At 43.1% G+C, this 72,089-nt stretch overlaps 3 protein-coding genes across 3 annotated transcripts in view; 2 read left to right on the forward strand and 1 right to left on the reverse strand.

Annotated features, from left to right (window-relative positions):
* Positions 1-12,257: 12,257 nt before the first annotated feature.
* Positions 12,258-26,423, forward strand: ccr7 (chemokine (C-C motif) receptor 7). The gene is made up of 9 exons (XM_063217156.1): positions 12,258-12,496; positions 17,455-17,501; positions 18,650-18,718; positions 19,429-19,476; positions 19,634-19,840; positions 21,849-22,041; positions 22,894-22,994; positions 23,355-23,474; positions 24,266-26,423. Exons 1-9 carry the CDS (start codon positions 12,493-12,495, stop codon positions 24,746-24,748), a joined length of 1,272 nt encoding a protein of 423 aa, XP_063073226.1. The 5' UTR covers positions 12,258-12,492; the 3' UTR covers positions 24,749-26,423.
* A 3,370-nt stretch (positions 26,424-29,793) lies between these two features.
* LOC134450721 (tensin-4-like) lies at positions 29,794-59,730 on the forward strand. Its single transcript, XM_063200671.1, has 13 exons — positions 29,794-29,867; positions 33,427-33,664; positions 40,809-41,313; positions 43,452-43,861; positions 45,967-46,041; positions 47,362-47,496; positions 49,674-49,763; positions 54,603-54,680; positions 55,150-55,212; positions 55,876-56,056; positions 56,529-56,597; positions 57,694-57,720; positions 57,949-59,730. Exons 2-13 carry the CDS (start codon positions 33,454-33,456, stop codon positions 58,094-58,096), a joined length of 1,992 nt encoding a protein of 663 aa, XP_063056741.1. The 5' UTR covers positions 29,794-29,867; positions 33,427-33,453; the 3' UTR covers positions 58,097-59,730.
* A 5,287-nt stretch (positions 59,731-65,017) lies between these two features.
* Positions 65,018-72,089, reverse strand: part of krt222 (keratin 222) — a 28,844-nt gene continuing 21,772 nt past the window's right edge. The window contains exon 6 of the mRNA XM_063208960.1: positions 65,018-65,678. Coding sequence (XP_063065030.1) covers positions 65,465-65,678 — 214 coding nt within the window. The 3' untranslated portion in view covers positions 65,018-65,464. The remainder of the gene's footprint in view (positions 65,679-72,089) is intronic.

Raw genomic sequence — 72,089 nt, forward strand, 5'->3', positions numbered from 1 at the left:
GCTTGACGCCATCTAAAGCAAATTTGTTTATCTTGCTCTCAAGGGATCTCAAGGGATCTCAAGGGCTCCTGGGCTGGGTATACAAGTACTGCACCACAAGAGATGAGCCTAAAGATAAAACAATGCAGTAGAAAGATCTGCAAGCCAGGTTGCTCTTTGACAAACAGTGTGTGTGTGTGTGTGTGTGTGTGTGTGTGTGTGTGTGTGTGTGTGTGTGTGTGTGTGTGTGTGTGTGTGTGTGTGTGTGTGTGTGTGTGTGTGTGTGTGTGTGTGTGTGTGTGTGGTACATGCATGCATCAAGCAGTGTCTTTGCCCTGCTGTCTGTGCACACCTGACGTCCGGTCGCATCGCTCTGCTTGGTTTGGTGTGCGTTTCCTAGCAGAAGTGAAACACAACCAAGCCACAACCACACACCTTTAACAACAGCATGAAAACGATGGGGGTGGGGGGTGGGGGATAGGGGATGCAGCAAGCAAGGTGCCTGTGTGTGTGTGTGTGTGTGTGTGTGTGTGTGTGTGTGTGTGTGTGTGTGTGTGTGTGTGTGTGTGTGTGTGTGTGTGTGTGTGTGTGTATTGCGTGTGTGAGTGTGTGTAGTGAGTGGGCGGGGTTACTGTGGTGATGGTGGTGGAGGTAGAGCACTAGAGTTTTACAACTTTTTTGATCGGGCACTATTCAACTGATTCAAATCTATTTTATTTTATCACAGATTTACTGTATAACCATGAGATCTGTGTGCTTTCACACAGCAGTTCCCCAACATTGTTGTTGGTGTTTTGTAGAACGCTGTGGTGCTGTTGGAGAGACTGTTTCATTCTGATGAACGAAAAGTGATTCTTGCGCCCTGCTGATGGTGAAATGACTCCTGATTTCCTGCACACGTTTTGTAGTTCACAGTGACAGACGCACATGCCCGCACATGCCCTGCAGTAACAGTATTAGAATGCCAAAAAGAAAAATCCCCAGTATTTGCTTGAAAGCCTCTGTCATCTGTATGAAACCTGACTGAATGAGTGACTGGAATGGGTGCATAAAAATACCACCAAAAACACAATCAAGAAATTGTAGTGGTCACATGCATATTTGTACAGGTAGAAGATGCATGGGTAATAATAATAGTAATAACAATACCTTCATTAGGGCCTAGTGCCTTTTAAAACACCCAAGGTCGCTTAACATAACATAATCAGTCTAAGCGTGTTCTTATGTATTGGGGGTGTGGGTATTGTAACACTATAAAACTATCCTTCTGTGCAAGAAATTGTGACTTAGTTGTTCCCTCTGTGCACAAACACAGTCTTTGAAAAGTAATACACTAATATGTGTAATGTAAAAAAAAAGTTTGAAAAGAAAGAATAAAAATAATGAAACCCAATAAATAAAACCTTAAATGATGCGAGCACATGCCTTCTATACACTGTATAAGTGTGGTAAAGTGTATGGAGATGTTTTCACTTTCAAGAAGCATGATTTGGCAATGGCTCTGCACCCTGACACCTTAACCTGGGCAGCTGATGCCATGGTAACAGATGTTCTCTAGCCCAGTGGTTCTCAAAGTGGGGGCTGCGGGCCGTGGGCCGCGAGGGGGTGCTTGGGCAGAAACGTCAAGTTGACAAAAAAAGAATAGCTAATGTACACCAATAAACAAAAATAAGCTAAACAATATTCCCATCAGTTATCTATTGCATGTCTGAACATTACCACTATTATCACTATTTTATATCCCAATGTGGTAATGACACACAGTGACTTCACTATGGTTTTGAAAGGGGATGCACAGAAAAAATAGTGTGGCACGGCCCATGGCTGGAATCTACCAGAATATGAGGGTACTCGTCATGGTTAAGTTGTGTAAGTATCAGAGGCACCTAAAAGAGAGGATAAATAATGAACATGTATGGAAGCACTTTAGTTTACATTACATTACATTACATTACATTGCACTTAGCTGACACTTTCATTTATTCAAAGGGACTTACAGTTATTATTTTTCAGGGTATTGGTTACAGTCCCTGGAGCAATGTGGGGTTAGGTACCTTGCTCAAGGGCACTTCAGCCATGGATGGAGATGTAGGGAGAGGTCAGGGGGGATTCGAACCTGCAACCCCCAGATTGAAAGACCAACTCTCTAACCACTAGGCCACGGCTGCCGCCATTTTAGGGGTCCTTTGTAAATAATATATATGCATAAACCATGGGTGGGAAGCCTACCCAGGGGGAATTTACGGCTCGTGAGGCCGTATATCCCGGCCCGATATAATTTTAATGTTTTGCAGTTTCACATGAAATGTACGTGTTTTGTAAAGCGATTTTTGAAATTACACTTGCAATACAATTACGTTATTATGGGGACCTAGTGAATGTGGGATCTGTTGTAAAGGCTACCTTCAATATAGACCTAAAGTGCAGGGGAAAATTTTGATTTGTGTTTATAGTACGGCCCTTAAAGCGATGGTTCGGAGTAGAATCACCCTAATGCCATTTGAACCGTGACACCCATCCACCTTTACACCCGAAGTGTTTTCTGCCGCAGGCTTACATCAACAGAGTTGCTGCGTTATTCGATGTTTATTCCGGATAGCTTGACTCAACCGCATATGGATCCTGGGCACCGTCTCCAAACTTTCCCCACAAAAATAACATGTCATGACACCAAACTTCTACAGTATAACAAATGTGGTTTGTACTCACAAAAAGATGAATTTGAAACTTTGTACATAGTCCAGGAGTTTATTAGTAACAACACACGAGACGATTAGCTTTTCCGCTGCTAAACATCCGTCGACGTCACTTCCTCCAGCTGGGACTTTGTTGATGGAAACAAATACACGTGAGTCCGGAAGGCGGAAAACTCAAAAAGACAGCTTGCACTACAACTAGAAATTAACCACTTCGGATTTAAATTTTACCACGTTTAATAAATAGAAGACGATGCCACACTCGTCCCAGCTGGAGGAAGTGACGTCGACGGATGTTTAGCAGCAGAAAAGCTAATCGTCTCGTGTGTTGTTACTAATAAACTCCTGGACTATGTACAAAGTTTCAAATTCATCTTTTTGTGAGTACAAACCACATTTGTTATACTGTAGAAGTTTGGTGTCATGACATGTTATTTTTGTGGGGAAAGTTTGGAGACGGTGCCCAGGATCCATATGCGCTTCAGTCAAGCTATCCGGAATAAACATCGAATAACACGGCAACTCTGTTGATGTAAGCCTGCGGCAGAAAACACTTCGGGTGTAAAGGTGGATGGGTGTCACGGTTCAAATGGCATTAGGGTGATTCTACTCCGAACCATCGCTTTAAAGGACTTCATAAAATTCGAAGTGGCCCTTCGAATGAAAAAGGTTCCTCACCCCTGCCCTAAACATTAAGCCACCATGTAACCTACTTTTGGTTCTTGACTCAAATGAAACTGTCAGTGGTGGTGGTTGATTTGTGCTATGATGTTGATTGCATGTGCGCTACAATGAACTTGTGGTGTGTGTAGTGGAAACTTCTCACAATGGGTGAATGTACCCATACATCAGGTGGGCTTCTGAAAGGACACGTGTACACACAGCCATGTAGGTGTTTTTTGTGTGAATAACTCGCTTTGTTGTATTTTGGGTGTCAGAGTTTTTTTTTCTTTTTTTTTTTTCTACAATTTGTTGTTGTTTCTGTTGGTTTCTGTCCGTATACTGCACGGGCCTTCACCATGCCTGTTTTTCCTACGATCAATCAGCACAGTGCAACACAAAGAAAGACAGCAAGTCTTTTCAGTCTTTTTTTTCAATCGCATCTGGTACTATATAAGATGGAAACTGCAAATCAGTAATTTGCACAAGACAAATGTCTTAAAACAAGTCTAAGTTCTAATTCAAAAGTATTACTTACAACGTGATATTTACCTAAATTAAGCTTAATGTTTAGACAGATGTTTTTACTTGAAAAACTTGAACAAGCTTAGAATAAACTTGCCAAGGCTTCGTTTTTTTTTTTTTTTTGCAGTGAAGAAAAAAGAAAAACAATGAGAGGAAACGTCCCCACAATACAATTCTTGTCGTGTTTCATGACTGTAGCCTCAGGCTTTGATCTCTGCACACCTATCAAATTTAGCATGGGTGCGGTGCATCGCATGGCGTACTGTACTGTACTCTGTGTGCAGTGCATACCACTGTTGCCTGCATGTTGGCCTTAAACCCACTGGCATCGCATGTTGCCTATTCAATTCAGGTCAGAGTTATTTGCACTGCAGAGAATACATTTCACCTCCAATAGCTTGTCCTTCAGTCACACAACTCATTTCAGCAAAGCGTTAATATGTACAGATTTATAAAGTGCGGAATCAAGTACTATTCTGGACTCCGTTTCTCGATTCTTGTCGTTGCTAACCGTCTTAAGTCGGTCTTGAGTTGGTCGTAAGTTGCTCTTGAGTTGGTCTTAAGTTGCTCTTGAGTTGATCTTAAGTTGGTCTTCAGTTGGTCTTTAGACGCAAGACTTGCTGGCAGGAAGACGGCATACAGAACCAAATATATTTAAAATTGTCTAATCATTGGACATTTTGTGTGGTAAAAGTTAGACGCTTGTGCACTTGGTGGCAGTAATCAATCACTGTCACTTGAACTCTGCCTGAACCTCCCCCAAGACGCTGAAATGTCAGGAGCAAGACCAACTTAAGAACAACTTAAGAACAACTTAAGACCAACTCAAGACCAAGCCAGAAGACTGTCTTACGAGCGACCTTTTCATTGGCTTGCAGAATGCATCAGCAGACAGTCTGGCAAGTGAAGCCTCTATGTGGAAGTGGGTGCCTCTCGTGACTGTGTCAGCAACCCGGTAGGCTCTCACCTCCTTTTTCTCCTGAAAATTGTGGTCAAATGTTGCAGTCAAGTAATTGTGAATTTTCATTCCTATTAGGGCCCGTGTGACATCCAACTGAAGGAAGTTGCCGTTTTGTCCTCCTCCCTTTTCCTCCTGTCCATGCACAGTGACTGTTGCTCACGTGCTAAAGACTGTTGCGCTACTTGAATGTTGGGGTGCATGCGCTCACTCAGCGCTTGCTGCGCTACCCCACTGAACGTGCTCTGGCTCCTGCGTGGCAACCTGCCCAGCTAATTGGGGCATCCCTTGAAACTCCCCTGTGCTGTAGTCATTTGCCTTTTGTATGTTTTTGGTTTGCTGTGACTTTTCTTTTCTGTTTTCTGTGGTTTTCATTTCTTTGGTTTGCAATGTTTCGTTAATTTCATTATTTTTCTACAGTACAGTTGTGGTTTGTTTTTAAGGATTCTCTACTTGGGCGCACCAACCCCAGGAACCCTGTGTGTGTGTGTGTGTGTGTGTGTGTGTGTGTGTGTGTGTGTGTGTGTGTGTGTGTGTGTGTGTGTGTGTGTGTGTGTGTGTGTGTGTGTGTGTGTGTGTGTGTGTGTGTGTGTGTGTGTGTGTGTGTGTGTCTGTGTCTGTGTGTGTGTGTGTGCATGAGTGTACAGTGTGTGCTCATGGCGAGTATTTTAAGATTATTGTGTATGTGAATGAAAAGGAAAGAAAAGAGAAAATAAAAAGACTTTATACTCGTTTGATACAGACCCCTTGTCTCTCTCGTTCCATACCCTCTGACCTGTGTTTGTCATGAATCAAATTTGGGTTGAACAAATTGCTCAAAATAGTGTGCTTCACCTCTCGGCACTGTTACATTTACGAAGATGATATTCCTTTTCAATTAACCCATTGATGCCTAATGTTGCGTTGAACAACATTGGCGCCTGGAGATGCATTCAGGCTCATGAGATTTGAGAGAACTTTATTAAAAATCTCTGTTTGTTTGAGATGAATGAACACATTCTAATGAAAGATGAGGGTCTTAGCGTTTAAATGTAACTTAGTGCATATTTTTATGTGCTTCAGAAGCTGAGATATTTAAGTTTTTATAGGCTGAGGGCAGCTTTTCTTAAAAAGGGTCAGGCATTCAGTACCCTTTTTTGCAGGTGCCTTTGGCGTCAATGGGTTAATTGCATAAGGAAATTGACAAATTTCGAGCCAGCTCCTTAACTTAGCGTATTTTACAGCAGTGGTCTCCAAATAGCGACCCGGGCTTGGCAAAAATATGGCCCGCCATTAGGTTTGACCAAATGAAACATACCGTATGTAGTATGCCATCTGTGGCCATACGCTTGGCCAGGCCTATTTGTTTGGCCCTCAGCCTCATTTGCGATACATGGGAAAAATAACCGGAGACCACTGGTATACAGTATACAAACCTACATTCCACTTCCTGCTTTTACAAAACCTAAAGCTGTAGACTTGCACAATCATCAACTAGTATTAGCCCATGGACTATTGAAAATGTCAACACCACTCTACTGCCATGCAACTAAGAGTTCATTTAGCTTTTCCCTCGATTGCATAACTTAAAAAAAAAAAAACCCAGTGTGCCTCCAGCATCTTTGGTGGGTGGAGGACAGACATACTGTAATGAATACTCTGGCAAAAGCAGCCCGGCTCTGTCTGTCTGATGGGCATGAGGAGGCAGAGCTGATGTCTGGATCTCCGTACTTAAAATTCGGACGAAAGTGGGAATGGAATTTTGTCAGGGAACGTTAAGTAGTTTTCCTTTACAGTCACCGAGTGAATGGACTAGACAGTGTGTGTGTGTGTGGTTATAGCCGGTGAAGGGCGGTAATAGTCATTGAAAAGTAACTACCATAGTACTACAATACGCATAACATAGGGCCTTTAGTAATGCACTACGACTTGGTCATTGACATTCTGGTAACAGCAAATTTATAACACCGCGTCTCAATGGGTTAACAAATTTAAATGCTACAGTAGCCAAACACACACACACACACACACACACACACACACACACACACACACACACACACACACACACACACACACACACACACACACACGCCCAAGCACACACACACAGACACACACACACACGCGCACACACGCACACACACACACACACACACACACACACACACACACACACACACACACACACACACACACACACACACACACACACACACACCCAAGCACACACTCTCACACACACACGCGCACACACACACACACACACACACACACACACACACACACACACACACACACACACACACACACACACACACACACACACACACACACACACACACACACACACATACAGAAACACACACACACGCATGCACGCACATGCACACACGGACCCACGCACACATGAGAAAGTGTACAAATACATTTTTGTTTCTGGATGTATTGATACAAGTTTGGATTGAAAAACTATAGGTTCCTCATCATACTCAACATAAGCTGAGAGAAAGAGAAAGACTGCTTGCTATAAAGTCTCTGGCAGTGGCATGAGGGAAACCCCCACAGTTGTAACTTTTACCCACATCCTGCCCTTATCTTAAAAAACATCACTCTGATCAAATGGATTTTTGGCTGTGAGTGAATAAAATTATGAATGATTTTACCGCCCTCGCTGTTATGTTTTTTGAGGTGACTTGAAGTAACTTTCAGGCAGAGGTGGCATTCCTGGGTTCAGAAGGTTAAAACCCTGCCACAAAGTTGACCCAATCAGCTCCGATTCAAGGCAAGTATAGACAGGGCCACCACTAGACAGAGTTTGCGTTAACATGGCTAGGTTACGCATACTAATTCTACAAAGTTGGATGTTCTGCTATTGTCCTGAAACAAGTTACCATTACCATTACCATTACCTTTACCTTTACCAAGTCAAGTAATTACACAGTTGGTTGATATCGTGTGCTTTAATAATGCGCAAAAAGGTTATTTTATCCATTCCCCTCAGATTGCTGAATGATATTTAATGGAAATGAGCAGTAGCCCATGTCTGGAACCTTTTGAAGACTGTGCAAAACCAGGAGGTCGGCCATGTTTGACCATATATGGACACACTTTGCCGCCATGTTTCACAGTGTACTATATTGGCAACAACTGCTGTCCTTTCAGTTGGATAGCTATACATGGCGTCATCGAGTGCCATTCCAAACTATGGCCATTCCTCCTTTGGCAGTTACCTGAAATTGTGGGCAGGGGCAGGGATATTTGTGGGCAACATCGGATGAGACTTTCTGCAGCCTACTCCCCTACAGTACCAAAAATACTGGATAAGAGAAAGATAACGCAAACCACGCCCACTCAATGCAAAAGCGTGGGCTCAAGTTGGGTCTCCTAAGGGGGCGTTGTCCCCTCTTTCTTCTATTTTTGAGGTGTTTGCTCAAGACGTGCGCTACCGCCATCTAAAGCGCTAAGGGGGCTTGATTTATTCTCAACCTCAGGACTCCGAAGGTCTCCTAACCGAAGGTCTCCTAAGGGGGTCGTTCACCCGACATAAAGTGGATACCGGAAAAGAAACAAAATGACGCTTCTTCTTATATCCAATTTCTTTGACAGTACTGTCCGCCACCTCCCTCCGTGTTTATTTATGGAGGGAGTCATCAAGCCACTGCCCTCAATTTTGACTGTGGCCAACACAACTCTTCCTATAGATACCTCTGCGCAGGTAGACCAGTTACTCTAGGAAGGAAGGACATTGGGGCAGGGTCATGACCGTAACTACCATTGAGGACACAGAGGTCAGGTCCTCTGTATTTTTTTCAGTAAAGTAAAATTCATCATCTATGATGAAAATCGATATACAGTATATCACGAAAGTGAATACACCCCTCACAGTTTGCAGATTTGTGAGGATATCTTTTCATAGGAAAGCATTGCAGAAATTTCACTTGGACACAATGATTAGTGACCTTTTAACAACATATTTAACCGCTTAAATTTCTTGTTCACTCAGAAAAAAACAAAATACAGCCATGAATGTTTGAACATGTACTCACAAAAGTGAGTACCCAGATGAAAATCCGGTAGAGAAGGGGCTGTGTTTGCACAAATCGTCTCGAAATGAAACGAAATGAAAAGGGATGAAAAGAGAGGTCATCAGTGTGCGTTTCAACCTTTCTTTGCATTGAACTTTTACATTTTGAGTCTGCATCTGGCTTAAATAGATTGGTGTGAGATTTGAATGCAATCCTATGGAGAATAACAGGATCTGCTTCAGTAGTCACAGTGCATGTTGACATGCATGTTTCTTTTAGGTGTATTTCAGATTACTAATGTTGACAGCATTCATGCATCCCCAAACCATGTCAGTCCCACTACCATGCTTGGCTTTTGATAGGATACACTTTTTTTTGTAAAACTCACTTGTTTACCACCACACATGCTTGACACCATCTAAAGTATATTTGTTTATCTTGGTCTCTTCAGATCACACGACATGGTTCCAGTGATCCATATGCTTGGTCTGTTCATCTATCTTGAGACCAAGACCAGGGGTGGGCACTGCCCCCCCCCAGGGACAAGTCCTGCCCCCCCAGAGCTGCCCCTCAGAAACAAGTCCTGCCCCCCTGAGAAATGTCCTGTCCATCAAAAGAAAACCGGCCCGAAAAAAGGCCACGATTTATTATCTGCTAGTGTCTTGATAGAATAAATGCAGCTGGTGATTTAAAAAAATATATATCATTAGGTATGTAACTTGCCCTGTTCATGTTACTCTGAGTCCTGGCAAGGGAGCGCACTCTGTAGTCATCTAGGCCTAACTGTCACAACAGCATCATGCAACGTGAAGTCTGTTATTCTTTTGTTGGACGTAGTAAAATCAGTCCCAGGGTTAACCAGGCACGTTTTGACGGGCAAGCCTTCTTGTCGAAGTAATTCAAATTTATAGGAAATGAGTTTTATTGTCTCCAATGTATTTTGTTTCATTTCTAAATAAATGTAGACTACAGATGGAGAGAACAATGATATGATTTCAAAGGGTAAAATTATTTACTTAACCATGAGATCGTAGGCCTATGCCTCATTGTGAAGCTACTATAGTACCAATGGCATTTATTTTTTCTCTCTTGAAAAAATCTGCCCCCTGACCCTGGCACCGGCATCACTGCTATAGATGTTGGTTAATGCCCAACAGGTTGCTGCCATTGTGCAACGTATGCGCCTAAGCACCAGTACACCTCCAGTCAGTGATAGGCCTATTACTTTAACAATATTTCAATAACACAGTTGCAGTAACCAATTCATATGAAATACAATGATTTTCTGGACGTTCCGGGACAGTTGTGAAAAAGTTAACTTTAATCCCTGTTTAGAGAGAAGAAGAATGTGAGAGAGAAAAAAAGTGAGAAACGTGAAAACATTGAGATGTCAGATAGATTGCTGCACTTCACCCTAAAATTGATTAGAATGCAGGAAATTGCATCTAAAAAACACAAAATATTCTGGGGGAGGACAACCAGACCCCCAACCCACTCAATTTAGCGAGTGACCCACAATGGTTCCTAAAGTGGCTGTGGTGGTGAGCCCCCTGGTGCTGCCTCATACCAAAATGTTCTAGAAAAAACCCTGATTATTATTATTTTATTATTATTTATTTATTTATTTTATTATTATTTATGCTTGAAGTTTTAGTAGGCTATCTGTAGTTTTCCTCCCCTTTTTTTTCGGGTATTGTTTTCTGCCGCCCCAGATGAGCCAACTGCCCACCCACACATGGCATTCTGGGCACGGCTCTGTGCCCTGGGCAGGGTTTTTACTTCTGAATGGGATTTTTGACACCTCTCCTTACTCAGAGCAAAGCCCCTGGAGATATGGAGAAGAGGTACAGAGGCCTGACTCAAGGGCACTTCTGCAATGGATGAGGATGTAGGAGAACTGTTGGTATTTTACAACTCCCACCACGAACACACACACACGCACGCACACACGCACACACGCACAAACCACAGTCTGTCTATTACAATGATACACGCACTGTCTATTACAATGATACACACACGCACGGCACGCAAGCCACAGTCTGTCTATTACAATGATACACGCACTGTCTATTACAATGATTTGAACCTGTAACCTGTGACATTATATTATCAGTCACAACAGCTGTACAGTACATGTAGCTCTCACGCAGACCCTCCTGCATTTTTCGCCCAACTTTGTGAAATAATCATCTGCGTGAGAACCAGGTTACTGTACATGACCCACTGCTCTGAGATCCAGAGCTGGGGATTTATTCAGTGGTTTATTGATGATATACTGTATTATGTTGAAAATATCCCCATGTTGTTCTCATTAAAGCTGGGGATTTATTCAGTGGTTTATTGATGATATACTGTATTATGTTGAAAATATCCCATGTTCTTCTCATTAAATGTCAGGGACACATCGTGCCAGCTTTAAAAAACAACAGACAAAATGGTTGAAAAACAACAAAAAAGGTCAATTTCAAAAGGTCAGTTACCCAGAATTGGGTTACAGGTGTGGTGTATATTCAGGGAAAACATTCATTGTGATTCATGTCATGCCACCACACCAGCTCTGGGTATGACACAGATCCCTCTCGTTTCTGGCTTCTTTTTTTTTTTTTTGGTGGCATGTGACTCTCACACATTGAAGTTTCATGAGTTGAAAAGAGAGAGAGAGAGAGAGACAGAGACAGAGACAGAGACAGAGAGAGAGAGAGAGAGAGAGAGAGAGAGAGAGAGAGAGAGAGAGAGAGAGAGAGAGAGAGAGAGAGAGAGAGAGAGAGAGAGAGAGACAGAGAGACAGAGAAACACAAACACACACACAGACTGAGAAACGCTGATAATTCCCCCCTCCTCAACATCTCAATCTGAGAACATAAACAGACAAACCCATACACAGAACATGTTTCTGTTGCTCTCAAAAGTTCCCTCAAGTTTCTGAACTCAGCATAACACTACTACCAAGGAAGCTGTAGGAGAAATGAGTGTGTGTGTGTGTGTGTGTGTGTGTGTGTGTGTGTGTGTGTGTGTGTGTGTGTGTGTGTGTGTGTGTGTGTGTGTGTGTGTGTGCGTGTGCGTGTGTGCGTGTGTGTGTCTGTGTCTGTGTGTGTGTGTGTGTGTGTGTGTGTGTGTGTGTGTGTGAGTACGCGCGTGCATGCGTGCGTGTGTGTGCATCTGCTGTGCATATTTGTGTATTTCTGTCTGTACATATTTGTACAGTATGTGTGGGGATGGTACACATCCATTGTGCTTGTGTACAGTGTTTGCGCCGGAGTATTCCTGTGCATTTGTGTACGAGTGAACGAGTGCACATGCGTGTGTGTGTGAGCATATGGCAGGGGGAGTGGTAGGGGGGGGGGAGGGAGAGAGAGAGAGAGGCCTCCTGTCATCCTGTCAGAGTCCCCTTCCTCTTTGAACTCACTCACTCACCTCACCTCACTCGAGACAGACAAGACAACGCAAGGCACGTCAGGCGTCAGGAGGACCGCTCGCACGCTGTTTCCACTCCACTAGCTGCTGAGGCGACCGCATCCTCCCCCAACAGGTGCTACGTACTCTGCTCACCTCCCTCACCGGACGGACGGCTGCATCCTCTGCACGGAACAACACACAAGGTGCCCCGTCTCTCTACTACAGTAGGCAACAGACATCACCTGAAGGCACCCTGACGACGGTTACCATGGGTGAGTTCAGTGAAGTGCTCTGCTTTGTTATGGGTGTACTTTTTTTTCCAGTCAAAAGTATTTTTAGGGGCTTTTATGCACCTAACTACTTGTGTATTGTGACACTGTCATAGAAAGTAATGCATATAGTCTTTGCATCTTTAGATTCCCAGTTACTGGTAATCACAGTTTTTTTTTGCAGAGTTGCACTTTTTTGCACTGTTTTCACTGTTTTTGCAGTGGACTACTGTATATGTACTGTTACAATAGTATTCATCTTCAGAGTGGTGATTGGTTATCATTGTTTTTGCAGTGGGCATGCTGTTACAATCTTCCATTAACTAGGATGTACTGTAGGCCAGTGGTGTAGTCTAGAACGCGGGTATACGGAGTATACCCACTTCTACATTTCAGGGATTTCAGTATACCCACTTAAAATGTATTGATCCATTGTTTTGAATGGCACAAATATATACAGTATACCCACTTCAAAAAAATCTCAAATATACAGTATACCCACCATAAAAAAGTAGACTACACCACTGCTGTAGGCCTATCTTCAGACTACTGCAGTTGGCCAGCTGGCACAACAGAAACTTCTGGAACTTCTGGTTCTAGTTTTTGTGATGTGCTGGTGGTTGTGCATGAACTAGTTCCTATTTACACCTGAACTATGACTAAAAACAAGGTCTTTTATCCTGTGGGGTAAAATCTGAACATTAACAGCAACACATTTATGAGAAAAGGACTTTAACTTGAGATTATTTGACTATAAAGAATTTGATGAACACACATTAAAATATATTTATGAGGTTGACACTCTTATCAATATTTTGAAAATCTTGGCAATATAGTAGGCCTACTTTAGTTGTGATCCATGACAGTCATGCAAGGGTACAGTTCAAGCAATAATGGACAGAGTATGGGGAGGTGTTTCAAAATACAAGCACAAAAACACTCACTCAGATTAAATCTTTGAATGCATACCATTTTTTCCCCTAGTGAGAGTTGAATTGTGAATACGTAAGTGTGAATTTGCGTTAAGTATGAATTTGCACCAGCTTGGTGAGAGGCAACACATGTGTACAATCCACCCTATACAAAATGAGCTCTGCACACATTTCAAGACACATTGTAGTGGTATGGCCTATATATAGCTGTTTGTGCGCATGAAAAAGCAAAGCTTCACTACAGCGATTTCTTTGATAAGCGCTGTGGTTAAGTGTATTTGAGCAGTGTAGTGTCACTGTTGGGCGAGGAGAAGGGCAGGGGGTGCAAACGGAAGGACAGATGGCAACTTGAATTAATGCAAACGTGTGTGTGTGTGTGTGTGTGTGAGAGAGAGACCATGTGTGTATGTATATTTTGTGTTGTTTGTGCATGCACATGTGTGGGAGTGCATGTTTTTTGTGAATACATCTTTGATCTTTGAAGTGTTTCCACTCTTGTTGTTTACCCTCTGTAGTATCTCTTGGAAACATTCAATATCAAAGTCCAAACCCGTTCCTGTGCACAACTCCTGCATCAGGTGTAAGTTGTGAGGCAGGGGAATACTGGCACTTGCAATCAGGGCTATAAATTAACTTTTGTCATCTCTAAACAATTTGGCTAGTAGATGTTAAATATTACTAGCCGCACATCACTCACCATCAGTCAAAGTGGTTAGTAGGCCTAAGTCATTTTTTCAACCAGCCAAACTGAATTTTCACCAGCATTTGGCTGGTTGGCTGGTGTTAATTCAGAGCCCTGCTTGCAATTGAGGCCATGTCTTCCCCTCTGGATCAAACACGGTGTCTTGTAAAAATGAGCTACATGTCGAGCTGAGGTACCAAGCCATTGCAATGTGCTACAGTAGCGCCCCCTAGAGGTTAGGAAGTAGGGTTTTGGATTTGCGCTTAGGCTATGTCGATGTCATTTGGTCTTCCCTCAAAGCCATTGCAACATGCTAGCGTCCCTAGAGGTTAGGACAAAAGTTTTGGATTTGTGCTGTCTTTCTTTGGGTTTCAGTAAACGCACACCGTTTGAGGTGCGTACGGCAGACAATTAGACTCAACTTGAAAAAGAATGCTCAAGATGACCCTGATGAAGGCGGAAGCCGAAACGTTGGTCCTATTAAATGTAACTGCATGAAGTTCTGAGTGTGCGACGACCATTCTTTTTCAAGTTAGATTTGCTCTCTGTCATTTGGTCTTCCTCTTCTACTAAGCCATTGTAACCTGATACAATATCGACCATAGACATAAGGATAAGGGTTTTGAGTTTACGTTTGGGTTATACCAGTGATTCTCAAAGTGTGGTCCAGGGACCACTGGTGGTCCGTGACAGAGCTCAGGTGGTCCGCAATGGGATTTCTACTATTCCAAGACAGACTACCAGTAGGCTATATTTGTGACCTTATTACAAAGCTAAACATAGCAGAAGTCAAATTAGCACCCGTCAACTGTCAATTCAGTTGACAGGTGGTCCCTGAACATGTTTGGGGGGCACAAAGTGGTCCTCGGTCTGAAAAAGTTTGAGGAACACTGGGTTATACTAATAGGCTGGCTCAAACAGGGTGTCTTGTAAAAAATTGCTATGTGTTAAACTGAGCTACCAAGCCATTGTAACGTGCTTGGCCTATATCGGCATAGACGTTAGGATAAGGGTTCTGTATTTGCGCGTGGGCTATGGAGGTATACCAGCAGGCTGTTAGTGTAGCCCAGATACTGTAGCATGTTACAATGGCTTGAAGGGAAGACCAAATGACAGACATAGCCCAATTGGAAATCCAAAACCCTTGTCCTAACCTCTAGGGACGCTACTGTAGCACGTTGCAATGTCTTGGTAGGAGGTTAAGACCAGATGACATAGCCTAGCCCTAGACATTGAGGAGCACGCTTTATCTTCAAAATGCGTCGCACCAACACGCTGAATGCAAGCGTGCGATAGGCCTACATACGCTAAAGCATGATGACAGCCTGCCCATGTAGACTAGAACGCTCTCTGAGAGTGCGGGCCTCCTGTAAAGGCAGCCTGGTCATTTCACCCTCATGAGTCCGGATGATAATCTAGATCACGACCAAAATCTGATTCACTTATTTCTTTCCGCACTCTCCATCAGTCCTAAAACTAACAGAAAACCATTCATGACTCTTTCATTATGCTGCTAACAGACATACAGATAGACAAACTGACTGACACAGTGTGGATGTGAATGCAGTCCACAAACGCAAAGCTCACAAACTGGGCTACATACTGTAAAGGTTATTCATAGCCTATTCGCTTAATGACAGTTCACAGTAACTGCTTTCACAGTCTAGTCAGAACAAACAAAAAAATTAGGACGGCTGTGATGTCCTAAAGATATGCACTCTCAGTGAACTAATGGTTTGTGGTAACCTATTTATTTATTCCAGGAAGCCATTCTCATCCACCAGCAAAAGCCACAAAATCATCTCATTGACTTATCAGCCATTTGGCCAAATAGACTGACACCGCTATAGGCCCTTTTATGAGGAATACATTTGGGTCAAATTTAAAAAAAAAAAAAACTTTGATAGACTGATGGGTTGTACATCCTGTTTGTGAACTGCATACCCATTACATTATACTGTCTTGTGTGTGGTCACACACCAGGGTTGAAAGAAGACCGGTGAGCACAGGTGCATAGCACTGGTGTAAAATTTGTAGTGGGTGTGCAGTTGATTTTAGTATTTTGAATGATAGTATGATCTATGAGAAACCAGCTCTTTTCTTCATGAAAATTGTGCTCCAAAGCCAAAGCCAAAGCTGAACGTTCTTAAATTGCAATACCTCACATGTCCACTGGGAGACAGCTGCAGAAATGAGCAACTTGTCATGTATCTACTTGCCACACATGTGTGTATGAGAATGAGAGAGAGAGAGAGAGAGAGAGAGAGAGAGAGAGAGAGAGAGAGAGAGAGAGAGAGAGAGAGAGAGAGAGAGAGAGAGAGAGAGAGAGAGATTGGAAGTAATGGGAACACAAGATATTTTCAATGTGGCAAAACTACACAGACTGTTTTTGTAACACAGCATATATGACTGATAACATGCAATGCATTGTAATATTCATTTGTTAAGGATTGCAAGTGTGAATGCAAAGCTATATTTGTAAACATGAAATGCCTTGAGGAAGCACTTCTGCCAATTTCAATATGCTGTTGTATTGCTCACACTACCCTTGACTTGTCAGTACCCTGTGATGCTGCATTTTTCGGCTCAGCTCTTTCCGAGATCTGAGCTATTCTAATGGGGGCAGACTTTGTTTACATTAGAAACCTTATCAACATAAGCCTACTCCAAATATTATCCCAAAAGGTATCGCTGTTTGATTGTTGTCTGCTGATGTTGCATAACCTTTTGGATGTTATTGGGAATAAATAAAGATTTTTTTTGTCTTAATGTAAACAAACTTTGCCCCCATTACAATGACCAGGATCTCAGAAAAGGCTGAAGAAGAAGAAAAAAAATCTCAAGTACTGACAAGACCAGGGTATAAACATTACAACTGCATGTCAAAATCGGCAGAAATTATCCTTTAACCTCAAGCTTAGCATTGTATGCATCATGTACATACAAAAGGCTTTTTTGTTAATAAAAAACTCTGTGTGTGTGTGTGTGTGTGTGTGTGTGTGTGTGTGTGTGTGTGTGTGTGTGTGTGTGTGTGTGTGTGTGTGTGTGTGTGTGTGTGTGTGTGTGTGTGTGTGTGTGTGTGTGTGTGTGTGCACAGTACACGTGCATGTATGGAAGGATACTCAAATACAGATAAAGATTTCAAAACTAAAACAGAAACGAAAAGCAAAAAGGGTGTCTGTGTCTGGAATTGATCCTTCAACCGAATGACTCACACAGGTGCCAAAATTAAATGTACTATTCCCTGGAACTTTGGTAGAATATTACAGAATATCAAATGTACTATTCCCTGGAACTTTGGTAGAATATATCACAACCGTTCTCATCATTTGTCTCTTTTTCTGCAGTCAAAGCATTTGGACTCCTCCTTGGTGTCTGGGCCTGCCAGCTCATGGTAAGTGACAATACAACCTTTGTGGTATATTGGTTCATTTCTTTTGAACTTGCTTTGTGCTGTTGAGTATCGTTTACAGTCTGCTCTGTAAATCAAGGTAAAGTCATGCATACTCTTCCCACTGGTGCTTGAATTCCTTGGAAAAGAAGGACACCCACACCCCCCTCCCACTCAGTCTACCAAGCAGAGATTCTTTAAGTATATAGAGATATGCCAACATAATAGGTTTCTATGGGCACCTAACATGACCAGGTTCCGGTCTGCCTAAAGGGCCGTGTCATAATGCTCCTAGCATTGAATAGAACAGTCCTCAGGTCTGCCTAGGTCTGCCTAAAGGGGGATTTCCCCCCCAATAATAGAACCCGGAAACAATGGGCCAATGGAACCTCTCTCTCTCTACTCTCTCTGTACCAAGTGTCCCACAGTGGTTCTCAAAGTGGGGGCCGTGTCCCCCTTCCAATGTGGTGACCCCCTAGCGCTCCCTCATAGTACCAAAAGTTTCTTGAAAGAGCCTCTTGTCTCTTCTTGGTGCTGGAAAACTGAAAATGTGATGCTTGGGGGTGCTTGAAAAGTGCTTGAATTTGTTCATGAAAAAGAAACCCTGTGCATTGCACACAATGAAATTGCAGTTATGCCTTACCCGTGCAAGGGGGCAGCCCCCAGTGGCACCCAAATGGAGCAGTGCGGCGGGACGCGTATGTAAGTTTTTTTAAAAAAGGTCCTGCTTTGCCTTGCCACTATGATGTGGGAATGAAGCCCTAAGGCAGGGATGTCAAACTCAGGCCCGCAGAGCCATTTTATTCATTTCATAAGTGTATTACAGTTGGCCCTCATACACCATTCATGTATAGCGTAACATGACTTGAACATGAAATTTGCTCTGTCACAGGATGTGCAGACACATTCTAACTAACAAATATGATGGGAAAGAGTGTATGTGAAATTTAACTGTATGAAGTGCATGCTCAATTTCAGTTTTTAAAATAATTGTTGAGTTCGGCCCGCGACTTTGTTCCAGATTTTTTTTTTTTTGGCCCTCAGTCAATTTGAGTTAGGCACCCCTGCCCTAAGGTGATAGGCATTGAAGTCCTGAGGTGTTATGCATTGAAGTTTCACTAACATGCCACTGTGGTTCTGTCTTACCCCAGGTGTGTGTCGCCATGGGAAACACCACAGAGGTGTCAATGACTGTCCGGGGACAGGATGCAGATGTGTCTGTAAGTTTCACCGTACAGTAGTGTGTGTGTGTGTGTGTGTGTGTGTGTGTGTGTGTGTGTGTGTGTGTGTGTGTGTGTGTGTGTGTGTGTGTGTGTGTGTGTGTGTGTGTGCGTGCGTGCGTGCGTGCGTGCGTGCGTGCGTGTGTGTGTGGTGGCGGTGGGTTGTTTGTGGTGTACTGCAGCTGTATCATACCTGGACACATGGACCATGGGGACCCAGGTTCGAATCCAGTCTGAGTCACTTCTAAACCCTACCCCACCCTTTCTACCCCTGAATTTCCTGTCACTCTATTTCACCGTCCTGTGTGAAGTAAAGACACATTATGCCTAAAAAATATGTTCCACTATATTCAAGAATGTTTCAATCATTTCAGTAATTCAGCTCCAAAGTCAACGAAAAAAAAAAACAGTGTTGTCAGCTTGTCACTTCTTGATGCTATTAAAAAAGTGATTATATACTGTAATAGGCCTATAACTATAGTGAGAGGAAAAAGAAAAAAAGGACATATATATACAGTATAAGACAAAACCAAGCAAAAAAACTACATTTCAATGGGAATTCAAACTTATTAGTACAAGGATCAATCCCATTTCCTACATTTTAAAACCAACGCTATGTAGGCCTAGTTGTCATCTTCAGTTACTCAACAGAGATATTTTTGAAAAATTCAATGCTTAACATGTGATGCAATGTACTCTTTTCTTATAAGGTCTCCACACCACAGCCGATGACCACAAAGGGATTGGCAACAGTGCATGTAAGAGACAACATACTGTACTGCATCTTTGATCACCAAAGAAATAATGCATGCATATCATTCAATTCAATTCAACTGAAAATGCTTTCAAATATGACCTAAGTGAAAATGACCTCTCACCTATTCTTCTTTGTCTTCCTTTCTCCTGCTACTAAAGCTCACCACATCGGAGGAGAGTAAAAAAGGCGCCACGGAGGACACGGGCCCCACGGAGGACTACTCAACGGAGTACTCCGAGCCGACGTATGAATATGACACGGACGACGCCTTCTGCAGCACGGAGCGCGTGCGTCAGTTCCGCGCCTGGTTCATGCCCGCTGTCTTCTCCATCATCTGTTTCGTGGCCATCGTGGGCAACGCCCTGGTCAGTGCAGCGAGCAGATACCTCAAACAACCTTTCACTTGGTGATACACAGTATGAATGTATTAATTACAATCATGTGCCATATTTTCCAAATGACTTAGTCATCTGTCCAATTCAGCCAGGTTGTTGGCTCGTTGAATGATCATCCGGTTGAATTGGACTGGTAAAACAAGGTTATTTGGAATCAGGGCTGTAACGAGACATTTTCATATACCGGGGTCAAATTCTGTGTGCTGTGCTGCATACTGTACATTTAGAATGGGTCGAGTTTATGTTCATTAATCACTGCCTTGAGGATAAATGGGGGTGGTGCTTACAGACTGAATTCATCATTGTTGATCATATATCGACTGTAGATACATTTTACATTTCTGAAAAAAATACAGAGGACATGACCTCGGTGTCCTCAATGGTAGTTACAGCCATGTTTGGAATATGTGGTAGTAGACTGTCACTAATGAATCCAATTTGACCATCACTGGTGGTACAAGCACCACATTTGGTTCATAGGTGCTTGTAACACCAAGTGAAAGATTCTTATGGAATGTTCGCTCTAATAAAACGAGCAAGAAGTCAAGAATGTGTGCGGTAGACTTCTTTCCTTTGAAGAGTTCTTATGGAATATTGACGTAGCCCCATAATGCACCATCAGAGGCACGCTGTATTCATTGAAAGGTTCATTACCATAGTACTACCAGAGATTCTTTAAGTATGTAGAGATATGCCAATGTAATAGGTTGCTTTGGGCACCTAACATGACCAGGTTCCGGTCTGCCTAAAGGGGCGTGTCATAATACTCCTAGCATTGAATAGAACAGTCCTTAGGTCTGCCTAAAGGTGGATTTCCCCCCCTCCCCCTTGCAATAATAGAACCCGGAAACAATGGGCCAATGGAACCTCTCTCTCTCTACTCTCTCTGGTACTACTACACTACTGTGACATAACACTGGGCTTTTACGACCTTGTCATTGCCATTTTGGTAACAGCAAATTTATAAGGCTGTGTTTTAACGGGTTAATCTGCCTCACTAGGTCATACTCAGCAGATACCTCAAACAACGTTTCACTTGGTGACACAAGTGCCAAATTTGGTTCATGTGTGCTTTTATCTAGCCTGGTTCTCACCGACGGTGCGTGTGTGTCGCTCCGGAGCCCCCTGCTGGAACGGAGCTACACACACTACCATCTGGTAGCGCTGCCATTAACATGCTCTTCTCGAGTAGAAATTAAACTGAGCATTTATTGCTTAAATATCAACGGCAGCTCGCATTGATGAGTCACAGGACAGAATCTAGACTATATTGACTCTGTAGAGATGAACAGAAAACGTTGTTGGGGGAATTTGTTGGTGATGAGTTGCAATAAAGACTCGAGAAGAGCATGTTGACGGCAGTGCTACAAGACGGTAGTTTGTGTACACAAGCGCGCCGTCAGTGAGAACTAGGCTAGCTAGCTTTTATCCCCAAGGGAAAGATTCGTATGGAATATTTGCCTTAGTCTGCCTCACTAGGTGATCCTCACCTACATCTACTTCAGTCGGCTGAAGACCATGACGGACATCTATAGATTTTTTATTGAGATACCTCAAACAAGCTTTCACTTGGTGACACAAGCGCTAAATTTGGTTGGTGCTTATATCACCAAGGGAAAGATTCTTATGATAATAATAATACATTTTATTTAAAGCGCCTGTCAAGATACCCAAGGTCACTTTACATTAAAACGTGTGTAATATTTGCCTTAATCCTTCTCACTAGGTGATCCTCACCTACATCTACTTCAGTCGGCTGAAGACCATGACGGACATCTATAGATTTTTTTATTGAGATACCTCAAACAAGCTTTCACTTGGTGACACAAGCGCTAAATTTGGTTCAGAGGTGCTTATATCACCAAGGGAAAGATTCTTATGATAATAATAATACATTTTATTTAAAGCACCTGTCAAGATACCCAAGGTCACTTTACATTAAAACTTGTGTAATATTTCCCTTAATCTACCTCACTAGGTGATCCTCACCTACATCTACTTCAGTCGGCTGAAGACCATGACGGACATCTACCTGCTGAGCCTGGGCGTGGCCGACCTACTCTTCGCCATCACCCTCCCGTTCTGGGCCACCAGCTTCACCCCGCCCTGGGTGCTGGGCTCCTTCGTCTGCAAGGCCACCTACACGGTGTACCGGATCACCTTCCTGAGCGGTATGTTTTTCATGAATCCTTCATTTAGCCAGGATTGTCCCATTGGGACTGATGCCTCTTTTCCACTGGCGGTTTTCTGGTAGGCCTAACAGCTCGACAAAGTGCGATTCGGCCGCCACTTTTTGCTCTTCGATTGAGCTGTGTCGTGCCCAATCATAAAGCAAAAAGTGGCGGCCGAGTCGCGCTGCATCGAGCTGTAGGCCTACCAGAAACTTAGCAGTGGAAAAGAGGCACAAGGGTCTCTTCTTCCAGGGAGTCATGGTAATCATGGCAGCCTATATATAGTTTCAGATGCAGACAGACACATAAACATATAATAAGGAAAATAAACTTACAAAAAAACACATCAAGAGGACAGATAAACTTAAAACATAGTATCAGATAAAAGTTATATGGTGTTTGTTTAGAAACAACGGCATTCCTCTGTGTGTACAATATTAATTGCCCTGCTTAAAGTCTCCAATGAAGGCAGAGAGTCCATTGATAACACTTTATAATAAATTCTGCTTATAAAGCATTAATAACACTCAGTAAATAATGAACAAATGATGAAGAAAGCATTAACAAATGTTTGTAAATGACTTTTAAATGTCATGTTAATATTTTATATTCATCAAACGTTTACAAATTGTTTGTAAATGACTAATAATGCTCTGTTAAAAGATTTGTGAAATCACAAACATATTATTTATAGATATTTTATAAAGTATGAACATAATGTAGCTAATATTAAAAACATTTGGTTAATGTCTTGTCCATCATTAGTTAATTGATTACTATGTCTTTATAAGCAGCCATTAATATACAGTGTTACCAGTCCATTCACTGTATATTTTGCACCTCATTCCATAGGCATGTTCCTGCTGACCTGCATCAGCGTGGACCGCTACTTCGCCATCACCAAAGCCGTGTCCGCCCACCGCTGCCGCTCCAAGGCCATCTACATCAGCAAGGTTGGTGTGAAGGATTTTTGATGAATCTGTTTTTTTGTTGTGTTGTTGGGAACAGAGTGAACCCATTTTAGCCTGGAGCGACATATTCGCTGCATTCAGGCTTTTGGGATTTTTTTTTTTATGAACAGTGTGGGTATGTTAAAGCTGAATGAAAACATTCCAATGCAAAATGAGGGTCCTAGCTTTTAAATACAACATATTTCATGTTTTTATGTGCTTCGGAGGCAGATATTTTGGTTAATAGGCAGAGGGCACCTTTTCCCAAAAAGGGCTTGGGCTAAAATTTGTTAATTCCTCTTGCATGTTTGAAATAAATAAAATCAAATTGAATTGAATTATTTTTTGATTGACGTCTGCTAGGTGTCCAGCGTGGTGATCTGGGCCCTGGCAGTGCTCTTCTCCATCCCTGAGATGGTCTTCACCGAAGTCAGCACAAACAACACCTGCGAGCTCTACTACAACCAGACGGACCAGCTGAAGGTCTGTTTTCTTACCGTTTCTGAAATTTGATGATGTGCCGTTCAATGATTTTATTTTTATATTTCCCTCTGATTTTCTATATTTTTTATACTATACTATATGTACAGTATGTTTGCTGTTGTTGCTTTGTATATGCATGTTTATGCATAGTAGTATATCCATGTTTGCTACATGTTGCTTGTTTGGGGTTTGAGTCTGGCCTGAGTCATGTCCCTACCTGGCACCATCTCTCTCCCACTAGTGTCCTGTCTCCATCTTCATTGTTCAAGCCAAATAAATGCTTTTTTAAAAGGTGCTCTCTGTAGGCATTACAACTAAGCGGCTCATTGAAACTGTTCTGCCTATTGACAAATTCTGTGTTTTCATGAATATTTTCAAAGTTATAAATTAATATTTATTAGTATGACCAAAGTACAGAAAGCTTCGCAGCTAAAAATGTCAATTTCTGGACATTCAAAATGGAATATATGGAAGAAGATCCATCTTTAATCATGTATGAAAAAAGCAATAGCCCTGGTCATAATGACTGTTTAGAATTCACTTTACATACCGTATTCAGATTTGTATCAACTGCTAGCACTCCGCAATGAAAAACATTCTCACAGCGAGTTTATTTGAACAGCATTTTTTTCATTACGGTGAAGATTTTGAGACAGGCATGCCACGTGCACTGCGCAAACAACGCCATCCTACCTTGTGCCCCTTTAAAAATATCTGCTAAATGTGATAAACATGCAATCCAAAGTTATTAACGTTACTATTCTTCTTATTATTACTATTGTTATTTCTAGGTGGGCCTGCAGGTGGCGCAGATGATCCTGGGCTTCGCCCTGCCGACCCTGGTCATGGTCTTCTGCTACTCCAGCATCGTGAAGACCCTGACCTTGGCCAGGAGCTTCGAGAAGAACAAAGCCATCAAGGTCATCTTCGCAGTGGTCTCCGTCTTCCTGGTCAGCCAGATCCCCTACAACGTGGTGCTCATCCTAGACACGGTGTACATCGCCAAGGGCGGCACGGACAACTGCACCTACGAGCGGGCCCGGTTTTACATGATGGACGTCACCAGGGCCCTGGCCTTCATGCGCTGCTGCGTCAACCCGTTCCTGTACGCATTCATCGGGGTGAAGTTCCGCCACGACCTGCTCAAGCTCCTCAAGGACTTTGGCTGCATGAGCCAGAGGCAATTCTTCCGCCTCAGCTCCCTCTCTGGGAAGCGCTACTCCACCGCCGGGGGCGTCACGGAAACGGAGACCACCACCTCCTTCTCACCGTAGCCGTAGCTTCTTTGTGCACATGGGATTGCTGTGTTGATTCTTCTCGCTGTTTGCTGAAAAATCTAAACTAAATCATAACAACATTGGTGTGACATTGCCAAGAGTTTCAAGTTTTCAGATTAGGGCCATTACCAACAATCATATAATAGAGCCCCTACATCAAGCCTTCGTTTGTGGCTGATTCTTCTGTATAGCCTCTTCTTCACCATAAAGTAACTGCCGTCTGTCTCTAAATAACTGCTGTCTGTATAGAGATCTCGATCAACCTTTATGGTCTGGCTTTGTGGTTGGAGAGTTGGTCTTGGGAATCGCAGGGGGATAAGTTTGAATCCCATATCAGTTGGAAAGTTGTGATCTAGAGACCACCACATCCATCTCACCTTAAATATCTTCTGTGTCCTTGTCATCTCAATAGCTGCGCTCTGATTCTGAAGTTATGGCCTTATGCTGATGGAGTTGAGCTTTTGGGAATGGAATAGGGTTGGCAGGTTCAAATCCCTGTACAAAGAACATGGGTGGGTCGCTAAGCGCCCTCAACCATGGCGGACCCACACATTGCTACGGTAACTCTCTGCCTTTCAAGACTCCTACATACATATAATGCAATGCAATGCATTCTATATTTGTGGTTAGATCATGCACCAGCTTTACAGTGCATCATCCCAAATCATCAATTTCTGACTACATTTCACCAGACTACAATTTTTGACGTCTAAGCTATGCCCTTTGAGTAAAAATGTGACATGCGTCTCAAAGCCACCCCCTTGTGGCAGCATAACTTAAAAAAGACGGTTAGGGTTAGGGAAAGGTCTAGGTTAAGGCCATAGTCAACATGCGACGTGACAGGTTTACCCTTGATGTCATTGCTGTCTGGTCTAAGGTAGTCAGAAATTGAGTCGGGATGCGACTGTTGGTGCCACAGCCAGAGGAGCAGCATTTCTGGCCTGTGTGACCCCCTTTGCCATAAAAGTGTCCTTTAGCAGGTGAGAGCCAATGTAAAATGGATTGTAAATGTTCTCTCTCACTGCCTGGTGGGGAACCGATTGTAAAAGGCATTGTAAAAGGTTATTTCTCCCTGTCTGGCGGGAAAACATAGCAGTCATTACTAGGAACGACAGCTGTACAGCACGGTAGTGTTCATAGGGAAGTACCTACCTAGTGTGTGTATGTATGTGTGTATGTGTGTGTCTGTCTGTCTTAATAGAAAATAACAAATGAAAGGGAAAAAGAGTCTTACAGCTCATGTATGGTTTACGATGTCGCATTTGAGTCTGTTGTTATCAATGTTTTCTGCACTTATGTATGAGTTATATCATTTTTTTAACATTATTTTAATGCTTATCACTGTATATAGTGTATACGTGTATGACAACTATATTCTGTTTGTAACATGTCGGCTTCTACTGCACAATATTACCACCACCCACATCCCAGACATGGGTCAAGCAATCTCTGCAATGTTGACGATATTCTTATGTTTGTATCCTGTTTTGCGTCTATACACGTAAAGCCCTTTTTTAACAGGATTGTTATGACCCGCAGATGGTTTTATATGTGTGTTTTAGATAATGCTCTTTTTCTCGTCATTCATTGTGTGTATTGTAATATATTATGCAAATGATCTGTGGCTTTGGTAATATAGACGTTTGGAAAAAATAAAGCTTTTGCCTTTGAACCTTTTGTTATTGACTGTGGTTTGTTTGTCTTTGACAATGGCTTTGACATTGGATGAAAGACAGTCTCTGAACTTCGGCAGCAGCAACCGATGAGTGTATAGGTCTACAATTTCTGGCAAGACCAGTCATCTCAAATGGCCTCCCTAAGGGCATGTTAGGTCACAAAAGAGTGTGTTCATGACCACTCTCTCCTCTCACGCACACACACCCATGACTACCAGCTCCTTCACAGTCCGCCCGACCGTCTGGTGTGTGTAACCCTGTACTATTTGCGAAAGTTGATTAAGCACAAAGTGTTAAACTTCACTCTCAAAGTCTTGCTGTCTCACTGAACACTTTGAATTCAACACACGTTGAATAGTGCATCTGGTGAATATTTCCTAGTCTAGACACCAACACGGCCAGATGTAATGTGTAGTCTAGTATATCATTTATCAGTTTTTCAAATTTGGTTTTTATTTTCCAAAAGCATACAACAATATCATAGGACGTTTAATAGGAAAAAGTCCCATCCTCTCATCTCTTACCCACAACAAATCATACATTATTTATAATTCTTTAAAATGATGATTTCACTGTATATGTTGGGATCTCTGGATGTTTTTGAACATGACGGATTAGAGTGAAATGAAAGACAAATCAACACATGGTTGCCATAGCGATGAGGAACTTTTGATTTCACACTGGTCATCAACTTGGTGTATTTCCATAGAAACTGCAGTTTGTTTCCTGCTTCAAACACACACACACACACACACGCACGCACGCACGCACACACACACACACACACACACACACACACACGAGAAAGTGGTTGCTATGTTGTTCCTCATAAGCTCATTGCTCTAAACAAGAATGAATTTCTGTCCAAGTAAATGTAACTGATGCATGGCGAACAAATTATTAACCCTGTTAATCTGTTACTTAAGGCTCTCTGAAATGTCATAGCAATGTTGTTATGATGTAGTTTTTTCAGCAAATAGTGAATAGGCCTGCCGGTGACCCCATCTGCGCTACCATTAGGCTACCAAGAGGCTACCATTAGGCCTACTAACAATGCTGCTGTAATGCAGACCATTTATGTAGTTTACTTTTACTAGGTGTAATAATGTTGTAATGGTTTTTTTTGGAAACACTTTATTTTAATGGTTAAATATTACACTACATTAGTTACAGTGTAATAACCAGCATAGCAATATTTAATACCATGTAATACCAGTGTAATACCATGTACCAACCAACCCTAACCCTAACCCTAACCTATCTCTAACCCACAGTGAACAACACGTTTTGCCCAGTGCGTCATCAGATTCTAAAAAGAGCGAACCAGATGACACACTGTTTTTACCTTACTTTCACTATACCTTATAACAGAGCTGGGTAAAATTCAGGCCCGGGGGCCACATGCGGCCCGCTGAGCCATTTCATGTGGTCCCCACAGGCTTTACAAGAAAGACACATTTCAAATACACAAATTCTTACGGTCTCTCAGCATTGTTAAAATGGCTACCTAAAACAGAGCGAAAATGTTGCGAACAAGATTAACCTAGTACATAGGCTACATCTCAATACCGTACATTTAATTAAAATGTGCACAAATGGCATAGCTGACTAGTTAGTCAACGTACACCATTTCTTATTATTGACACGGGCAAGTTGCCTGTAAAATCTTGCCCTTCGGTCAATACTTTAAACCCAATGTGGCCCATGGGCCAAAAGAATTGTCCATGCCTTTATAAGGGTTAGGGTTAGATGCAGTGTAAGTACAGTATAGGCCTACATAATATTACAAGTAATACATGTAGTAGACACTCTAAAAATGAAACCACAATTTAAAGTGTTACTCTTATCTGTCTTTAGACTAGATCAAGCAGGCCAGATCTGATGAACTATAATTGTGTCACTCTCAGCAGTAATAGCAAGAACAGTCATGTCTATATCTCAATCCCAAGAACTCACACCTCTCTTCCCCTATCACCTCCAACTCCCTGTTATATAATATGATATTTAAGGCAAAACTTAACACGCTGACAGGAAGAGAAGGGAATGGAAGGGAAGAACATTTGTATACAATATTAGACACGTTTTTTTTTTAAAAGATGTGTTTTTGGTCTTTTAGACTTTATTAAGGAAAGGACCGTACGAGAGGTAGACAGGAAGCGAATGGCGAGAGAGACGTGGAGGGGTCGGCAAAGGACCCGGGCTGGGAATCGAACCCGGGTCAGCCGCAGGCGAGTGCCCCACCACATGGCTACGGCAGGGCCAATATTAGACAAGTTTAACATGAGAAAGTCCCTTACCTTCACCCCTTAGGCTATACCCACAACAAACAGCAGAGCTGAATGTAAATTATTTACCACTTATAAAAATGTTGATTTCACTATGTTGTTATTTCACTTCTGAGATTAATATTTTTGGGACCTCTCAGGCCAGATGTGATTTATATGTAACTGTGTCTCTCCCAGCAGTAGCCTACTAAGAACACTTATGATGTACAGTATCTCTCAATTCCAAGAACTCACAACTCTCTTTCCTTTTTATCTCTTTGTAACCTGACTTGAGTCACCAATGACCACATTAAACTCTAAGAAGGAATGTGTCATTTTTTGACACATGCATTGTGTTAATGGGATTTTTTTTTTCAAAATATACTTATTTGTAGGGGCCTTTTATGCCTTGATTGACAGGACTGTATGAGATGCTGACAGGAAGTGAGTGGAAGAGAGAGATGGGGGAGGACTAGGAAATGACCCTGGCCTTACTCGAACCGGGGTCCCCATGGCCATGCAGGCTTTGCGCGTTGCGCCCCCCATGTTAATGTGAATGTGAGACAACATGTGTATTATCCAGTTAAAACACTGTGTCTGATACATTTTGTGTTAAAAATTGAATTAATTATTCTCATTTTGAATGTATTTCATATTTACAACGTAGCCAAATACTCATCACAAACCAGGAATGTGACTTGAATATGACTCAAAAACTGTTTATTTCAGTTTATTCATTAATTTCTTGTCATTACACTATAATTACCCCTTTTGTACACACACATGCCACATGTAACAATTGACACAAAATGTGTTGTCCCTGAGCACACACATTCAAATGTGTTGTCCCTGAGGAAGACACAATTTGTGTCATTGCTGACATAGTAGGGTACTTTTTAGAGTATGTTATCTAACTACGGGAAAGCTTAACAAGCTCACAGGAAGGGAAGGGAAGGCAAGGGAAGGGAAAGGAAGAAAAAAGTGGGTTGGGCCGGTCGTCGACTGTGCTGAGCCGAGTCAACCGCATGAGTGACGAGACAGAACGGGTGGGGTGGGGCCAACCCATAAAAAGAGAGCAGCGGCGAGAGTCTGACACTAGTATCTTGGATACAACTTTATTCAACAAGTCCACACAGAGGCCGCACTGCAAGAACGCAGAGAACAAGTTCACACCAGGTGAGAGAGGCTTTATTATATTACTAAATATTTTATCCCAATTGCCATGATGACATATGTGCTGTTAACTTCTATTTCACTGGCAGACAATGATTGTGAACTTGATTTAAAAATTGTAATAATATAAAGTATTTCATGTACCTGATGTTTTTATATTTTATTTATTTTTGTCAGATTTTGAGAGATTTTGAGTAGGCCTATAATTGCGCCCAAAATAATTCATTCACTGTATTAAAATGTGAAAGGCAGACCAGGTGTGAATTGAGTAAAATGTTGGCTATGTGTGACTACCTTCCACAGCTGCAATGTGCTTTTATCATAAATGTTAGACTTCTCCGTAATGTTAAAAGTCACTGGCTGCCTAATGTTATGGGGATGCATGAGGCCTACATGCAGAATCGCATCAGTAACAGGTTACGACTATGTCCAGACATGCTTGAGTCACTCTATGGTCAGAATGTTGTCATATATAGGAAAAGGTCTTTTTTTTCATTTCTGGGTAGCCAGAGTAAAGAAACAGCTGATTTTGACAGATGATGATGACGATAATGATGATGAAAAGAGTTGTGCAAGGGTGGCGGTTGTAGTTTCTGATGACACATTTAAAAAGAATTTCCTATGAGATGTAGTGCTTTTTTGTAGTAGAAATGTAGCTTTATCTATAGCAAAACAGTCTTTGTTAGGGCCACATCGTGGTTTTGAAAGGTCAGCAGTGGTCGTCTCCTAACTCTGCAGTTCAAATAAGAGACAATACCAATTCTCCTTCCAACATGTGACAATACTGGTTACTGAACTTAGCATTGTTTTAAAACAGTCATTGGACATACATGTAGGCCTACTGTGGACAACTTAATGTTTGGCAGAGTGCAGAGAGTGGTTATCGATGGTATAGCTTAGTTTAGTTAAGTTTATTTGGTAGGGACAGATACATAGCATGTAGGTTGCACCCAATAAGCACACACTTCCATATGACTACCTGGTTACTTTTTAGGAACTCTCTTTGTGCTTGACCCTTGACCTTAATGTGGTGTGGTGTGAGGGTGAGGGGTCTCTGGCATCATACAGTAGTGGCCAGAGCAAGACTGAGATCAGAAAGCCGCCTGGGCATTTGTGGCATAGACCAGTTTACAGCCCCTCATGCAGCCTTCAGCTTTCCCATATTATGATTAGCTCAGCCCTCTAACCATGAATGGGGGCAAGCGCTATTCAGACATACCGCTATTCAGACATACCGCTCTTCAGACACAAGATATGCCGTAGGATTAAGGTTACGGTCAGGGTCAGGGTAACTGCATGCACTCTCCCTAAACTGAAAAACAAAACCTGGGCAACGTAGCACAAACCACAGAAATGGCAGATTTCGGTGGGAAACGTGCCAGTATTCAGACAATGGACATCAATGTCTGAATAGCGGCATGTCTGAATAGCGACATGTAACCATCTATGAATTAAAGATAAACCAGTGGACCGCCTCATCTAAATTGAGGTCTGATCTCTAAGTAAAACAAGACAAACACACAACAGCATCCTGAGGACTGTCGGCGTAGCGGGAAAATGCCCTGTATGTCAGATTACCAGTCCAGTAGTGGCTCTTAGGCCTTCAATTAGGCTCATCATCATTGTGTGTGGTCTGGAGGCCTAGCCTGAATCAGCATCAACAACTCCTGCACAGTACAATTTGCGGTGTTGAGAAGCCTGAATTTAGCACCCTTAGGATTGGTCCTACTGTGTGAAAGAATTTGAATGCTGAACACTGAAAATGTACAGTGTGTAGGTGACAGCAGTGGCTCAATGCTTAGGGAGATGGTCTTAAGGTTAGTGGATTGCCGTTTTGAATCCCACAATTACCTCTCCTTGAGCAAGGCAACTAACCCCACATTGCTCCCTGAGACTGTATACAATGCCCTGTAAAATAACCAAGTCAGGATAAAAGCCTCAGCTACAGTAAGTGTAATGCAATGTAATGTAATGTGTTGAGTGTTTTCAGTGAGCCAATGTGTGTGTCCATGCTGTTGACCCATGGCCTGGGGATTTGGTCCCCGTTTCGCAAAAGCATTGTTGCTAATCAGTTTGGAACTTCGTAGCAATGGGAAATCGCATCGCAACCAGTCAGCTAACCTAGCTAACCTAGCAACGAGAAACGCTGTCGAGAAACGCACCCCTGTTCTGAATCTCAACTGCTGAGTCTGTGTGTCCACTCAAAGAGCTGATTACTAGATAGTTTTGTGCTGTTCGATGAAAACACTGGAGCTGTCACCAAGGCAACCACCCTGGGTGGATGGATGACTCACACTGTGGGCCCTGCCCTGGGTGTCTGTTTCTCCTTACTCGACAGTGTGTGTGTGTGTGTGTGTGTGTGTGTGTGTGTGTGTGTGTGTGTGTGTGTGTGTGTGTGTGTGTGTGTGTGTGTGTGTGTGTGTGTGTGTGTGTGTGGGCGCGCGTGTATGTCTGTGGGGGCACCACACCCTCTGGCTCGTAGCGAGTCATGGCCCTCCAGCTATCGAAATCAGCTCTTGCATCATGGCACTTCGTCTGCATGGTATTGTCAGTCAGCGGTAACAGACATGCCAATACAGATAACTCAGATAAAACATTATCACAACAGAGACATTATAAATAACATACATGTTGCCTAATTTGCTCATAAAATGTACACCACAAAAAAAAATTAACACTCAATGTGGTTGTTCGTACTCCGAGAGTGTTGAATTAACACTGTGGAATTCACTGTATAATTGCCACTAGTGATACTGCTCTTTTCTCACCTATACAGTAGGGAGGTGTATCAGATACAGCTTTATCAGAAGCTCATGAAAGTATATAGCAATAAAAGCTGTCTGGCAAGGGTCCATAAATTACACTCATAGGCGTGCACAGATAGGGATGAGGGCAGGGCCAGGGCAAAATGATGGAGTCCACCAGGCAAATGTATGCCATATGGCGAGCCCAAACATGCGCCCAGACATGTCCTTCCATGGCTGAAATCATCAAGGCAACTAACCCCACATTGCCCCCGGGACCTACATCCTGTACCCGAATCTCCGTACATAAATAGCCTTGGAAGAAAGTGAATACTGAGCGTTATCAGTGGCGTGTACACCTTTTACACATTTTGGGGGGCATGCGGAACTTCCGACAGTCTTTCTATTATATCGGGGCGTCATTATCACACACTTTTGATGGCCAAGCATTTGTAGATGATAATGTCAAGATAGATCACAGTACATAGTGAAAAAACCTTCAACTTTCAAAAAAGCAACTTTCACAAAGTATCTGCGCACGCCTATTACCGTAATGTATGGACCCTTGCCAGACACACTAATTCATTTATCTCATGTATAAATCTGACCCAAAAGATCGAAACCCTTTCTTTCTTTTATGTTAGTTATGTACAGATTTTCCCACCACCTTGGACCTAAGCGATGCCTATGGCAAGAGACATGTCACAGATGACCATACCGAACCTGCTGCTGAAAAGAAAGGAAGCAAAGAAACATACAAAGGCCAAAACACAAAGAATTCAATCAAGTCCCATCATTTTTGTTTACTTTCCAAACAGATTTCCCCGCCACCTTGAACCAAAGTGATGCCTATGGCAACAGACATGTCGAAGATGACTATACCGAACCCGCCGCTCAGGGCGACCCAGAGCCCGAGTCTGGACCAGGCTGAGGAGGACCTGGACATCTCCCTGGACAACCTCAACCAGATGATCCTGGAGCTGGACCCCACCTTCGAGCCACTGCCCATCAGCACCACGCGCCACCGCAGCCCCACAGCACACAGCCAGCACACAGGTATGGATGAACATACCAAACTCGTCAATTTCTGATTACAGTCACATGTCAAATGAGTCAAAATGTGGCGTGCACCTCAATGGGATCCTCTTATGGCAGCATAACTTTACTGACACTTAGGGTTAGGGAAAGGTTTAGGTTTAGGCCACATAGTCAACAAGCGACGTGGCAGTTTCATAGCAGGCACACAGGTATGTGTGAGCTACACTGTAACATACCAAACTCGTCAATTTCTGACTACCTTTGACCAAAACTGCAATTTTTGACGTCTGAGGTATGCTCTCTTCGAGTCAAAATGTGACGTGCACCTCAAAGGTGGCAGCATAACTTTACTGACACTTGGGGTTAGGGAAAAGTTTAGATTTAGGCCACATAGCGATCATGCGATGTGGCAGGTATGTCCTCAACATTAAAAATTGCAGTCAATGGTAGTCAGAAATGTACGTGTTGGGATGAGACTGTGTCGGTATGAAGGGCGATGGGATTCAGAGTTGTGACACCCGAGGAACAGGTGGTCGGTTGGTGATATGATTCACGTATATTCAATCTTTTTAACCCCCCTGCCTTCGTTACCTTTCATGCAGATAGTATCAGTACCGTTCCATTCACTATTTGCTTACATCATTTCATCGTTGCTATGGCTCACAGAGATCCGAGATTAATGGATTCAGACTTGATCATTAGCATTTTGGTGACAAAAGGTTATAACAATGATTCTACATGGCAGGGATAAGAAAGTGTTGCTATTATGCTGTCAATGCACTTGTTACTGAGTATATAGTTTTAGGGTGTGTGGTAGTATTGCAGGGTGGTGGAGGTGGTGGAGTATGTGTGCAGCCCAAGTGATGCACTGGAGCACTATCAGGAAACCTGATGCAGTGAAGTTGTAGTTCATGATGCTCCTTGGCAGGGCCACTGACATTTTTTGCCAGGCCCAGGACAAAGTCATCTGAAATAACCCCAATCCAATAAATGCAATGTAACAACCCAATTTTTTGGTCCCCCCTCTCTCCTTGGGCTGGGACAACTGACCCCTTTGCTACCCCCCTGTCAGCTTCCCTGGTCTGTGGAACAGGTGACTCTCGGCACACATACAAACACATCTGGAAGCTACACCCCACTTTGTCCCTGAATGCATGCCCAATGGGCAATGCACAGAGCCAGTCACACATAGATAGGCACTAAGACTCTGGCACAGAGTCACAACCGCAATGGGGAACCAAATGAGAGAACCACTGGAAGCAATTATGACCATTGACAGATTACTGCAAGGGCCTACTGGGCCCAGGCCCAGGGGCCCAAGAGTCAAGCGGGCCCCTTTCTCATACTGTGTTTAAAAAAAATCACAGTTTTAGCATTTTCACATTTTCTCTGAATACAAACCCCTTAACCCTCAAAAATATAGATTCTCTAAAATCTGATCTAAAACCCGGAACCCTGAATTTTGTAAACCAGCAACATCCATGGAGAGGGGGGGCTGTCTTGTTTGTCTGGCCCAGGGGCCCATGGAGCCATGATTCGTCCCTGATACGGAACCCGCTGTGGACATTCATGGCTATTATGTCTTATAAAATATGTTTCCCCTAAGCTCTTGGGTCTTCTGCTGTAATTTGTTTGCCATTTGTTTTATTACTGCTTGGAGACAAAACATTATGCAACTTCGCCGAGCAAAGCACTGTGGCTGCCGCACCTCTAAAATGCAGAGCTGTTTTGACATGTGGGTGACAGTGTTGCCAGATGTGTCTGATCAAATCCCGCCCAAACGTTTCTCAAAAAAACGCCAAAATGTGCTAAATTCCGCCCAATTTCAACAAATTGCATTGATCTCCATGGGTACACAACTGCAGAAAAAAAACACCAAATGGCCATTTTTTTCCCGTTTTTACCCACAGACGGCCATCTCAAGTAGCCCAATTGGTCGGGTAACCGCCCAATCTGGCAACCCTGGTGGGTGAATGCAAGCTAGCACAGTCTATCTGTGTGCAACTGCTATATGTAGAAGTGGAACTGGATGAAGGAACGAACAGATAGACATCCTGCAGGTTCTTTCAAGCATCGAATTGCTCAAACGAAAGTTCACAGCAGATGATTATGTGTATATAAAACTGGGTCGGCCTAATGAAAATTATTAAGTCGTCAGACTGCTGGGCTGGGATAAGGGTGTGGTGCCAGCATGACTAGAGGCCTTTTTTTTCAAATAGTGCTGCATAAACTTGCAGACCTGCACACATTCTTATCCAGCATGATACAATAAAACAGTCTCTTTTTGTTGCGTCCTCCCCTTGTGAGTGTTACTCTTAACTGACGCCTGCACAGTCCCTTAAGCAATTTTAGGTTAGATGAGAACTTCAGCCATGGATGCAGGAGGTATAGGGACACACATGCTTCCTACTGAAAACAGGCAATAACGTGAATGCACCACGTAGTTTGTAGTTATTTCCCCATTTTTTTTTCGTGAAAACTTCACGAAATGTTAGAGATACGGTTGTCCTACTAGTAAGGGTGAGATTTGAACATGAAATCATTTAATCCAAATACCACCTCCTCACCATTAGGTAAATTGCTGCCTCGTCAGAGTTCAACAGGCTGTTCTGTAAAAATCTAGAGTACGGGACCTGTGCCAAACATTTGATCAAAATTGGGCCCTGTTTACAAGGGGGGGGGGGGGGGGGGGCAATCGCTATTCCGACATAGCGCTATTCCAACATAGCGCTATTCCGACACTTTTCATCCCCAGGGTTAGGGTTAAGGTTAGGGATGTCGGAATAGCGGCATGTAGGAATAGCGGTGGACGGTGGAAAACGTGTCGTTATTCCAACAATAGACATTAACGTCGGAATAGCAACATGTCGGAATAGCGCCACGTAACCGTTTACAAGTAGGCTACGTATGGGTATTTTTTTAAACATTGAGACTCTTCCCTTCATTTGTGCCTTTGATTTACACACAAATGGAGATTTCGCCTCTGAAGACAAATCTTTCTCGAAACTCTGGTTTCGTTTTTCCACGTAAACTGAGAAAAACAGATACTTGTATGGCTTTCTATTTCCCCCTACACTGCTGCCCACATGCAGGCTTAGCATTGTTATGGTGTCTCTCCACAGCATGTTTAAGCGCATTCAAGTATGGTGTGTGAACAAAGTTATTTTGGAAAACAGAGGGAGAAAATATGTATCAAAATACCCTGCTATGTGTAACCGACGTACGCAGTCTTCATGCATCTGTTGCCAGTGGCTTGAGGGCATGGAAAGGTACGCAACGTGGCTTTTTTTTTACATTGCGGTCCTAAAGAACAGTCATTGATCTGCTTTAGCAACGCCTTGGCTCAGGCAGCCAGACAAAGACGAGGCACTCCCTGTGCCTGAGGGCTATACTTTTCTTTCAATATCTCTCTCTGTTTCTGTCGCTCTCCGTTTCTCTCTCTCTCTCTCTCTCTCTCTCTCTCTCTCTCTCTCTCTCTCTCTCTCTCTCTCTCTCTCTCTCTCTCTCTCTGTCTTTAACCTATCCACTGGGGAAAAAATGGTTACTTCATTTTAAGACTGTACTATATGATGACTTTCAGGTAGGCCTATAGACTTCCTATGGTTGATAAAGGTTGCCCTTTTCATGACTTTATTCAAGACTGTATTCATTTCAAGAATGTGTATAAGGTATAGACTTTCAATGATTGGGAAAGGTTGCCCTTTCCATGACAATTGAAAACACATATTCTGTTCATGCTGAGGGCCTCAGTTTTGACCACACATCTATCACAAAACCTCGGCAAACTCTTTTGTCAATTCGGGAGGTTGGCCGTCTCCAAACTTTTGCCTCCCTTGTTCAAACACTGACACACGCAACTGCAAACACACAGTGCATGAATAGATGGTGGATGAAGTTATAAACGTGAGTGAACCTGCAACGGAAACCTTCAGCAACTGCAGGTTTTGATTTGTGAGCTTTTTTCCCTCTTTGAGTGAGCCTACACTACAAGCCCCACACATTTAAACTCTTGATGCCTGACGATGTGGCCTACCCGTCAAGTTGAGCTACAAAGCTGCTGCTGGATCAGTGGGTTATGGTTAGTTAGGGGCGTAAATAATAATTTATATGTATCGATGTATCGATGCATTGATCCTATGGCCGATGATCGAATCGAAGCGAATCGTATCGTATTGTATCATATTTTTTTATTTATTTGTAGTTTATTTGGCAGGGACAATGCAGTGCACATTGTTACAAACATGACATGGCAAAGCCATGACACAACTTGCAGATGTGAATACATGGAAGGTTTATAGCTAGATAGCTAATTTGCAACCTCAGTCCCTGATCAGGCTACCTACTCTAATAATACATATAAATCATCTAAAAGTACAATTGTACAATACAGTATACAAGACAATAATAAGCCAACTTGAAACATGCTGCCTATAATATAAAAGCCTTGTGCATTAAGAAAAAAACAAGATGATGATGGTGACCTATATATGCTGTGTGTGCATGTGTGTGTGTTAACTATTGTGTGTTATGATTACATTTTTGGTTTTCCTTCAGCCAGTGTTTCAGTTGTCTGTTAAATGTTTTAAACTCTGTTTGGATTTTTATTACAGTTGGTAAACTGTTCCACATTTGAGTTCCAATAACTGAGAAACTAGACTGACCAAAAGAAGTTTTGCGCACCTCTGCAATGCAGTTACCATTCACTGCTCCTCTGGTGGCCGCTCTTCTTGAGCTTATTTTTGTTACAAATGGACACAGTACAACAGGAGCAATATTGTTTGCACATTTAAAAATGAGTTTAAGAAAAGAGAACTTCATAAAATTCTCAAAGCTTAAGAGGTTATATTTCTTTACTATGAGGCAGTGGTGCCACGTTATTGGTTTCTGGTCCAGTATCTTTAATGCCTGTTTATATAATGATAAAATAGGTTTGATTGATGTCTGGGAGGCTTGGCTCCATACAGTAATACAGTAAGATAGGTGGGACAGTATCATGGCATGAAAGAACAGTAAGGCTGCCTTGACAGGTATGTGATGCCTTATCATTTTAAAACAGTTCAAGTTTGTTCGAAGTGTTGTGGTAAGTTTCTTAATGTGTTTATTAAACTTAAGCTGAGAGTCTAAGATTATTCCTAAAAATTTAAATTCTTCAACTTCGTCTATTGTGTCCTGGTCAATTTTGATAGAGCAGGAGGCTTTACCTCTTATGGAAAAACACATAGACACTGTCTTTTTGATGTTCAGAGTGAGATGGTTGTCCTTAAGCCAACGGGATACATCTTCCATCTCCTTAGTCAAAATGTCTGCTGCTGCGCTTGGTGTTTTGGCTGATGCATAAATTACAGTATCGTCAGCATACATTTGGCAGTTGGATGCCCGGCAGCATGTGGGCAGATCATTTATGTACAGACTGAAGAGCAGAGGCCCCAAAATTGAGCCCTGCGGGATGCCCAGATTTGCGGCTAATGGTTGTGACAGATCTGCGTTTATCCTAACCCTCTGCTCCCTTTGCTCCAAATATGATGCAAACCAGCTTATGGCAGGATTTGAGATATTAAAAGTGCAGAGTTTGTTTATTGTTATATCGTGGGGCATTCTTAAGTTTCGAAATTAATCGAATCGCTGGGAATTGATATCAAATCGTATCATCATGGAGGCTGTGATTTACACCCCTAGTATAGGCCTGTTGGCTTCCCTGGTACAATGTTAACGGGCTATTGGCACATTTCGACAAAGCATGCAGTAAGGCAGCCCATTTCGACAACCTAGGTCACTGGAAAGTTTGAACAGGGCCAAATCCAGACATGACTGAGTGGCTGGCTGATCTGGCAGACCAGGCTTACTGGAATGGCTGTCATGTCAGCAGTGCTGTGCATTGCCAGTAACTCTGGGGATCGAGTGCCTTTGTTTGTTTTGAAGTGTTTGGATAGGAGGCCTCGTCAGGTCAAGTAAACACCGTTGCATTGTGGGTGAGTGGGTGAGTAGGTGGGCTTAGACAAGCGTGTACGAGCGTGTGTGTGTGTGTACGAGCGTGTGTGTGTACAAGCGTGTGTGTGTACAAATGCGTGCGTGTTTGTTTTGAAGTGTTTCGATAGAAGGCCTCGTCAGGTCCAGTAAGCACCATTGCATTTGGGTGGGTTTGGACAAGTGCGTGCGTGCACAACAAAGAATGTCACATGCAGCTGTCGGAACTATACATGTGAGAAAGAGAGGGATCACTTGTGTGTGTGTGTGTGTGTGTGTGTGTGTGTGTGTTGGGGGGGGGGGGGGGGGGGGGGGGATGGGAAGCATTGCTGATATGTAGGGTGGGGGACAAAGGGGTCTGTTTTCCCAGGCCCAGGGAGACAGGGGACCTAGAATTGCGAGCCCATAACATTGCATGCATTGACTGGGGAGGCCTTTCAGATGCCTTTGTCCCGGTCTTGGCAAAAGCTGTCAGCGGCCCTGCTATTAGGTTTAGCAACAGCAGCCTACCGTTTATAACTTATAAGGACAAAACTGTCAGCTGTCTGACTAACCAGGGAGATTTAAAGACTTCTAAGCTCTGACTGCCGAACCTGGCGGGAATGGTTATGAATGGACAGTGATGTGGACCAGACAGTAGAGGAGTAGGTGTCGGAAGAGCCAGTGACAGAACTATGCATCATCATCATCACCTTAATCCTATCGTTGTAAAACATTTCAGCCAGTTAAGCATAAAAAGGTAAGTTGCCCTGCTGCCTTAAGCTTATACAGTAAGTCAACTCAACTTCAGAAAGCCTCGAGTTGAATTAACTTACAAACTTAAGGCAGCAGACCAACTTAACTTTTTACGTTTAATTGGCTTTAAATTCTTTACAGAGTACACCAATCTAGCTATGGGATATGATCAATTTTAATTGGCACACACCCATTCCAAGAGTGATTTGAAATTGCAGAGGTCAGAGATAGCCAGCTCGGCCAGACTGACTTGCTTGTGAAATTTTGTGCTGCTTCACAGGAAGTCTGGGGGGACGTAGGCTAGTGAATATGTGTACACAAGCTGATTGTAAATTCGAATGATATGTCAGATGTAGATATGTTTTAGAATAGATTAGAGTAATATTGGCTGTGATATATATACAGCATGTTGTAACTAAAGCACTGACTCTAACCTTTGACCTTTTCTTCATCCCTGTCATAGTCTCCTCTCGGGAAGACTCGCCTGTGCTCGATGACGATGATGAGGAGGAGGAGGAGGACGAGGTAGACTCCTGCGTGCTGGTGTCCAGAGGATGCTCCCCCGGCTACCCCCACGCCATCGCCCGCATCACCCCCACCACCCCCACCACCTCCACCTGCAGACCCACCGCCACCTCCACCACCAGGGCCGTGGCCATCCCCCAGCACCCCGGCTCTGTCAGCCCCCACGGCTCGCTCGTCTTCTCTGCAGACCAGAGCTCTTCTTGCTCCTCGTCTAGGCCTCCGCTGCCCTGTGGAGGGGTTGCAGTTGGAGGAGGAGGAGGTGTTGGAGGAGGAGGAGGCGTGCGTCTGCGCAGGGGGCCCAGGCCGTCGTCCCAGCAGACCCAGCAGGAGGTGTCGGGGTCCCCCGGCACGCTGTCCCTCGTCAGCCGCAGCTCCCTGCGGGGCAGTGCCACATCGCTGCTCTCCACCTCACCGGGCTCCGACACCAGCTACATCCTGGGCAGGTAAGAGGACTGGCCTCCGAAAGGGGGTTTTAAAGTAATTAACCAGTGCTCTTCCCCATCCTCCTCCATGACTGAGGTACCCTGAGCATGGTACCGTCCCACCACACTGCTCCCTTTGGGGTGCCTTTGGGGGCTGCCCTCTTGCACGGGCGAGGCATAAATGCAATTTCGTTGTGTGCCGTGAAGACTTGTGTGCTGCGGAGTGCTGTGTCACAATGACAATTGGAGTTGGAGTTTGCCAGGTGGGCTTAATTAATTAAATGAAAGGTGCGCTGAGTAGTACACCGGTGACATCCTGGGCAGGTAAGAGGACTGGCCTCTGTGGGGGGGGCAACAATATTTTTAGCATTTTCTTACCAGAATCCCTGCTGCCACTTCACATACTTTTTCACGAATTCTGCTCGATAAAATGTTGATAGTGTATATGATGACCCTCTCTTCGTCAAGTTGAGAGTGCTGATTTTGAGTGATTAGATGTACTGACATGAACTGTCCCAAGTTTACAGGCACCGTCACTGCCTGTAGGCCTATACTTGACACTAGGGCTGCACGATTATGGAAAAAATCATAATCACGATTATTTTGGTCAAAATCGTTATCACGATTAATAATAACTATTATTGATTTTTTGAAAGTGATAACAAGATGAAATATAACCAAGAATGAATTACATATGGGATGAGCAAAATAAAATGAGTTGTAATAATTATGTAAAGGCAATAGCATGAAACTTGGACAGATTTCTGGCCAGAAACACCAGTCTGTCAGTATGTTCTGGCTTCAAGGATGCTCTCGAAGGTAGGTCACTAGGCACGATTAAATCAAGATTGAAATCACGACTTCGATTTCACAATTTAATCACGATTTTCGATTATTTTATTAATTGTGCAGCCCCACTTGTCACAGCACTAATTGAAGTTGTCAAAGCTGCATTTCCACAGAAGTTGAAATTCACAATTAGGCGCTATTGGAAGTTGAGCGATGGAAGACATACAGTACAGTACAGAAGGTGTGTCTTCATGGGCACCACATGTAATTAGGCCTGTGTTTGTCGATTATAGTTTGACACAATATTAAAAAGCAAGTTGTATCATGTCTGGGTCACACCTTCCATAAAGTGCAGCTGGCAGGCATGAGATTCCTTGTGAGTGAACTCTGTACCAGTGTCATGCATGACGGATTACTGTTGTCAGTGTCAACATGCATAAAAAGTGGAAAGAAGGTGCCAAGACATACCAACAAAATACATTAATTGTTGTGTGAAGGTTTTTAATATCTCACAGGAAAATATATCTTTTCTTTTTGAATGAGCATATGCATGATATGAATGTTTTTTTATGCGGGAAAAGGATATATGAAGGATTTAATAGTCTGTTATTGTCATCACTGCTACGTGGCACATAGGCAATCAGTGGATTGCTGTTACACTTCACCGCTTGGCTTGAGGTGCAAGCGTGGTGTTGTTTTAAAGGGAGTTAGAAGTGACACTGGAAAAGATGGATGGCGTGTTGGTTTGACTTGCGTCATGCCGTCCGTCAGTGTTCTGCATTGTCAACCCTCCGTATGAATACCGGGCTGGCTAGTGACATTGGCATCATTGGCAATGACTTCATTGTGTTTCTCTGGGGTTGGCGCACACTGATACCATTAGTCATACAGTAGTAGGTTGAAAAACGAATGGACTTTCAACTCGGACAAAGGTACAATACAGGGGTGCATTTCTCTTGTTGCCAGCTATGTTTAATACTTTGTTGTTCGCAATGCAATTTCCCATTGACATCTACCCAAGTTGCTAAATGGCCAACAACTACGCTTTTGAGAAATGCATCCCCCTGGTCTGTCATGTGAGAATGTATAAGTACAGTTCCCAGCTGACTCAAACTATTGTTTGAAGTCACTTGGCATTTCTTTCAAATGCGTTGTTGTTCTCACACACCAATCATACACTCTGTTTCATACTTGTCTTTTTCCACTTTTCCTGCCTGTTTCTCTCTCTCTCTCTCTCTCTCTCTCTCTCTCTCTCTCTCTCTCTCTCTCCATCTCTCTCTCTCTCTCTCTCTCTCTCTCTCTCTCTCCATCTCTCTCTCTCTCTGCCCCCCCTCCCCTCCTTCCCATCTCCCCACCTCTCCCTCCTCCAGCTGCCAGTCTCTCCTGAGCGATGACAATGACAGCAGCCCCGAGGGCCTGACGCCCAGCCTGTCTGGCTCCCTGGGTGACGTGTCCCGCCACCCCCACCCCCACCTCCACCCCCAGCACAGGCAGGCCTACGGCGGCAGCAGCAGGCAGATCCAGGGGGTACCCTTGTCCCCTTATCTCAACTCCAGCCCCTCGGGCTCCCTGAACGACATCCCCGTCGTCCTCATCAATGGGGCCCCACAGGCCAGCGTGGTGGTGTCCTCGCTTTCTCCGTCTCCGTCTCCATCCCCATCCGCATCGCAGTGTTCTTCTCCACAGGAGCTGATCAGGGCCAGGGGTCGGCACCACAGCCAGAGCATGAGGTCCCGGTCGCCCTCGCCTACCTCTTTCGACAGGAGGAGGCCATCTTTAGGTAGGATAGTTATTATTTTGATAACACTATATGTTATGGTTTCATTTTTAATGTACTTACATGCAGTAACGCGCAGTATTACCCAACCTATTGACAGGAGACCATTTCACGGTAGGATGCAGCCTAGCGAGCTAAACCCAATATCAATTTGCGGCCGCTAGGGGAGTCTAGATTTCTAGGATAGGTAGGGTTAATATTTTGGTTTAAAATGCATTACCTGTAGGTCGTATTTTCATTTTACTCTATTTACGTGCATTAACGTGCAATATTACCCTACCTATTGACAGGAGGCTGTTTCTCTGTTGGATTTTTCGTTATTGATCAATTATGTTTTTTGAAATATGATTTATTTATTAAGTAGTTAAAGGCTTTGCTGGCCTTCATTTTTATAGGACAGTGTGGAAGTTAAGGGTGAAGTGGAGATTGGGTTAGGGCTTTGGAATGAACGTTGGACTTGAACCTGCATCCCCGTAGGCATACATGTATCACCACATATCACCACATCACATACACACACACACACACACACACACACACACACACACACACACACACACACACACACACACACACACACACACACACACACACACACACACACACACACACACACATACAAACACACACACACACACACACACACACACACACACGCACACACACAGGCACATATCACCACAGCACACATTTTACCCATAATCACCCATAATTATTTTGGTAACACTTAATGTTACGGTTTCGATTTAAGTGTGTTTACATGTATCAACATGTGAATGATATTATGTACTTCGGCTGTACATGAATATCCCTAACTCTAACCTCAAGGCACAGTGCAAGTACATCATGTTCCATAACGTCACATACTCAGTTAAACTTTGTTGATGCAACAGGAACCTTATAAATAAACTATAATACAATGAAATCAATTGCGATCTTTTTTTTCATTATTGATTTGGAGCAGGATTCATGGTTATAAGATATAGTTTACATCTAAAGCATAGTTTATATCAAATTCATTAGAGTTTACTTTTCATGCTGCGCTAAGACCACCAAGTTGGACCTGAACCACTGTTTGTGGTCTAACAGTTTACGGCTAGGCTATATTTCTCGAAATGTTGCCCATTTATTATAGTACTTGTGGTGACCTCTTCGTAGATCCATTATGTCAACACAGCTTCACACTTAATGTAGTTGAAAAACTTTTGTTGGAGTACCAGTAGGCCTACACTGTACACTGAGCTCTATGTTTGCAGGAAAGTTTCTGGACCAATTGGTCCCGCATGCTACAAAAAGCTGTTGACATGTAAAACACTGTTTTTATGTGGTGTCGTTTTGACTCCAGATCATGATCGTGGCTACAGCTTAATATTGTTTGCATAGGATTGTTGAAATGCCAAACACGGAGTGTTTGCGGCGAACACTTTGGATCCAAGTAATGATCCGCAGTCAGTGTCTTGTCATCTGTAGTTTACATTAACTTGTTGAAATGTATTGCATTCGTGTGAGACATTGTGGGGAAGCTGTTCCATCACTTTATATTAAAATCCAACAGCCATAAATCTAGCCAGACATTTTGCATTTACACTGCGCTGACAGTTGATAAGTGGAACGCGGTGTGAAGTTTTATTTTTTAATGGAATATTATTTACATGTTGGCCACTATAGCAATTAACTGAATGCTGGAATAAAGCTCAAACCCAATGTTTTTTCCTGCGTCCTTGATGAGTGGAATGTGGTGTGAAATTGTATTGTGTCTTTTTGTGGAATATTGAATTTGTGCACATGTGTGGACCACTCTGATTAACCAATGTTTTCTCCTTTGTCCATGAGAAGTGGAATGCGGTGTGAAGTTCGGATGTGTCTTTTTATGAGACAGGCCTATTTAATTTGTATATGTTTGGACCAGGAGAAGTTATGGTTAAGGTCCAAAACCAATGTTTTCTCCGGTGTTGATAATAAGTACAATGCAATGTGAAATTGTAATTTGACTTTATGTGTAATATTCAAATAGTTTTGTGTTTTTTTTGTTGTCCAGTATGATTAACTGAATGTGTATGTAGGGGGGGAAAAAATCTAAATCAATAATTTTCTGTGTCCTCCTTCAGGAAGCCAACCCAACATGAAATTCGTCATGGACACCTCCCAGTACTGGTTTCGGCCTCAGATCACCCGAGAGGAAGGTGAGCTCTACAGATTCTCGCCAAACCTCAAATAGCCCCCAGAGGGAGTACTACATTTTTCAGCAAAATAACCCCTCAGCTGTGTGGGTGTGTGTGTGTGCAGCACACGGTCAGAGATTCTAGCAGTATTATGTGCCACTGACACGTCCGAACATAATTCTTTTAGAACGTAGAATCCTCAATAACACAAGCAAAGAGAGTGAGGCCTCAATTCAACTTTTATGCTGTTTCTTGTACGATAGGCTACATAGCTTCTGTGAAACAAACAGGTCAATTCCGTACATTCAACTTGCTTAACTCAGAGAGCAACCACACAAAATATGCTGTTCATTGTGGTCGGTTGTATTATAATATGCTGTTGTCAGATGTGGCCGGTTGTATTAGTTGTAGGGCAGTCATGGGTGAGCGGTTAGGGCGTCAGACTTGCATCCCAGAGGTTGCCGGTTCGACTCCCGACCCGCCAGGTTGGTGGGGGGAGTAATCAACCAGTGCTCTCCCCCATCCTCCTCCATGACTGAGGTACCCTGAGCATGGTACCGTCCCACCGCACTGCTCCCCATGGGGTGCCACTGAGGGCTGCCCCCTTGCACGGGTGAGGCATAAAATGCAATTTCGTTGTGTGCAGTGTTCACTTGTGTGATGTGGAGTGCTGTGTCACAATGACAATGGAAGTTGGAGTTTCCCAATGGGCTTTCACTTTTTTTCGCTTTCACTTTTTGTATTGTCATTAGGCCTACTGTAATGTATAGGAAGGATGTCTGTATGGCCCATACTAGTACCTTACTAATGGGCCGTGGTGATCTAAAGCCTCAGTATAATGCCCACAACATAACATACTGCCCATAACAAGGTAACTAATCAGTAACCCCAAGTGAACTAACTAGCTACTTAACACCACTTGCAGCTAACAATCTGTTACTGTTATGTACTACTGCTTGGTGTCTGTTTCCTTGTGCTAATCACAGCTGAAGCTCCTCTGAAAGACCAGGATGGCTGTTAGCTAATTAGTAATGCCTAGTCGCAAGCTAATTACTAATGACTATCCCTGTGCTGTGTCTCATATCGAACACTTGTGTCAGTGCACTGATGGTTAGTGCATAGTATTCACAGCGTCCTACGCATTGAAAGGTAGTACCTCAGTGTTCAAGTGCGCCATCTGAGAGACAGGGTATGTCTCCTGCTGGACTAGACCACAGCAGAGCCTCTTCTGAAATACCTTGATGTCTGGTCAATATCTACTCCAAGATGAGTAACCACTTCTACCCAACTACAAGCGAATGAATTACTATTAACGACTATGTCCCCTTGATCTGATTGCAGCCGAGGCTCTTCTGAAAGACCAGGATGCCGGTTCCTTTGTGGTGAGGGACAGCACGTCGTACAGAGGCTGCTTTGGCCTGGCGATGAGGGTCCACCCAGCAGCCTTCATCAACCCTGCCTCCATCTCTAAGCCAGGTACTACATGTGTGTGTGCGCGTGTGTGTGCATGTGTGTGTGTGTGTGTGTGTGTGTGTGTGTGTGTGTGTGTGTGTGTGTGTGTGCGTGTGCTTGTGTGTGTGTGTGTGTGCAACCTGTTCCAGTTTTCACTGACTGTCATGGTTTTTAATGGTCTGTCACAGGTAAACTTTCCCTGCACATTGACTGAACATTGTTTACAAGCAAAAAGGTTGATTGGGTTTGAAATGTCTCTCTCTCTCTCTCTCTCTCTCTCTCTCTCTCTCTCTCTCTCTCTCTCTCTCTCTCTCTCTCTCTCTCTCTCTCTCTCTCTCTCTCTCTCTCAATTGCTCGAGGTACAGAATACAAAAGGAAGGAAGATACTGTAATTCATCTTCCTCACGAATTTCGTTTGACTAGATATTGAGGAACTGATACGCTAAGTGAATGCAAAAACAAGAAGTGGTTATAGCAAAGATTCTTTTAGTTCTGGTTCTCTCTCATAATAGTCTCTGGTTATACAGTAGTGTAGTGGAGGGCACAGAACAGATATGCTAAGTCAAGTCAAATCCAGTGTACTTTATTGTCAAAAATGTACTGTATGTAGGCTAACCGTGTTAGCACAGAAGTTTGGAATTGCATTTGGCCAGTCTCATATGTGCAGTTAAACAAACAAAAAAAGACATTGACATTGACAATAGTCGACACGTGCGCGCGCACGCACACACACACACACACACACACACACACACACACACACACACACACACACACACACACACACACACACACACACACACACACACACACACACACACACACACACACACACACACACACACACACACACACTCACACACACAGACTGTGCAGTAAAATGTGAATGCAACCAAAAAAGTGAATGCCTGCAAAAGGAAGAAGTGGTTATAGTTTGTGGAGGGCACAGAACAGACTTCTGTTGTTTCCATGATTTTTTTTGCCACTTTCACTCTGTGTGCTTGGTGGTAAGCTTTAACCCCCAGTTCTCAAGTTTTCACGTGGCAAAGATACATTCTCTCATGATCCTCTTTACAGTGTAATACCTACGCATTTCTGCTTCACAATGCACAGTACGATAGTGTCACATTATACAGGGCCACTGGGGACATTCATTGATTCACATTCCTTTGCAGTGAGGTTACCTGGAGAATAAAGGCACCTACAGTGCCAACAAAGATTTCTGGGGTGCGTGTCTCGAAAGCATAGTTGTAAGCCAGTTAGCAACTTGGGTAGTTGTCAATGGGAAATTGCATTGCAAACAGCAAAGTAGCTAATGTAGTTAGCGACTATGGTTTCGAGAAATGCACCCCTGAGTTGAAAGAGAATCTGAGAAGAGCTTTTTGAGCTGTGGGCCATTCCTTTTGTTTCTCTGTCCCTCTGTATTTATTTATCAATGGCTACTTCTCATCCAAAAATTAGATTAGACTACTTAAAGGGACACTGTGCAGGAAATGGACAAAAAAGGTACTGCAACTATGCTGCTCATTGAAACTGGGCTGCCTATTGCCATATTTGATCTTTACATGAAAGTTTTCTAAGTAATAAACAAATATTTTCTAGTATGGTCCAAGTACAGTCATTTTAGCAGCTGAAAATGGCTATTTTTGGAAATTCAAAATGGCGGACCATGGGGAAGATCCCCCTTTTCATGTATGAAAAGTGCAATTTTTCCAGTCATAATGAATACTTAGAATTTGATGCTGGTGGTAAGTATTCATGAAAAAGGTAACATTAGTGAATTGGCAGCATGAATTCTGGAAATAAACAACTAAAAATCTCACACAGTGTCCCTTTAAGAAAGCATTGGGGGGGGATTTCACATATTTGCTACTAAGATTGGACAGTAATAAGTTAGAGACAGGATATGAGTGGGGAGAGAGTGATGGGGAAGGGTTGGGAGATGACCCCCGATGTAATGGTATGGTGAATTTGCGGCCCACTGAGCCATGCCACCCCTAAGAATAACTTTTAATCGGAATAGAAGTTTTCATACGACTGATCAAAATAGAATTCATTGATTAGATCAGAACTGTACTTGGAATAGAAGAGGTGGTCCGCTAAAATGTGACATGTACAGTACTGATAGACGATTCCACATAGCCAACAAAACACTTTCTTATTGGTTCCCTTGTTTTCCTGTGTCTTTTTTTCATTGGCAGATGATTCCACTGAGCCAATCAGACACTTTCTCATTGAGTCGTCTGCCAAGGGTGTGCGTGTCAAAGGATCATCACAGGAGCCCTACTTTGGTATGTGGTTTTGTTTCTTTGTGTTTGTGTCCATGATGGTGTGTGTGTGTGTGTGTGTGTGTGTGTGTGTGTGTGTGTGTGTGTGTGTGTGTGTGTGTGTGTGTGTGTGTGTGTGTGTGTGTGTGTGTGTTTGTGTGTTTGTGTGTGTCTGTGTGTGTGTGTGTGTGTGTTTGCTCGCGTGTGTGTGCAGGGCCACTGACAGCTTTCGCTGGGCCCAGGACAAAGTCATCTGAAAAGGCCCCCTAACGAATACATACGATGTAATGGGGACCCAATTCTGGGCCCCCTCTATCCCTGGGTCCATGACAGCATAGCCCTTTGGTCATGCTAGTAAATATTAGTTCATTATTTTAGTTCATTATTTTAGTTCATTATTTATTGATTCATGGAAAGATCAAATTTGGCAGTAGACAGCACAGTGTCAGTCAGCTGCATAGTTGCAATACCTACTCTGGCCACCATCCTACACTGTAACTAACAAAGAGCATTGGCTATACCAGTGTTTCTCAAAGTGGGGCGGAAGCCCCCCTAGGGGGACGCGGAGGTATTGGAGGGGGTCGCGTGAAGTCATTCTGCTTTGCCATTAAGTCAACACATTCACTTTACATTCATTAATTTATTTACTAACATTTAGAGAACATCATAGGTAGGCTGTATACGTGTATATTAGGTTTTAATCAACTTTACTAAGGCCTATTTATTTGTATTTTCGTAACCATTTTGCTTGCAGGGGGGCGCAGCCAGATACCCTTCCTCTGAAGGGGGGAATGGCAGGAAAAGTTTGAGAAACAGTGGGCTATACAATCTCAACACTCCCTGAAGTTCTAATGTTCCCATAGTAAACCACGTCATGGTGATCAGGTTACTTAAGAATCGTTTGTGAAAGTTATTCTGACACGTGAACTTCTAAGTAAAAGTGATAGCAGTCAGTGTTTCAACACCTTGATGCACATGAATGTAGCAAAAGGACACAGTCATACAGACACTCATCACTCATGAACATACACACACACACACACACACACAAACACACACACACACGCGCGCGCGCGCGCACACACACACACACACACACACACACACACACACACACACACACACACACACACACACACACACACACACACACACACACATACACACACACACACACACACACACACACACACACACACACCACACACACACACACACACACACACACATACACACACACACACACACACACACACACACACACACACACACACACACACACACACACACACTTCCCACACCCTAGTTTTAAGAGTCCATATCATTCATCTCTTATCTACATACTTGTGAGAGTAATAGACTTAGTCACTCATGACGACATGACCCAGTAAAAGGTGGAGTAAAACCTAATCACTTTCAGTTACATAATCTTGATCAGTAGTCATGAAGGTGTGTGAGTGTGTGCGCACGTGTGTGTGTGTGTGTGTGTGTGTGTGTGTGTGTGTGTGTGTGTGTGTGTGTGTGTGTGTGTGTGTGTGTGTGTATGTGTGTGTGTGTGTGTGTGTGTGTGTGTGTGTGTGTGTGTGTGTGTGTGTGTGTGTGTGTGTGTGTGTGTGTGTGTGTGTCCACATTCACTCACACCTTTGTGTGTGTGTGTGTGCGTGTGTGTGTGCGTGTGTGTGTGTGCGTGCGTGTGTGCCCACACCTTTGTGAGTGTGTTTCACCTGGTCATAAACAGGATGTCAGACATCACTCAGCTTCAACCTGGGCCTGTCCATGTGCCGTCAGCATGCCTATATATGGTTTGATATGGCTGAAGTGCAGGGGTGGGGAACCTTTGTTAAACGGCCTGCGAGTCTGTCATATCCGGCCTCGACGTAATTTTTATGTTATGCCGTTTCACATGAAATATGGCACGTTTTGTAAAGAAATATTAGAAATTGCAATTGCAATTCAATTAAGTTACATGATCAGGGGACCTAGTTAAGGTGGGGTTTGTTGTAAAGGTGGCCACCTTTAATATTGGCCTAAAGTGCAGGGGGAAATTCTGGTTTGTGTTCATAGTCAGCCCTTGGAGGACTTAATAAAATGTGAAGTCGCCCCTCAAATGAAGTGTTAACTTCATCAGGATGCCACATGCTTCTTGCGGTGCTAGTACTGTAAGTAAAGACCAATTCGTAGATCTATTATTGTATAGCCATAGTAGCATAATAATGGTAATACGAATTCTGGGCCCCCTATATCCCTGGGTCCATGACAGCATAGCCCTTTGGTCATGCTAGTAAATATTATTTCATTATTTTAGTTCATTATTTTAGTTCATTATTTTAGTTCATTATTTATTGATTCATGAAAAGATCAAATTTGGCAGTAGACAGCACAGTGTCAGTCAGCCGCATAGTTGCAATACCTACTCTGGCCACCATCCTACACTGTGCACCTTTACAGTAACTAACAAAGAGCATTAGCTATACAATCTCAACACTCCCTGAAGTTCTAATGTTCCCATAGTACACCACGTCATGGTGATCAGGTTACTTAAGAATCGTTTGTGAAAGTTATCCTGACACGTGAACTTCTAAGTAAAAGTGATAGCAGTCAGTGTGTCAACACCTTGATGCACATGAATGTAGCAAAAGGACACAGTCATACAGACACTCATCACTCATGAACATACACACACACACACACACACACACACACACACACACACACACACACACACACACACACACACACACACACACACACACACACACACACACACACACACACACACACACACACACACACACACACACACACACACACACACACACACACACACACACACACACACACACAGACACACACAGACACACACACACACACACTTCCCACACCCTAGTTTTAAGAGTCCATATCATTCATCTCTTATCTACATACTTGTGAGAGTAATAGACTTAGTCACTCATGACGACATGACCCAGTAAAAGGTGGAGTAAAACCTATCACTTTCAGTTACATAATCTTGATCAGTAGTCATGAAGGTGTGTGCGTGTGTGTGCACGTGTGTGTGTGTGTGTGTGTGTGTGTGTGTGTGTGTGTGTGTGTGTGTGTGTGTGTGTGTGTGTGTGTGTGTGTGTGTGTCCACATTCACCCACACCTTTGTGTGTGTGTGTGTGTGTGTGTGTGTGTGTGTGTGTGCGTGTGTGTGTGTGTGTGTGTGTGTGTGTGTGTGTGTGTGTGTGTGTGTGTGTGTGTGTGTGTGTGTGTGTGTGTGTGTGTGTGTGTGTGTGTGTGTGTGCGTGCGTGTGTGTGCCCACACCTTTGTGAGTGTGTTTCACCTGGTCATAAACAGGATGTCAGACATCACTCACCTTCACTCTGGGCCTGTCCATGTGCCGTCAGCATGACTATATATGGTTTGATATGGCTGAAGTGCAGGGGTGGGGAACCTTTGTTAAATGGCCTGCGAGTCTGTCGTATCCGGCCTCGACGTAATTTTTATGTTATGCCGTTTCACATGAAATATGGCACGTTTTGTAAAGAAATATTAGAAATTGCAATTGCAATTCAATTAAGTTACATGATCAGGGGACCTAGTTAAGGTGGGGTTTGTTGTAAAGGTGGCTGCCTTCAATATTGGCCTAAAGTGCAGGGGGAAATTCTGGTTTGTGTTCATAGTCAGCCCTTGGAGGACTTAATAAAATGTGAAGTCGCCCCTCAAATGAAGTGTTAACTTCATCAGGATGCCACATGCTTCTTGCGGTGCTAGTACTGTAAGTAAAGACCAATTCGTAGATCTATTATTGTATAGCCATAGTAGCATAATAATGGTAATACGAATATCATTAGTGTCCATTAGATATCATACATACTGTATATGTTGTGTGTGAATTAAAAGAATCTTTGCTTATATGAATCCCCAAGGAAATTCAACAGCAACAACTACAGCAACAACAATACTACCACTACTTCTACTATTACTACTACTACTACTAAAACAGTAATAACAACAACAGCAATCATAACAACAGCAACAACACCAGCAGCAACAACAACAACAACAACAACAACAACAAAAATAACATAATAATAATAATAATTGTAATAATAATAATAATAATAATCTATCAATCAATCAATCATCATAATCTTAACCATAATCACAACCACAATCATAATCGTTTAGGTTTAGATAAACCACTACTATTACATTTATATTTATATTTATATTTAGGGCCTACGTTTAGGCACTAGTAAGAGTGATTAGGTTGAGTGGGCTGTTTCACAGGTTTAGGCACGTTGTTTGCTCAAGTATGCGAGCGTCAGAATGGAACACCTCACAGGAAACTGTATAGCAGCAGACAAGGTTATTGCACAAGGCAAGCCCGCTCTACGTATGTACGTACGACCTTGTGAGGTCAATGCAGATCAGACTGTAGTAGAGCCGTCCTCCCCACCACCGTTCACGTCACCCACTGTCTGAGACAATGAGCCATGTCTGGACAGAATGATGACATATCACCAGGAAGATAATGACTGGCTTAAACATACATATGTTAACCCTTTATAGGGCACACAAAATTCCGCTCCCGAGTAAAAAAAAAGTTTGACAGGGTCCAGGCCACTGCTCAAGTGGTCAAATGGTCAAATGTCAAGATGTCACTATCTGTCTGAAAGCCTGATTTCTCCTGATTAATTTGATATAACCCACTTGAATGTACACCCTTGTAGAGAGGCATGGCAGGGGCATTTGTGATAGGTGTGCAAGTAATCGGAAGATGTGTGTGTGTGTACGCTCATAAAAGTATAATAAGTAATAATAATTATTATATTAAGTTAATATTAATTTAGTAATGTCTTCTTTTCCCATAACAGGAAGCCTGTCTGCTCTCGTCTATCAGCACACGATATCACCCTACGCCCTGCCCTGCAAGCTGGTCATCCACTCTCAAGGTAATGACGGATGATTTGTGCTTTGTTTACTTTTTTTGGTGCTCATTATTTATTACGCTTAATGTGAAACAATATACTGTATATTCCGCTAGTCTTCAGCAAACCTTGCTATGGAAAGTTAACAATGATTGACAGGACAAGAAAGTCATCTCACAGTGGCCTAGAGCTCTTGCATATCCTAATACACAGAATGTTCAAATACATATTGAATGTTTAAATGTTGAATGCTGAAATGTTTTTTTTCTGTATGTGGTGAAACCAACGACATTAGAGTATGTGTATTGGTATTCGTATTCATATTTGTAATATTCATATTCATATTTATATAGACTCATCAGTAAGCCTAATGTAGACTGCTGTTCCATACTGAATGGCTTGCTGTTGTCAACATAGCCAACAAAGTCAAAATGACAATCATGTAACAAAAAATGTGATATAACGTAAGTGTTTTTTTTTTTTGTCTGTTCAGATGGTAGGAAAAGCAACGAGTCATCCCCGACCACATCCCCCACGGAAGACCCTCAAAAGACCGGTAAGACTAAGGCTCCTTACTGTAAGATGAAATAAGTCAGTGTAATAAGTGAATAAGACTATGGCAAAGACTGAGACTATGACTAAGACTATAGTCTTACTACTATAATGTTTATAAGAGGCCCTGAAGCTGTGACACTTTACATATATTTTCTTTTTTGTGTGCTGTATGTACATTCATCACCATGTAATATTATTTAATTATACAGTATTTAATTGTGTTACAGGGCAATGGCTAAAGGGAATTTGTTTTTATTTTGCTTTTGAGAGAATTAGTTATACTTTAAAGGGGGGATTAGACTTTGTTTTGGAATGTTTGGTACATGTTTTATGATTTCCTTAGGGGTAATTATATTGAAGTAGAGGGCTGGGATACTGTGGGAGTTTAGATGGGAATTTTTTTGCGGTACTCTAGGTGGTTTTTTGATTGTTGGGATGATGATGGTTATTCTGTTTTTTGTTTGCTTTCGGTTTGTGCTTTCTATTATTGTGTATATTTTTGTTTTTTTGGGTGTGTGCCTTGGGTTTGGGGTGTGTGTGTGTGTTTGTGATGTTGGATATATTAAAATACTTAATAAAGAAATGTTTGAAAAAAAAAAGTTACAGGGAGAATGAAGTGTAACCATTAAGCGTCACCTTCTTCCTTCTTGCCCCCCCCATGCAGCGTGTAACTTCCTGTACCTGTGTGCCGTTCCCACGGAGATGCTGACGGGGCCGTGTGCAGTCCAGAAGGCCGTGTCGGTGGCCTTCGAGAAGGAGGCCAGCCCAGACCCCATCATCACGCCCACCGTCGTCAACCTTAAGGTGTCCCCAAAGGGGGTGACCCTGACCGACGTCCAGAGAAAGTGAGTCACCCCAAAGACGGGAACAAACATATGGGAACACCTTCAAACCAGGAAAAAGTCAGCTTGAAATGTATAACACTATAGTACAGTATATTTCCAGAAGTGCTGTCATGAAGGGTGTAATTTGATTGGCATTTTTAACTCCTTTAGTACAGCTTATGCTGTAAGATCATGGATGGTATAGCCTGGGAACTCCCATGCGGTCTTTAGTTCTACACAATCGTTCCAATCTGAAAATCTCACTTGTGATTAGGTCTGATGGTAACTAGGCAAGGTTTCTTCATGGTAGAAATAGGCATTGAACAATATCTTTGGGGCTCTCCTTCCGACGAAAGCCTATTTGTATACTGTAATGAATGGTGCAATTTGTTTAGCAGTTTGTGATGCGCCTCACTCGCTAGAACTCATAGTTTGTTCATTTTCATGGCAATGAATTAGAATGGGAATTGAACACAATCTTCTTTTTCATCAGGCTCTTCTTCAGACGCCACTTCCCCGTACACCTGCTGAGCTATGGTGGCGAGGACCCCGAGGGCAGAAGGTGAGCAACTTCACCTCAGTAGTACAATAGAAACTGCAGTGGCTCTATGACTGCCACTTGCCGTGCATTCATGTGCTCTTGGAATTATGGTAAACATCAAACGCCGATATGGGGAGCACACATGAATGCTACCCAAGTGGTATTTTCCATTGGAAAACTCATTGAAAATGTTTATATACGAGTTTCCGGGACTGGATACTACTTCCAAGAGCACATTAATGCACAATTACTGTAACAGTAGGAAACACATATCCACCATATGTTCGGAAACGTCATTTCATAACAGGAAGTCATGGGTGAGTGGTTAGAGCGTCAGACTTGTAGCCCAAAGGTTGCCGGTTCGACTCCCGTCCCGCCAGGTTAGTGGGGTGAGTCATTAACCAGTGCTCTCCCCCATCCTCCTCCATGACTGAGGTACCTTGAGCATGGTACCATCCCACCGCACTGCTCCCTTGGGGCGTCATTGAGGGCTGCCCCCTTGCACGGGTGAGGCATGAATGCAATTTCATTGTGTGCAGTGTGGAGTGCTCTGTCACAATGGGAGTTGGAGTTTCCCAATTGGGCTTTCACTTCACTTCACATATTGCTTCAATTTATGGAAGACACAAGTACTGCGGAGGTTAAATTATCTCTCCATTTCTATCAATAAATGTTAATAAGTGGCAGTGGCCTAATGCACAGTAAAAAAAGAGAATTAATTCAACTCATAGAGGGTCAATTTAGCATCTTCTAGATTGTATTTGCTTCCCAAAGTACTCTCCAAGTGTTGAATGAACACTGCATGTTGGTTGGTTTTGGAATAGGAGGGTTTTAGGTTTGAATCCCATTTTGAAAGTGACCTTCAATAAGGCAATTGACCTCAGGGACTGTAACCAAAGCTGTGCATTAGTAGTAGACATGAGTTGATATAGATAAAAAGTGTCAGCCCAATGCTAACTATTTTGCAACCTCCTATTTAATGATATTTGTGAATGTTAACAACTTTTAGAAATGTGTCTAACTTCTGAAGAGCCTGTGAATAGCTTTACATGTTATAAATGTGTGCAGTGACTGGATGGTGGTGTTTAACATTTTGTTTTATTATGTCCTACCGTAGTTGGCAGAAGAGCTGCAAATCAGCCAGGTGAGAATTTAAACTAAATATACGTAGGCCTACCGGTGTGTATATGTACTACTGTCTATGTCCATACCTAAAGTATGTCTATGTCTGCATGGGAAAGTAAGAAACACAATTTAAATTCTTTGTATGACCAGTGTAATGTAACGAAATTGACAATAAAAACGACTTGACTTGAATTGACTTGATACCTTCTCTAAAACATGGTCTTGCTCTTGTCTCCCTCCTCTTCAGGATGTTTGGCATCATCGCCAAAGGCGTGGAGGCTGGCTCGGAGAACATGTGTCACGTCTTTGCAGAGTACGACCCTCTGCAGCAATGCAGTTTCTCCCTACAGCTCATCCAGAACATCGTCATCAGTGCTGCTGCTTCGCAGGCATAAGCGCCCCCTGTGGCCAACCTGCAGTATCACAACAAGACTGCAGACCACTGCTTCGCAGGCATAAGCGCCCCCCTGTGGCCAACCTGCAGTATCACAACAAGACTGCAGACCTCTGCAACCATACCAAACAGATGGAAGTGCCGTCATACCACTGTCTGCACCCCTACTGTACAGTTGGGATTGGGAAGGGACATGATTGGGCCAAACTGATGATGCGTTTAATGCCCATTTTCCAGTGGACCTGGGACAGCACATAGACCAGTGTTTCCCAACCAGGGGTACGTGTACCACTAGGGGTACGCGGGCACACCTCAGGGGGTACGCGGAAAAAATGTGATAATGACAATTGAATAGAGTATAGTCATACTGGGATAAAGGAATATAGAGAGCATGAGATAGGGGGTACTCATGTTACAACAAAAAGGCTTAGGGGGTACGCGAGTCAAAAAAGGTTGGGAAACACTGACATAGACAGCCAAACTTGCAGTATCACAAGATTGCAGAGCACTGCGATGGCTTACTAGAGACATGACTGGACGAACTGATTATGCATTTGAAGTCCAATTTCTGGTGCCACTGGGCGAAAGCACCTACTAACACATGTGTTTCCAACATCACGGCTGATCAAGAACAAAATTGGGAGCGCAAGGACTGCTATACACTGCATGACCTAGGATGAACTGCTGGTGACGCAGCTGTACAGTTAAATCTTCAATAGACTTTCTTGGCCACAATGAGGAGCATCGTCACAGAGGTACCGCAGTCATGACCAGTACAGTAGATGGCGCACCTGCTTACACACATACCACTTTTTCGGAGAGGTTCTGGCCGGGGGCCTCGACGGTCGACGCAAAAACACTGCAGCACGACTCCTTGCAGTGAAACATCTCCTGCTCAGCTGAGACCACCTGCGGTGCATCTCCGGCTTCAAAGGGCGCTAGAGGATGTATGCAAACTACAGAGGGGCTTACTTGGTGCAAACGGGTGCAAGGGAAACTAAAAAACAGTTGAATAGCCCATGTACAGTCTTGGTGGAGGTGCCTAGTAGTAGGCCCTTTGCTCTTTCAGCTTCAAAGACTGCAGAGGATGTCTGCAGACGCGCTAACATGTGCAGAGGCGCACAAACACTGTAAACCTTGTAACCACTAGGCTGTTTTTGCTTACCGTAGGCTACATGCCTTCATGTCACTAGCAAGCAACACACACTCTACTGTTCCTCGTTGGCCGATCTACTGTAAACAGGCCAAAAGTGGAATCTTCTTTCCGTGCGTCTGATACTGCAGAAAACGGCACACTGTTTTTGCACACTTGCTTTTTTTGGGAGCTGCAAAGTGACTTTAAGATTCTCCCTGTTGATAAGTTGAGGAAGAGCTGAAATGCTTTTGGAAACATTGTTTTTAGATCAAAACCATTTTTTGAAAATGGTGATGATGGTGTAGTTTTTACACCCTTTGATCACCTTGGGTGCTTAGGCAATCTACAATAACCCAAAGTCAACTCAAAGTGATCTTTTTTAATTAATGTAATGTATTATTCTTTTCTATTTAAATGGTTGAATGTAATTGTAAACGTGAATGTACTTGTTTTGCAATCCTAATCTGTGTATCTGCATTTGAAATAAATAAATATAGGAATCTCCCAGATGCTTGTTATTGTGCTGTTTGCAAAGCATTCTTAGTGTATCACAGTCACACACAAAAAAAACCCCATGACAGACAAAACGACAATTTTAGCCTTTTATTTAAATGATCTCACTGTCAGATAAAATGCAGATCAATTAATTTCTCCTTGAAAAGTCAAATGGAATCCCTCCCCACCCCACCCCCCACCACATATGAAGGCAAATGTCATCATTGTCATTTGCAAGTGTTCAAGCGGCACTACTTCAAGCAACATGACAGGAACTGCATAGATAGGAAATGTTACAAGGGATAACATTTTTACACAGTCTCAGGAGCCCAGCTGCACACCACAGCACATCGGGGGCTTTCACGCATCTTTGGCAACCCAAAAAAAAGGACATTGAAATTGAAAATGAAAACAAAAGAGAAATAATAGTTTAAAAAAAAAAACAGTTCTGAAATAGCATTATTTTCACCTCACAGCTGGTGTATCTTTTTTATATATCTCTCTCTGCTTAACTGTTAACCAACCCACTTAATCACTGAATCACAAATCTTCAACAAGTTTCACATTGGCTGTACAAATATAAAGAAAAAACAAAATCAGCTTTTGCCATATTCTCATTATGCTATATTCTCATTGAGGGGACTAATATTGTGGGTAATCTCTCATTGCCTTGCTTGCCATGATGCTTGTCACTCAAGAAGACAACATTGTTACGCATGTCTGGCAAGTAGGTCTACAGGCACTCATGCAAATTCATGGTTGAGAATTTGTTCATGTTGTGCTGCCACCATCATCATTAGGCCTATCAGCAGGGCAGGACTGGTAATCTGGCATACAGGGCCAATGCTGATGCGTTTGTTAGTATTGCCTTATAGACTGGCCCACTGTTTAGTGAGGACCGTGCAAAAATGTCCAAGCCTTCTTTTTAGTTTCAAGTCCAGTCCTGATTATCAGAAGATGTGGCGTGTCTCTTTACCTCCAGTTGTAGTGCCCTGCTACATGTGAGACTATCCTCCCACTCCCCTCCCACTTTTCCTGATTTAGTACAACCATTAGTTTTCAATACAAAAACAAAAATGTATGGCCCACGGAACAATACAGTCCAAAGTGCGATCCCGATTCATCACAGCAAGTTTATCAGTTTACTTTTTTATCAGTTTACTCTTTCACAAACTAAACGGTGCCTGTTTACTGAAAATATATGAGTGTATATTATGAGTTAAATAATACAGAAAAAAAATATATTGCCTGAAGAAGTAAATACTTTTTTTACCCATTAATTGATATATAAATAATGATTTGCATCGCATGAGGAGTCATTTTGCAATGTCATTTTAACGTGAACTGCTTTATAGAAGACAACCAAGGCTTTGAAAGCTCACCACCAGTAAATTCATGATGTACCTAAAACACAGTTTTCATATGCAAACTTCGAAAGAAGCAGCACTACATAATATAATATAACATGAGATAATCAAGCATTCAAAAGTAATGCATTCACGGTGGAGAGGAAGCTATTTACACGATCAGCATACGCCATCTGCTGGTTAAAACTGGTAAAACACTCAAGCACAAAAGGGGGAAAAACAACCACAAAAAAATTGGAATTTCTTTTATCTAATAACAAACAGTCCGGCCTCCGTATTAATGGCCCAGCACTCAAATAATTACAATCATCAACTGATCTGTGGCCATCTGCAAATTGTGCCAATGATGAGAGAGAGAGAGAGAGAGAGAGAGAGAGAGAGAGAGAGAGAGAGAGAGAGAGAGAGAGAGAGAGAGATCACTGTGACAAAAAGGTCATAGTGCATGTTCGTTGTACTGTATCTGTACATCAACTCTTTAGATTTATTTTATTTTTATTTTTAATTTTTAAATCATCAGCACTAAAAGATCGTTAACAGCGTGGCCTGTGTGTAGTCACCACAGATGAGATGGAAGCTCTAGTAAAGAGATGCGTCTGACTGCTGAAGTGGTACATGTCATTCTAAATCTCTCGCTTTTGTTTTTCTTATTTTCTTGCTCTTTTTTTCTCTTTTGTTTCACAAGGTGCATCTACGGTTGTGCCAAAACAAACTACAGTACCAGGGATGTTTTTTTTTTTTTTGGAGGGAACATTCTCCGCCGTCATCCATGCTTGACAGACAGGCAGGCACTGCCCGTTTAAACAAAAACATTTCCCATCGGCTACCCATTAAGTGGCAGACAGACAGACAGACTGCCAGCCTGACTGTCTGACTGACTGACAGACAGACAGGAAAGCCAAGCAGCAGGGCCGCTGTCTGACAGCATTGACGGGACTGAGACAATATCACCAGAAAGGACCCCCTCGCTCAGTCAATGTGTATAATGTAAGGGAGACCGGGCCCTGGACAAGAGACCCCTTAGTCCCCTCCCTTCCCTGTCAGCTGGCCTGCCAGATGGGCTGCTGTTTGTATTGCTTGACTGGTAAAGCAAGGTAGCTAGCTACACAAAAACAAGACACAGAACAGGCCTTGTTCCCACAAAACTCTGCCAACAGACCTCAAATGCCATGAAGGCCATTTGGGCTCAGAGAGTCCTGCCTGCCACATCATAGACATGCATGGATGTATACATTTTAGGGGTGGGAGTCAATTAAAAATAGTTAATAGTCTTGTGTGTCACAATTCGGAGTACAGAAAAAAAATCAGGTCAATGTAACCACCAAGAATAAAGATTCTAGGACTCTCTTCCAAGACAGCTACCATCAACAGCTTTGGCTGTTCCTGCTCTCACTGCAGCTACTTCTTTAGCATTTCGATGACACTGGTTCAGGTGATTCAGTGGTACACAGACTCTTTTCTAATTGAGCTGAGAGTAAGAAAGAGTCATTTGAGTTTTCCTCACAATTAATTATTCAGAATTCATTGCTTTAAGTCCCACCCCTAATGTGTACATATCTATGTGTCACACGGGTTCGATTCTCCAGGGATAAAAAAAATTAAATAGCTTGAGGTTGGATAGGACTAAGGCAATACTGTACATACAGTATACTGCATGCTCAACCTCAACTCAAAGTCCACATCTTTTACGTTGTAGTGTCCATGGTTACCATGGGGTGACAATCGAAAATTAGTTAGTGCAATAATTGTTAAGTGTTATGTGCTATGTGTTTAGGGCATAAGCGACCGTACACATACACATAGCGTAAAGGGCAAAGAAGGTAGAATCTATACCTACCAGTTATTCGCTAATCATAAATTAACTTTTTAATCCAAACCCACACATTGGGTTGCTAAGAAAAAGGACTTTGCAGTTGGAAGACAAGATGATTTTGTTTTTCACAGTGACATTGCTTAATAACCTGATGGGTTGTTTTCCACCAATCCATTCATTCTAACAAACAGGACGAATGTTTATTTTTTTTATTTTCCTTTAATACACCAAACACTGTTGGTGTGTGGGTTATTTTTTTTTCAATTCACTTACTGTATCGCCGCTATTCTCACAGTGATATTGCCATGGGTAGGGGAGCATTAGGCAGATACTATATGTATTAGGTGCTATGTCATTCCAGGACAGATATAGCAGAAGTGGTTAACAGGACACTGCACGCTGCTGATTGCTGTCCCATTGCAAAGAAGATCTCACACCCGCAGCTCACTGATTCAGTTCTGAGAGCCTCTGAAAGTTACCGCAGGGATATTTGAGGAGAGAGAGAGAGAGAGAGAGAGAGAGAGAGAGAGAGAGAGAGAGAGAGAGAGAGAGAGAGAGAGAGAGAGAGAGAGAGAGAGAGAGAGAGAGAGAGAGAGCTCACACCCCCAGGTCAGACTCTTGTCTGGGTGCCTCTGAAAGTAGCAGAGCAGAGAGGTTTGAGGAAATCAGAGCGGCCACAGGCCTTCCCCAAACTGTATGATCCAGGATTAGTTCACAGAATCCAGGGAATAGTTAAACATCAGAAGCTTACAGTACCATACATGGTTTTGTATGAGTAGTACGTACAGTATATACACTGTAGAGACACTATAGAAGGTCAGCAAGATACTTATTGATTTCTGTATGAACACTATACACAGCGCTGCACTGCAAAACATTGCAGCCAGTCAAATGTAAAAAAGTAAGTTGCCCTCCTGCCTTAAGTTTGTAAGTTACTGTCCGTAACTCAACTTGAGGAAGCCTCAAATTAAGTTCAGTCCCGAATTGAGGGAACTTAAGGCAACAGGGCAATTATGTATTATCCGTTTAACTGGCTGCAATGTTTTACAGCATTGCCTGGGCCCCTACCAAATCAAGAGGGGCCCCATGTACATACTTCCCCTAGGGACCCCCTAAATGGTCAAAACCGCCAGTGTACTTTACGTACCGTACGATAGGAGTAACAGAGGTCTTACTGTAGCGGATGCACTGTCTGAGATTCATTTATATTCTCTTGTGTGGGTGGGTGAGCTTACAGAGGATGTCCCAGGCTCCTGTGCCTTGGGAGTGCACTCACTGCATAACGTCTACTGGGGGCCGAACTTGTATCAAGATGTGTTTGCGAGTGCGCACTTGTGTATGTCTGTAAAGATACAGTATCTCTCCGCTAACCACACACACACACAAACACACACGCACGCACACGCACACGCACACACGCACACACGCACACACACACACACAATTGTGAATGTCTGTAAGGAGTGTCTCACTATTACACACACACGCATTCATGCACGCACGCACGCACGCACGCACGCACGCACGCACGCTCACCAAAACAGTCACACACGCCACACTGCTATGGCCCAGCCTGGTGGGCTTGAATTACTGTATAGCAGTCTTTCTGTGAGTGAGTGAGTGAAAGGGCCTATGACACCTCCAGGCCTAGGTATTACAACACTGGACTCCCACCTCACCTCACCTCACCCATCCTCAGGGGATGGGTCGACCGGGCACTTGCCCCACGATGGCACCCCAGAGTGGGCGTTAACATAGCGAAACTCCGCCGCGCCAATGAGCACTATTAACATGTTATTTACCATATCATCATTACCACACTATTGCAATAACAACATGATATTAGCATTTTTTAAATCAGCAGTTATAAGCGTTTTTTTCCCCCACACATTTTTGCATTGCGATGGGGGGGGGCAGGGTGCCAGTCATTGTTGGATCGCTACTGCCCCAATCCCCAATCACCCCCACACCACTGCCCACACTGCAACACTGCAACTCTCATCAAATCCACAGTTCTCCCTAAGCTCTCCTCCTCGTATACGAAGTTACGTCATGTCCTCCTCGGTAACCTCACCCCACGCTCGCTGTCTTCCTTATTCTGTCTCCCCTCCCTACAAATCCACTCCCACCCCCCCAACTTCTCCAGTCTTCACTGGGCGATGGCGGCAATGTTGTGAGACCGGCCGAATGACTTCCAACGTCTGGAGGACTGTCCTGCTTGGTAATCTCACCTCATGCTGTCCTCCTCATTCTGCCTCCAGCCCTCCTCCTCATCACATGCTGATATATTTTTTCTACAATGTACTCCCTACCAACCATCTCCCCCACCAGGGTTGCCAGATGAGGCTGATTTCCAGCTCAAAAAATGCTCAAAACCCGCCTAGAAGCACAAAATCCCGCCCAATTCTATTGATGTCTGTGGCAAAAATTGGGCGGGTTTTTCTGCTAAATGCCATCTTTACTCGCACACGGCCATCCTAAGCAGTCCAATTGGGCGGGAAACAGCCCAATCTGGCAACACTGTCCCCCACCCCCACCCCATATCCCCAACATCACCAGTCTTCACTGGGCGATGGCGGGGATGCTGCGAGACCGCCGCATGACCAGGCGCACCTCCACGTCAGGCAGGCTGTCCTGCTTGGTCTGGGCGCAGCCCTCGTCGTTGACCGTCATGTGCAGGTCGAAGCGCAGGGAGACCGACTTCTTGCGCAGCTTGGGGTTGCCCTGGAAGAAGGAGCCCTCCCACTGTCTGATGACCTTGTCTATCTTCTCAGTGCTGAATGGAGAGAGAGAGAGAGAGAGAGAGAGAGAGAGAGAGAGAGAGAGAGAGAGAGAGAGAGAGAGAGCGAGAGAGAGAGAGAGAGAGAGATTTAAAATATCTTCATTTAACACAGTTTACCCATCATACATTATCACAATGCATCAACTGTACAACTTCAAAACCAACCACGTCCACGAAATACTTACATTAGAAGAAATATTGTTTCAGAAAACAAAATAAACAAAAGGCCTGTTGTGTTTAACCAGGCATACTTCACTGCAACACTGAGTCAATGACAGTCAAAATACCTCATGTGATAATTTGGCTTTTGCATGTTGGTTCTGCTCTGAGCTGTGCCCAGAACTGTGTGTTTTCTCGAAAGCGAAGTTGTTAGCTAGTCAGCAACTTAGGTAGTTGCCAATGGGAAATTGCTTTGCAAACAACAAAGTAGCTAATGAAGTTAGCAACTATGGTTTCGAGAAATGCACCCTAGAACTGGGTGGCACTGCAACTCTCTTATGAAGTCATTGGTGTGTGACCAAGACTGATCAAGTGATATTATTTCTATTGCTCACAAGAGTCAAAACAAGCTCCGTGTTCCAAAGCGTTTCCATCTTTCACCAACCCCATACAGTGCTGTGTTCGAAACCACCCATTAAGCAAACAAAATGAAAAGAAAAAGAGACACACACTCATCCATTTCACGGTCTAACACTTTCTGAAAGCAATTCATGGAGCTGGGAAAACAGATTATGAAAGTTTTATTTTGCAGTCTTTCATTTCATTTCACTGGTACTGTACTTCCTACTCCTTGTCAATACTTGACAACTACGTAGGTTTAAATCGGCGGCTCCCAACTTTTTTTTCTGCTGGGACGCGAGAGGGAGAGAGAGACGGGGGAGCATCCGGAAATGACCTCGGGATAAAGAGAAATGTAATTGCAATGCCCTTGTATGACCTGGGGATATGAAGAAACTGACAATAAAGTCAACATGACGAAGAGCACATGTGAAGAGTTCAGATGCAAAACTCCCTAACTCCATTTCTGAAGACCTGCACTTCTATATATTGAGAACCCAGTTGTTGGTTTGGTTTACATTCATGTACTTGATAATACATATAAATAGTTATATTACATAGATCAAATAAAAAAAAGTATCCAATTTTGATAGCTTTGTATTAAATATTAATGAATTAAGATTATTTTCTGAAAAGGCACCTAGGGGGTTTTGCATCTGAACCCTTCATGTATTAATCATGTAAGTGAATACTAATACTGCAATTTTCTGGAATGGTTGTATTATATCAAGGCTGTATGCAAATACCAGTGTACCCCCCAGGGCTTGACACTGGCACCTGCCAACCGGCCAAATGCTGGTAAAACTTGGCTGTGGCTGGTAACAATTTCAGTGTCACTAGCCAATTTGGCAGGTACTGTAGCTTATTCTATGGTATGGCATATCAGAATACTGTATATTCTGCACGTTGCCATTTGTGTATCAATTGTCCGTATTTAAGTTCAAGAAAACGCTCAGTTACTCAGTTTCTATTTGCTTGTTTTATTTCAATGTAGAAACTCATGCACTCATCTTCTTGCTTTAAGCACCTCATCTTCTGAGGTTAGATGTACAGCGTGATGATTAAAAAAATCTAATTTTTGGCTAGTAGAATAGCTGGGTGGCTAGTGACTCTGGGAAACCACTAGCCATGGTGGCTGGCAAGCGAAAAAAAGTTAGTGTCAAGCCCTGGTACCCCCCCATAGTACCTCTGCATCCCCCTAGGGGTCACGACCCCCAGTTTGGGAACCACTGGCTGTATACTAGTCTAGACCAGTGTTTCTCAACTGGTGGGTCGGGACCCAAAAGTGGGTCGCGGAGGGTTCCTGGGTGGGTCGCGGAGCTGTGATGCAATGCACTAAAAATGACTATGATTTTGAAGACAGAGTGAAACATGGTTTATAGGCCTTTTCCTCTCCACTACTTCATAAGACACATTGTATGTCAGCATACGATGCAAATATAATGCATATGAAATGCATGATAATATTTTTTTATTATTATTATTGGAAGAATCTGACGGTGCGACACGCAGTTTGGGTCACAATGTATTGACCACGTCAAATTGTGGGTCACAATAGAAGTTGGGAAACACTGGTCTAAACCATTTGAACGCCAATGAACTTGCACCTGCACAGACAGGAGGATGGTGACAGCCAAATGGAAATCTGTTGGTATTGGCCCAGTGAAGAATCATCTTGTGTTTGTTTTAGCACCTTTCATGCACAGACATACTGTACAGTACACATAATGTTGATTGCACACTCACACACACACTTACGCACACTCACACACACGCACACACTCACACACACGCACACACGTACGCACACGCACACACACACACACACACACACACACACACACACACACACACACACACACACACACACACACACACACACACACACACACACACACACACACACACACACACACACACACACACACACACACACACACACACACACACACACACAGGGCGACCAGGGTCGCTGACAGCTTTGGCTGGGCCCAAGACAAAGTTATCTTAAAGGGCCCCCCACCCAATACTTACAATGTGATTAGAACCCAATTCTGGCCCAACTCTCTCCCTGGGCCCGGGACAACTGACCCCTTTGACCCTCCCCCTGCCGGCTTCCCACACACACACACACACACACACACACACACACACACACACACACACACACACACACACACACACACACACACACACACACACACACACACACACACACACACACACACATACACGCACACACACACAAACGCGGCAACCCCACCCAATGAAAGAAGGATGATAGAAGGGAGGCACACACCCACACAGGCACCTGTCAGGAACAGAATGGAGACTCTTCATCAGACAGAATATTAGAGGGCAGGAGGGGGGAAAATTACCAGCTCCACACCAGCTGCAAATTTTTGCCAATTTTTTCTCTCCTTCCCAACTACTAATACAGTAGTTCACCGGAACTCCAGAAAAACAGAAAGCAAAGAAAAACAACAACAAAAACAACAACAACAACAACAACAAAACTGACAGACAGTTTCAATTGGTGCGTTACATCAGCAAGTACAACGTTCAAACATCAAGAAACTTGACAGAGTGACAGACAGAGAGATCGAGAAAGTGATAGAAAGGAGGCCAAAACGAAGGAGAACAAACAAAGAAAGGAGAAAGGGAGAAAAAGAGTATACAGTGATACAACATTATAAGGTATGTTTTAAACATACTGCATCATATGCGGTATCAGTATGTTTCACTGCAGTAAAGCTTTCTTCAGTTTAGGCTACAGGGGAGACAGAGAGAGACAGAGATACAGAGAGAGAGAGAGAGAGAGAGAGAGAGAGAGAGAGAGAGAGAGAGAGAGAGGGGGGGGGGGCAGTGTGTGTGCGTGTGTGTGTGTGTGTGTGTGTGTGTGTGTGTGTGTGTGTGTGTGTGTGTGTGTGTGTGTGTGTGTGTGTGTGTGTGTGTGTGTGTGTGTGTGTGTGTGTGTGTGTGTAAGACCATAGTGGGAAAAGATTTGCCAGTACTCCAAATCTTTCTTCCATACAACCCGCTTATCAGGAAATAAAAACACAAAAATCCCCCACCTTCGTCATCTGACTGACTAAGCTCAACAGGCTATGTGCGGCTGTCAATCAATCCACTGTAGCCTTTCATAACCCCACCTAGCCTTCCCCAGAACCCGCACGACCAGGCGCTACAACAGGGCTATTCAATTGGAGGCCCGAGGGCCACATGCGGCCCAGATGCAGTCCACATGCGGCCCAGACATGGCCCCCAACTGAAGCAGCATACATTTCAGCTTTGTTACTGCAGTACAACACATTATTGCTTGTGAATCTTCTGCTTGTCTTACACATTCACATTCAATGTTAAGTTTTAGGTTAGAGACAAATGTTTAAAATTTGTTTGTGGACTACTGATTTTAAGTGTCATTTCAGTGGTCGTGATGTCTGAAAATGTGTGGCCCGACTGCAGTTCTTGGTTTCGAAATGTGGCCCAGATGAAATTCTAATTGAATAGCCCTGCTCTACAACATCAAACGCTACATCAGGGGTGGGGAGATGGCTCAGGGGGGCATATATGGCCTGTGAAGCCATGCTATCCAGCCCCAAATATAATTTGAATGTCATGCAGTTTCACCCGAAATACAACATGTTTTGTAAAGCAATCTTAAGAAGGCAAGGCAAGGCAAGGCAAATTTATTTGTATGCGCATTTCTTACACAGGTGCAACTCAATGTGCTTCACAAGATTAACAAATGCGAAAAAGAAAGGAAACACGGAAGAAAGGAAAGAAAGGTATTAAATTAGAGTCAAAGAACATTTAAAACATTAAGATAAAACATAAGGTAAAATGATAATAATAATAAAATAATAATAATTATTAATAAGAACTGCATTTGCAATGCAATTCTATTTCCAGGGGACCCAGTGAAGGTGTGGTGTGTTCTGAAGGTGGCCACCTTCAATATACTAGGCCCAAAGTGCAGGGGGGAAATTATAGTTTGTGTTCCTATCATGGCCCTTGGGGAACTTCATAAAATTTGAAGTGGCCCCTGGAATGAAAAAGGTTCCCCGCCCCACTACAACAACCAAACGCTACACGCCACAAAAGGGCAAGTCACAGGCAATCACCAGTAAGAGTGCATGTCATGCTAAGCAACAATTGCTTGAGTCATTGTTACCAATCCCAATACCAATTATCCTTTTTTTCTCTGAAAGAGAGAGAACATGGGGCGCCTACCTCGTAAAAAGCCATTTGACACGTCTGTGAAGACATTTAAAATGGGCAGGGCTGACGCCAGACACATAGACGCATGCAGTCGCAAAAGGTGAGGTGTTTTCCCGCCTAATTGTACAAGCAAACTAAAAATGGTACGTGACTTGTCGTGGGACTTGTGCTTCAGACAAGTTGGTGGCTAACACCACCTTATTCCTTATCACCTACTCAAAGGTGCATCGTGTAAGATTGTGGCCAGAGTAGGTATTGCAACTGCTCATTGAAACTGTCCTGCCTATTGCCAAATTTGATCATTTCATGAATATTAATAAATAATAAACCAATATTTACTAGTATGACCAAAGGACGGTATGTTTTGCAGCTAAAAATGCCTATTTGGAAATTAAAAATGGCGGACCATGGAGAAGGTTCCTCTTTTCATGTAGGCCTATGTAAAATGCTATTTTCCCAGTCAACGATGTGCACGCATTCAGTGAGAACGTGATTCTGAATGGGTATAGCCTACTTACTTAATATGGCCCAATGAAAGGGGCAGGACTTCTCTAGATGCCTACATACACAGAATGGGCAGAGAGAAGCTAAAATGTGGCTCATCCTTACATACTAAAAATGTAATACAGTAGATGTCTGATCAGGCCTGCTTCTACGGTTTTGGAGACCCTAACCATAACTGGTCAGGAAGCCCCCATCATAATTAAATAATATTAATATTAATATTATTATTATTATTATTATTATTATTATTATTAATAATAATAATAATAATAATAATAATAATAATAATAATAATAATAATAATAATAATAATAATAATAATAACAATAAGCTTTTCAGTCAATTTAGGAGGCCCCAATTTGGGGGGCAAAGAGCCCTAAGCACTCTGCTTATGCTGACAGCCCTGCTGTTCCTGATGATGAGTGAGAACACTGGGTTCCACATGAAAAGGCCATTCGTTTAGGTAGGGCAAGCCTGACGCCAGACATATACGCAATTTGAAAACGGTGAGGTGTTCCCCTCCGCTGACTAGCATGCCAAAACCTGTTAGCACTGCTCAATGGTGTGTGCACACACACACACACACACACACACACACAGACACACGAACACACACACAAGACGCACACCGCACCTTCTACCTGCACTAAACACATACACACACATACACACACACACACACACACACACACACACACACACACCACACACACACACACACACACACACACACACACACACACACACACACACACACACACACACACACACACACACACACACACACACACACACTGCTGCTGGTGTACTTGACAGACCTTTTTTAATATTTATTTTCTTCAAAATGCTACTATTACCATGTCAGAACGCTATAAAGGACTTTTTTTAGGAAAAGAACAAAAGCACAACAGATACCTCTTAATGTATGTCCTCTACAAGTCTTCTGTTGTCCAGTCTTGCACTTTAAATGTCTGTATGAGCACTGTCTATGTCCATACTGTCTTAAGTCCATGTATAAGTACTGTCTATGTCTATACTGTCTATGTCCTTACCTAGATTAGTCTATGTCTAATGGGAAAGCAAGACATGTAATTTCAAATTCTTTGTATGACCAGTGCATGT

Source organism: Engraulis encrasicolus, chromosome 1, assembly GCF_034702125.1.
Source record: "Engraulis encrasicolus isolate BLACKSEA-1 chromosome 1, IST_EnEncr_1.0, whole genome shotgun sequence".
Lineage (NCBI taxonomy): Eukaryota > Metazoa > Chordata > Actinopteri > Clupeiformes > Engraulidae > Engraulis > Engraulis encrasicolus.

Coding starts and splice junctions, on each gene's coding strand:
- ccr7 (XM_063217156.1), top strand. Junction 19,841..21,848: donor CCATCGTGGGCAACGCCCTG/GTCAGTGCAGCG, acceptor CTACCTCACTAG/GTGATCCTCACCTACATCTA. Junction 22,995..23,354: donor AGGCCATCTACATCAGCAAG/GTTGGTGTGAAG, acceptor GACGTCTGCTAG/GTGTCCAGCGTGGTGATCTG.
- LOC134450721 (XM_063200671.1), top strand. CDS start 33,454: ATGCCTATGGCAACAGACATGTCGAAGATGACTATACCGAACCCGCCG. Junction 33,665..40,808: donor AGCACACAGCCAGCACACAG/GTATGGATGAAC, acceptor TCCCTGTCATAG/TCTCCTCTCGGGAAGACTCG. Junction 46,042..47,361: donor TCAGATCACCCGAGAGGAAG/GTGAGCTCTACA, acceptor ATCTGATTGCAG/CCGAGGCTCTTCTGAAAGAC.